The following is a 72089-nucleotide window of genomic DNA, read 5'->3' as shown; positions in this document are numbered from 1 at the left end:
GTTTAGCATGTTATATCTCCCATTAGATTATAAACTGCAGAGGAGGTACTTTTTTGTCCTTTCTTCATATCCTCAGAGCTTATTACATAATAGGTGCCTAATAAATGCTTTTTTTGTCATGATTTTTTTACAATGATCATGTGTCCTGATAAAATAATAAAATTCAGTGAAAGGAGAATTGCTTTTGAAATTCTGATGCTCAAAAAAGCATGCTACAAAAGGAACATCAATCATCAAAGAGAATGGGCTAGTTTCACTTCTGACCATACTAAAATGAGTCTATTGCTAAGAAGGTACATTTGTATTTTACAGTCAGTGGGAATAAAAGATGATGATTCCCATCATTAAATCAAATAGACTGATTCCTAGTGGCCAGGATGCTTTTATTCCAATATTCCTTGAACTTTGGAAAGTATGTGTTTAATTCTCTATAAACATTTTAGCTCCATCCCTGACTCTGGGAAAAATCATAATCTAGGCATAACATACTACTTCTCCCTCATGTCTATAAAATGGATTAAAGATAATAAATTGAATATATATATATATATATATATATATATATATATATATATACAGAGAGAGAGAGAGAGAGAGAGAGAGAGAGAGAGAGAGAGAGAGAGAGAGAGAGAGAGAGAGAGAAATATGAAAAAGATTGGTCCACTGTTTTGGACAGATTTCATAAGGCTAACAGATAAAAAAGAATACATTTGCTCAACATATATATTTTTTCTTCTCTATCAAAAAGATTGATGTTCATATTGAGGGATTAGAACAAATGAAAAGAAGTAAGAACAAGTGGGAAAATCACTTCCAGACCTCAAACTATATTATAAAACAGCTTCCATCAAAATCATATGACATTGGTTGAAAAATACATAAATCAATGAAACAGATTGAACCAAGGGAAATCAGAAACAATAGAACTCAATAATCTAGTGTTTGATTAAAGTGAAAAACATAAATTACCTAGGAAAAAACTCCTTTTTTGATAAAACTGCTGGAAAAAATGGAAAGCAGTCTGACAGAAACTAGACTTAGATGAACACCTTATAACATATTACACAATATATTCCAAAATGACACATACTAAAAAAAAAAGTGAAATAGATCATATACTTCTCACAGCTGTATGTAGGGAAGTATTATTCTTAACAAACCAAAAAAAAGAATAAATTTTAGAAGATAGATAACTTTGATTACATGTACCTGAAAAAAAAAAAAAAAAACTTTTGCATATAGCCAAAAGTGAAAAGAAATCTTTATATCAAATTACTTTGATAAGCATTTGTTATCCATGGTATGTAAACAATATATGTATGTATGTATGAATATTCACATGTCTATTTAGGTACAGGAGTGTACTTCTTGGTGTGTATAATAGCTACTATATAGTCAAAGGAGTTTTTACAATAGTTCTCAAAAGAAGAACTAAAAAGCATTTATAATCATATGAAAAAAATTTAAAGTAAATCAAAATGGCTCTCATACTCTAAAAACTGGTAAATATTTGAAATAGTCATTATAAAAGAGGTTGTGAAAGAAATAGGCCTATTACTTCATTACTGATGGAACTGTGTGATGATACATTTTGAAAAGCAATTGGTAGTTATGTAGATAAAGTGTCTAAAATGCTTTCTCTTGAACTTAAGACTCTGTTACTGGGTTTATATTCCTAAAAAGGCATCAATACCAAACATCTCCATATATTCCAAGTTATTAATAATACCTCTTTTGTGATAGCTAAGAATTTGAAACAAAGTATATTATTTAGCAAATTGTGATATATTAATGGAATGGAATATTCCTGCATTGTTAGAATGATGTGTATGATGAATAGAATAAAACATGGAATGATGAATGTGAATGTGAACTGATTCAACGCAAAGAAAGAAGAACCATGAAAATAATAAATATTCAGGTATTACAATGTAAGTGAAAATAACAACACAAGAAAAAAAATCAAAAATTAGAATAATTTAAAAAATCAAGTAGAACTTGAATGAAAAGATATCAGAAGATACCCTCAATCTGATCTTTTGCAAACACAAATCATAGGTGTTACATATTTTTTCAGACCTTTTCAGTGTCTTGATCAGTTGTGCAGAATTTTTCTTCCCTTTCCAAAATATACTTCTCTGTGAGAAGAGAATGGGAAAGATACTATTAATAAAGATAGTGGTGTTTAAAAAATTAGAAATATCAATAGAGACTGAAAAAAAGAAAGTCTAGAACAAATATTACTAAGAAGTGATTAAAGTTGAAGTGAGGTAAGGAAATAGTAAGTCTTCTGGCTATTTTAAGTGATTCAGAATCTCCAGACAAATTATAACCCAAGGCAGTGAAAGAACTTGAAGATGCATTAATAAAACCAGACAGTAACCTTTAAAAAAACATGGAGAATGGAATGGAGTCTATAAGTTTTGAGGGGAACAAATATTGTGGTAACCCTCATGAAGGAAAAAAGTAATATTATGGAAACACCTGGTTGATAAATTAACATTGAGTCAAAAAAGTTCTCAGATTGTTAAACAGATGATTTGTAAACACTTACAAAATAAGGCTCTAATCAATGATGAATAGAAACTATTCACTCAGAATAATTATACTAATTTGCCTTCTCCCCGCCCCCCCCTTTTTTAAACTTTCCTAGCATTGTAGAGTTGGGGAATGCTGGGTATCTAATATCATACTCAATTTATTTTCTTATATTCAACAAAGGCTATTAAAATATGCACCCACAATTTAAAAATATCATATATACAACCACATTATTGAAAATTGAAATTTTAAAAAGTTTTCTTATTCTCTTTATTTTTCAATGTTTTTCATACTTTTGAGAATTGATTATTCATAGGCTCTTAGTCCTACACTTTTGTGCTTAAATCTCTCTTAAAACTTTTGGATGCCAGACCCTTATCATAGGCATTTAAAACAAACTTCTAATTCCATTCCTTTTGTTTTAATTCTGAATACAGTGATTCTTCTTGCATACAGGAAAAACAATCTTTTTTTTAATGTAAAACAGTGAGTTATTTTCTTTCCTAGATGATTCTTGCTAAGCATATGTTAAGAATACTTTCTTTTCATTTTATCTATATCTTTTTATCTATATATATTGGACATATATGCACTCACATATCTATGCATATATAAGAATACACACAAATACATTTGTACATATATACATATGGAAATATGTTGTTTTGGATTTATATCACATTGTTGTTTCTTTTTCTGTGTATGTTTGATGACTTTACTATTATTTCATATATTATTTTTATATAATTGTGGCCTATGTACTCATGTATATAGTCATTCTGATTCTGCTTTCTTTATTCTGCATTAATTCACATAAATTTTCCCATAATTTTTGGAATATATATAAAACTTTTGTAAAATTCATATTTTTGTGATATTCATATTTCTCAAATCTTAAGGTCCACGAAAATTTTCACATACAACAATTTGTTCAATGATTCCCAAATTGTTTTTTTGCAAAGGTATGCATTATTTTTCTTTTCAATAATAACCTTAGGGAATAGACTTATTAAGAGAGTCACTGAGCCAAAGACAATGAAGAGTTTCAGAACCACTATTGTATACTGGCATATTGATTCCCCAAAAGATTACAACAATTCATAGTTCTAGCAGATGTGGAATAGCGTACTTGACTTTTCATAGTCCATTAATATAAAATTGTATCATTTTAGATCATCTTGGACAAATTAATGATTGCAAGTTGGTAGCTAAGAGTTTTTAAAATTCAATTTTTCTTATTAATAAAAAATTAGGGGCAGCTAGGTGGCACAGTGGATAGAGCACCGGCCCTGAATTCAGGAGGACTGGAGTTCAAATCTAGTCTCAGACACTTAACACTTCCTAGCTGTGTGACCTAGGCAAGTCACTTAACCCCAGCCTCAAATAAATAAATAAATAAATAAAGTTTCAGAGGGTTATTGGACTTCACATTTTTTGAATTCTAGCTTTTCATATTCTTTGACCCACTGAGAATCAATCTTACAAATGAATCAATTCTTTAAAGATTTTAATTTTTTTTGTTTTTATTGAATCATTTTTATTTTCAAAATATATGCAAGGATAAATTTTCAACATTAATCCTTGAAAAATTTTGTGTTCCAATTTCCCCTCTTTCCTCCAACCCCCTCCTCTAGATGGCATAGTAATCCAATATATGTTAAACATGGTAAAATACATTTAAATCCAATACAGACATACAATTATCATGTTGAACAAGAAAAATCTAATCAAAAAGGAAAAAAATGAGAAATAAAATAAAATTCAAGCAAACAACAATAAAAGAAGTGAAAAATGCTATGTTGTGATCTATACTCAGTTCCCACAGTCTTCTGTCTAGGTGCAGATAGCTCTCATCATCACAAGATCATTGGAACTGGCCTGAATAATCTCATTGTTGAGAAGAGCCATGTCCATAAGAATTGATTGTCACATAATTTTGATATTGCCATGTACAATGACTTCCTGATTCTCCCCACTTCACTTAGTATCTGTTCATGTAAGTCTCTCCAGGCCTCTCTGAAATCATTCTACTGGTTGTTTCTTACAGAACAATAATATTTCATAACATTCATATACCACAATTTACTCAGTCAATGATTCTCCAATAAGTTTCCAGTTTCTTGCCTCTACAAAAAAGGACTGCCACAAACATTTTTGCACATGTAGTTCCTTTTCCCTCCTTTAAGATCTCTTTGGGATATAAGTCTAGTAGAAACATTGCTGGATCAAAGGGCATGCACAGATTGATAATCATTTGAGCATAGTACCAAATTGCTCTCCACAATGGTTAGATCAGTTCACAATCCCACCAACAATGTATCAGTGTTCCAGTTTTCCCACATCCCTCCAACGTTCTTCCTTACCTTTTTTCTGTCATCTTAGTCAATCTGAGAAGTGTATAGTGGTAGCTCAGAGTTCTTTGAATTTGCATTTCTCTGATCAAAAGTGATTTAGAGTACCTTTTCATTTGAATACAAATGGTTTTAATTTCTTCATCTGAAAATTGTTCATATCCTTTGACCATTGGTCAATAGAAGAATGGCTTGAATTCTTATACATTTGAGTCAATTCTCTATATATTTTAAAAATGTTTTCCCAATTTATTCCCTCTCCTCCAATCTTGTCTGCATTAGTTTTGCTTGTATAAGAACTTTTTTTAAATTTAATTTAATCAAAATTATTTATTTTGTGTTCAATAATGAGAGCCAGTTCTTCTTTAGTCACAGATTCCTTTCTCCTCCATAGATCTGAGAGGTAAACTATTCTATGTTCTTCTAATTTGTTTAGGATATCACTCTTTATGTCTAAATCATGAACCCATTTAGATTTTATCTTTTATATGGTGTTAGGTGTGGGTCAATGCCTAGTTTCTCCCATACTAATGTCCAATTTTTCCACCAGTTTTTGTCAGATAGTGAGTTCTTATCCCAAAAGCTGGAGTATTTGGGTTTCTCAAACACTAGATTACTGTAGTCATTGACTATTTTGGCCTATGAGCCTAATCTCTACTGATCAACTGCTCTATTTCTTAGCCAGTACCAATTAGTTTTGATGACTGCTGCTTTATAATATAGTTTTAGGTCTGGCACAGCTAGGCCAACTTAATTAGCATTTTTTTATTAATTCCCTTGAAATTCTTGATCTTTTGTTCTTCCAGATGAACTTTGTTATTATTTTTTCTCGATCTATAAAAAAAAATTTCTTGAAAGTTTGATTGATATGGCATTAAGTAAGTAGATTAATTTAGGTAGTATTGTCATTTTTATTATATTTGCTCATCCTACCCGTGAGCACTTGATTTTTTTTCCCAATTGATTAGATCTGACTTTATTTGAGTGGAAAGTGTTTTGTAATTGTGTTGTTCCTGACTTTACCTTGACAGGTAGACTTTGAAATATTTTATATTATTGACAATTACTTTAAATGGAATTTTTCTTTGCTGATGTAATTTGTTGGTAATATATAAAAATGGTGATGATTTATGTGGATTTACTTTTTTGTCTCCTGCAACTTTGCTAAAATTGTGATTGTTTCTAATAGTTTTTTAGTTAATTTTCTAGGGTTCTCTAAGTATACCATCATATCATTTGTAAAGAATGATAATTTGGATTCCTCATTACCTACTCTAATTTCTCTAATCTCTTTTTTTCTCTTATTGTCAAAGCTAACAATTCTAATACAATATTGAGTAGTAATGATGATAGTGGGCAACCTTGCTTCATCCCTGTTCTTACTGGGAATGGTTCCAGTTTATCCCCATTACATATGATGCTTACTGATGGTTTTAAATAGATGCTACTGATTATTTTAAGGAAAAGTCCATTAATTACTCTACTCTCAAGTGTTTTTAATAGGAATGGATGTTGAATTTTATCAAATGCTTTTTCTGCATCTATTGAGATGATCATAGGTTTTTGTTAATTTGGTTATTGATATAGTCAGTTATGCTAATAATTTTCCTAATATTGAACCAGCCCTGCATTCCTGGTATAAATCCTACTTGGTCATGGTGTATTATCCTGGGGATAATTTTTTTTTGGAATTTTTTGCTTTTTATATTTTATTTACTATTTTGTATCAATATTCTTTAGGAAAAATGGTCTATAATTTTCTTTCTCTGTTTCCACCCTACCTGGCTTAAGTATCAGCATCATATTTGTGTCATAAAAGGAGTTTGGTAGGACTCTTCTCTTCCTATTTTTTCAAACAGTTTGCCTAGTATTGTGATTAATTGCTCTTTAAATGTTAGGTAGAATTCTCACATAAATCCACCTGATCTTGGAGATTTTTTTCTTAGGGAGTTAATTGATAGCTAAAATGGGACTATCTAAATAATATTTTCCCCCTTCTGATAATCTGGGCAATCTATATTTTTGTAGACATTCCTCCATGTCACTAGATTATCAATTATATTTACATATAGTTGGGCAAAATAATCCCCAATTATTGCTCTATTTTCCTCTTCATTGGTGGAAAGTTCTTCCTTTTCATTTTTGAGGCTAACAATTTGATTTTTTCTTTCCTTTTTCTAATCAAATTAACTAAAGATGTATCTATTTTGTTGTTTTTTTTCATGAAACCAACTCTTAGTTTTATTTATTAATTCAATAGTTTTCTTTCAATTTTATTAATCTCCACTTTTATTTTCAGAATTTTAAATATGGTATTTAATTGGGGGATTTTAATTTGTTCTTTTGCTAGCTTTTTTTTTTAGTTGCAAGCCCAATTAATTGAACTTCTCTTTCTCTAGTTTATATAAGAAAGCATCTAGAGATATTAAATTTCCCTTATTACCTTATTATTTGGCTGCATCCCACAAATTTTGGTATGTTGTCTCATTATTGTCATTCTCCTGGATGAAATTATTGATTATGTCTATGATTTAGTGTTTCACCTATTAATTCTTTATGATTAGATTATTTTCCCCTAGCCTGTTATTGCATGTAATTTTTATTGCATCACAATATGAAAAAAATGCATTTACTATTTCTGCATTTCTGCATTTCATTTGAAGAGCTTTATGCCCAAATATATGGTCAATTTACATGAGATGCAATTTCTCTAATTTTACCTCTCTTTTCCTCTTTTTTTCTAATACAATCCCCTTTTCACCTTTAATGTATTTTTGTATCATCATAGTAAAATCAAACTTTACCTGTATCCTTCTAAGTATATCCTCAACAGAGATAGAGTTCTCAAGAGATTTTTTCCTTTTTACCTTTTTATGCTTCTCTTGAGTTTTGTGTCTGGAGATTAAATTTTTTCTTCATTTATGATCTTTTTTTAAAAGAAAGAAATGAAATTCACCTGTATAATTGAATGTCCATCTTCTTCCCTGAAAGATAATGCTCAGTTTAGCTGGATAGTTGATTCTTGGCCACTATACAAGTTTCTTTGCCTTTCAGAATATAAGATTCCAGGCCCTTCAATTCTTTCTTGTGGAAGCTGCTAAATACAGGGTAATCCTGATTGTGACTCCTTGATAGTTAAATTGTTTATTTCTTGCTGCTTGTACTATTTTTTCTTAGTCTGATAATTCTGAAATTTAGCTACAATATTCCTTGGAGCTTTCATTTTGGCATCTCAGGAAGTGATCAGTGAATTCTTTCAATAGCTATTTTACCTTCTGAATGTGGGACGTCGACAGTTTTCCTTGATGATTTCCTGAAAGATGATGTCTAGATTTTTTTTCAACATGGTTTTCTTATGATCCTTACATTGTCTCTCCTAGATCTATTTTGCAGATCAGTTGTTCTTCCAGTGAGATATTTTATGTATTCTTCTATTTTTTTTAGTTTTTTGGTTTTGTTTGACTGATTCTTTTTTTTTAATTTTATTTATAAATTTTTGACATTATATATGCATGAGTAATTTTTTAAAACATCATTATCCCTTGTATTCATTTTTCCAAATTATCCCCTCTCTCCCTCTATTCCCTCCCCTTGATGACAGGCAATCCCATACATTTTACATGTGTTACAATATAACCTATATACAATATATGTGTGTAAATCCCATTTTCTTGTTGCACATTAAGTATTATATTCCGAAGGTATAAGTAACCTGGGTAGATAGACAGTAGTGCTAACAATTTACATTCACTTCCCAGTGTTCCTTCTCTGGGTGTAGTTGTTTCTGTCCATCATTGATCAACTGGAAGTGAGTTGGATCTTCTTTATGTTGAAGATATCCACTTCCATCAGAATACATCTTCATACAACATTGAAGTGTACAGAGATCTTCTGGTTCTATTCATTTCACTCAGCATCAGTTGATGTAAGTCTCTCCAGGCCTCTCTATTCCTCCTGCTGGTCATTTCTTACCGAGCAATAATATTCCATAACCTTCATATACCATAATTTACCCAACCATTCTCTAATTGATGGACATCCACTCATCTTCCAGTTTCTAGCCACTATGAAAAGAGCTGCCACAAACATTTTGGCACACACAGGTCCCTTTACCCTCCTCAGAATTTCTTTGGGATATAAGCCCAATAGCAGCAATGCTGGGTCAAAGGGTATGCACATTTTGATAACTTTTGGGGCATAGTTCCCAATTGCTCTCCAGAATGGTTGGATTCTTTCACAACTCCATCAACAATGTATCAGTGTCCGAGTTTTCCCACATCCCCTCCAACATTCATCATTATTTGTTCCTGTGTTTGGCTGATTCTTGATGTATAATTAAGTCAATCATTTCCATTTGTGCAGTTCTAATTTTTAGTGTATTATTTTCTTCAGTTACCTTTTTTTAAAGTTCCTTTTGTTTTTGGCTAATCAAATTTTTAAATAATGAGTTTTGTTCTATTTTTCTATTTTATAAATTCTGTTTTTCAAGTTCTTTTCTTTTTTTCCTTTTCACAAATTTTGGTTTTCAAGGAGTTGTTTTCATTTTTCATGTTGTCGAATCTATTTTGTAAGGAGTTATATTTTTTTTCCATTTCACTAAATCTATTTTATAAGTCATTTTCTTCAAATAATTTCTGCATTTCATTTTCCAAACCCTCTTGCAAATTTCTCATTTCATTCCCCCCTTTTTCCTTCTCTCTTTTTAAGATACTTTTTGAATTAGAGCCTTGTAAAATAAGTTCCAATTCATATCATCTTTTGGGGCTTCATCTGGAGATAATCTGCTTTTAGTATATTCTCAGGATTTGAAATTTGTTCTCCTGTTTCTCCATAAAAACTATGATCAGAATTATTTTTGCTTTTTTGCTCATTTTTTTTTTTAATGTTGAGTTTTGCTTTTAGGATAAAGAGGAGATTGTCCAAGCTTCCTCTACAGGTGACAATGTGCTGAGTCAGTGCTGATTAACTAAGTGCTGGTCTCACATTATTCTGGGGTTCAGGGGCTCACTATTTGCCTTTTGTATTAGTGTTGACTGTTTTATAGCTGATTTGCTAATCTACTGTCTTCCAATCCTGAACAGAGTAGCCAGCACTGCTGTAGATTCCTCCAATTATATTCCCCTGGCAGTGGGGCCCACACTGCCCTGAGTCTCTGCATTGCCTGTACATACCTGCTCCCTCTCTTTCCTATTGAAACAGACCTTTTCTGAATTTCTTCCAAAATACTTTCTGCTGAAAATTTGCTAGATTTGCTGGGTTCTGTCACTCCAAAACCAGTTCAGAGGCTTCATTTTGTGCTGGTTTTGAGGGACTTAAGGGAGACCTCAGATAAAGAGGTTTTCCTTCTCCACCATCTTGTCTCCACCCTCCAAGATTTTAATTCTTTTACTTTTTTGCTTTCAATATTTATAACAAAGATTTTCTTCCCAATCTGTTTCCTTTTTTCCAATTATATTACATTTTGCTGTGCAAGTCTTATCTTTAATATAATCAAAATAATTTCCTTTCCTATTCTAAATTTTTTTTTCGCTTGTTAAATAATTTTTTCCTACCCTAATTTTAGGAAATATAAAGATAAAGATATGGATTGCATCTATGACTTAATTGACATAGGGAACACATCAGTTGAAGTTGGACCTTCTCTGTGACTTACAAAGTTTCCTAGAATACTGGGAGGTTAAATTACTTGACTAAGATAACATAGCCAGTATGTGTTAGTATGTAGCTCTTAAATCTAGGTCTTTTAGTCTTGAAGGTCCACTATTCCATTCCAGCCCTAAAACATGCATCCCAGATATCTCTCTATTTTCTTGCAATTTTTCAGGAAAGTTTTATATTTATATTTAATTTTTGTATTTAGATAATTGGTAGAAGTTACCAAAATGTGTACTTCACTATTGGCATTTTAAAGAAACTTGAGTCACCTCATCATAAGTCAAGGAATCAGTGGTTTCCATAAGTACTGTTTGTGACTTGGATTTATCAAATAAGCATAAATCCAAAGTCATAAAACAGTGCCTATGGAAATCATTATTCAGTAAAAGTTGTTTGAGAAAATTATTTAGTGATATGATGACAAATGGGATTAGATACACAATGTATATTTTAATTGGAGTAAAATGTTCTCAAAATAGACATTTTCCATACTTCATTCACTGATTCCTTGACGTCACATGAAGTGACTCAAGTTTCTTCAAAATGCTAATAGTGTACAGAGTGCTGAGCCTGGAGGCAGAGAGAACTGAATTGAAATACAGTCTCTGACACTAACCAGCTATGTGTCCTTGGGTAAATCACTTAATCCTATTTATCTCAATTTCCCTGTTAATCAAATGGACTAGAAAAAAAAAGTCAAACCACATATTAGCCTGAAATGATCAAACAACACCTACAATTTTAAATTAAAATTAATTTTAGCTTAGTTAAATAGGACTAGATGGTTATTAAAATACATTTGAACAAACAAGATCCCATTTTAATACAGATGCTGGAGACAATTATTGGAGTTAAATTGCCATATGATCTATAGTAAACACATATGCTAAAAAAAATTCTCTGGTTATCACACATCAATTGGAAAACAATTCCATAGCGTCATGTGTATAGGAATCTTATCATCTTGCAAGATTATCAGCTTGCTTCTTAAGCCTAATTAACACCTTCTGACCTGAATTTGGACATAATATGTAATAGTAAATAATAAAGAGCTCCTATCAAAACTTCCATTTAAGGAAGGCTCCCAAGGTCAGCCACCTCTTTCTTCATTTTTAACCTTGCAGAACTCTGGATTTCTCCAACAGGCCCCAAAGGCAGAGTTCCTACTTTCCTTCTTTCTAGCTTCCTTTTATATGTTGTTTTCCCTAAGTTGAAAGTTCCTCAAAGTCAGACACAGTCTTTCTTTTTGTTTTTTTTTTGAGTAATGTCTGGCATATAATCGGTACCAATAAATGTTTATTGACTGACTAAAGAATATATTCAAACATCTTAACTCTTCCTTAAAGTATAATGTTTGTTCCACAAGCCAGTCATTGAAGAAATAAATGAGTCTCTTTTTTTCTCAAAACTTTTCTTTTAGGTTTAGTAGAAGTAGGAAAGAATTGAGATGTCATCTGGGAAAGAGGCACAAATCTGGAGAACTCCAAAAAAGGAAGGTTGTCCTTTGTCGATAGTGAATGGTCCACTTATGCAATGAATTGCTGGAAGTCTGACTTGTATCCAGATCAGGACAAAGTATCATCAAATCTCTGTCTTCCCTAAACCAGTTTCCAGTTCCCTTCTCTACTCAGCAAAGATTATTCAGGCATGTTTTTCTGGTAAACGAAATGTCTTCTGGGAAGGGAAGCAGAACAAAGGGAAAGAAAAAATAGAGGACATCCTGTGTCATTTAAAGCTGTCAAGCTGGGTAATCCTAGATGTCAGTAGAAAATTTACCATTTCTTCAAGATGATCAATTTTGTTGTCTTGTGAAACTGAGTTTATTTCATTACCTATTTTGGGTACCTTTTGATACTCTGACTCTGGTCTATGTATTAAAGAATTTCAAGGGTGTTTTTCCCTGACAGTACTGATCAAAAAAATGAGTCCATGGGAACCATTTCCCTAAAGTACATTTAGTTTTGCTAACAGACACCGCCTGCTAGGTTCAGTGACAGCTTCTTCTGATGCTTAATGACAATATCTTTTAATTTAACATTTTTAATGAAAAATAATGTAGGAGTTAAAACTTTAAATTAGGGGAAGAGTACTTTGGTACCATAATTGGCTTCAAACCCACCAATTAAACATTATATGAATTAAAGTTTTATGTATTTTTAATTGTACCTTCAATAAGAGAGGAGTACAGCTTGTCTTTTAAATATACAATGAATTATTTAACTATTGGATTCAGTCCTGAATTTTATGGGGTTTAATTACCTGCAGAAGGAGAAGAGGGATAACACTACTTACAAAAGGGAGTATGGCATGAAGAGGGATAGTTAAGAAGAGACTGAGTCCATGCTTCTCATTTATGTAAAAAAATTGACATCAGGATAGTACTTGGACAATTAGAAAATAATTAAATTTTTGATTTATGCTGATGGCAGCACAGGGGAGACTTTCTTCTCCTTTGCTTTACGAAACCTCATAAAGGACAATTCTGGACCTAAGATTTCAGAATGCAGACTGATGTGAAGGATATGATCCAGTTGCTGATCAGCTGAAAATATTTCCTTAGTGATGGTGCTAATTTGGCTGAAAACAAGAAAGTAGGTTGCCTGATTTTCATGTTGCTAAATAAAAATCCCTCCCTCTCCCTGGAATGCATCCCAATCCTAATGGCAGTTTGCAAAGTAAAGACAAAATAGCAAGAAAAGAGGAAATTAACCCTTTTTATTCCCACAGTTTGAAAAACACTGAATTAAATCAAGTTTAACCCATTTTTTTCTATGTAGAGTTTGACAACTTGCAAATCGGAAATAGGAGCAATGGGATCGATGTAAATCCTAAAAGTCTTCTATGTGACTTTCCTCCATCTAAACCAAGATTTTTCTCCTTGAGTATTAGGAAAAGACCAGAATTATGAGATATTTGATAACTGACTCCCTTATAGGAATTCTTCTTCTGAATCCTTAACATAATTTTCTATTTTTTGCCATCTAATAGAGACAGATATAGCAAGAGTAATATCTTTTGCAAGACCATTTTGGAGTCCATTCTTTTTTAACTTAAATAGTTTGTGAAACAGTTCAGTGGTGTATCTTGAAAAACAAAAAAATAAATGTGGGATAAGGGTAAAATATTCAGTATGTTTGAGGGCATCCTTGGAATATTAAATTAAGTGCATAAATCTTCTCAATAAAGCTCAGTACTTGGGGTCTCCTTTGATTGCACCATCATGTAATTGGGAATAGTGGATTAATGATTTTATCAGGGATTAAAATTCAATGGGTTCCACCTCTTGTGGATTAGACATTTCATATCTCACAAAAATTAGGCCTTTCATAAATGAGCAGTGAAGTCACAGACTCAGCCCTAAACAGAGGAATGTGTTTGATGTAGTGGAACCATCTTCCCACCATTCCTTATTTCTCCGTCTGATCTTCAGGGTCTGAATAATAGACCAGAGAGAAAGAAGAAAAACAATTAATGCAGAAGCAGAAAGGGAGGACAGGAATCTAGAATGTCAGAGGTACTCTAACCAAATTATACTGATTGCTCGGAATTTAGCAAATCACCAGTAAAGACTGGATTTTCAATACCTTTCATTCCTATTGTGCCTAGAATTTCTGACTAGGGTTTTCTAGCTTTAGTTCCATGCTCTCAGGTATTATCCTGGCAAGTTCACAGTGTTTGTTGCCTCTTTTTCCTGACTTCTGTCCTGTGTATGAGGCAGCTAGACAGTGTAGTGGATAAAGCACTGAATAGTATCAATAAATCCTGAATTCAAATCCTATCTCAGCCATTTACTGAGTTTGCAACCCTTTATAAAATGGGAACAGCGCCTAATTTATAATGTTATTGTGAGATCAAATGACATGAAAACGTCTTTCAAAATCACAAGGTACCATGCTAATAACTACTATTATGATGATAATGATGATAACTCCTCCTGAAGATTTTTCTATTTTCTCTTCTGATTATTTTGTCTCTATTTTGAGTGGTATTGTGTGATCTCATGGAAAAAAAAAAAAGAAACAAAACACTAGATTTGGATATAGGAGACATGAGATCAAAGAAGGGATCATGAAAGCCATTAAGGACAACCTTTCATTTTACAGATGAAGAAACTGAATCTGAGAAGTTATGATTTGTCCAAGTTCAAAAAGCTAGTACATTATCTAAGGCAGGTCTTCCTGATTTCAATTCTTATGAGCTTCCAATAACTTATCACCAACTCAAAATACTATTTTAAAAGGATGATTCATGAATCTGAAGTTTACTATGAATGTGGCCAATTAATCTTTCTGAGCCTTTGTTTCCTCATCCATAACATGGAAATTTTACTATATCATTTATAGAGTTGTTATGAACAAAGTTCCACTTAAGTATATGATCTATTATTGCATTCCATTCATTTTCTTGTTACTTTAAAGTCTCTTTCTCTTTATTTAATTGTTCAGTGACCCTGGACAATTCTTCTGCTTTCCCCTTTTATCCTCTTATTCCTCCTAAGCCAAAGTATGTTCTTTTTCCTTTTCATAAAATTTTTGAAAAAATATATTTGTTTTGGAGAGAGAAATAAAGGGATTGACAGATTTGCTTTCATCATATATTCAAAAGGCAACAAGAATTATCTCACTGGATATTGGATTATCTTGAAATACATAGCTCATGATAAATGTTAAAAAAAATACTAACCTAAAAATAATTACAATCTAAACACCAACTTTGGTTACAGAAGGTGAAGCAGAAGAGAAATTTTACATAGATTTTTTATCTCCAAATTAAAAATAAATCAACATAAAATTTGACATTTCAGTGAAAAAGTGGACATAAATTGGGGCAGTGAAAAACTATGGAAAAAGTGGATTAGGAATAAATAAAGAAAAGGAGAAAAGATTTGTACATGTTGGGAAAATTAGATATCATAATTATTTCATGACATCTTTATAGAATAGCAATGTAGACATCTCCAATCTCCTGGTGGCCTAATACTAGAAGTCCCCAATCCCTAGGCAAGTACATACTAAAGTGGGTGGTCTCATCCACTCTTGTAACAACAACTTGCTGTCCTTGGATAAAAGACCCCGGAGTTCTGCCTAAAAGGACTTCTTTCACATTTACAAAAGTAGTTGGTCTCTTCTCCTTATTTCCTGCCCTTGAACAGAAAATGTTTTCTCATTCTGATAATAAATCCTGCTTATATCCTTCTTTTCTCCTTTGGCTGATCCCTCTCCCTGAATCCCCCCAATCTTCTGCTCTATCCCTTTCTGTGAAAAGCTTTATTTTTCTATCTTAGTTGCTATAGAATGCTACTAGGTGGCTTTATAGTCTAAGCAGGCATTAAAGGTTAGTAAAAAAAAAACCTATATCAGAAATCTGAATCTTCTATCAGTGAAAACAGATTCCTTAACATGAAAATTAATCTTGCTTTCAATTTATCCTATATTTGATCCAGAGCCATTGGATTCATACTGACTAGTTTGTCTTTTGTAATAGGTCCAGCAAAATTATAAGACAAAGTTCCTTTTAGACTTCTTTTATAAAGCCTTGAGTGGGTTATTTCATTATTATGTAAGCTCACCCCAGTGTAAAATTCTTCTTCTGCTGGAAAACAGAGAATGATATATGGTTTGTGCTGAGTAGTTCAAAGCTACAGTAGGATGAAAGCTAATTGATAACTGTCTGCATCAAGATCAGTAACACAAGAGTGAACCCCTAGAAGATGGGGGTTGAGTTTGGTTGAGGGGATGACACAGGTTAGTTAAGGGGGAGGGGTGAATGGTCGAAGTCAGAAACAAAGCAAGGTAAAAAACATTTTCAGGATGATCAGTTGGGGAATTAAGCCCTTGAGTGGCCAGTGCACTTCTAGTTTAGCTGAGCCAATGAGACCCAGTCTTCAAACAAAAGCAAAAACAAAGAATATAAGCTTCTGGGTAGCAGAGAATATTTTAGATATGGATTTAGCACTCTAAAATTTAACTGACTGATTATTCACAGATTGTAAACTTTAAGAAGCCCATTAGGAGGCTGGCCTTAAATGGAAGCTTGGAACAGCAGAGGAAGACTACTTCTGACCACCACTCCACATGTCTTGGACTCAGTTATTCTTTTTAAGAAATAAAGGACTTAATATATGTGCCAAAATGTTTGTGGCAGCTCTTTTTGTTGTAGCTAGAAACTGGAAGATGAATGGATGTCCATCGGTTGGAGAATGGTTGGGTAAATTATGGTATATGAAGGTTATGGAATATTATTGCTCTGTAAGAAATGACCAGCAGGAGGAATACAGAGAGGCCTGGAGAGACTTAAATCAACTGATGCTGAGTGAAATGAGCAGAACCAGAAGATCACTGTACACTTCAACAACAATACTGTATGGGGATGTATTCTGATGGAAGTGGAAATCTTCAACATAAAGAAGATCCAACTCACTTCCAGTTGATCAATGATGGACAGAGGTAGCTACACCCAGAGAAGAAACACTGGGAAGTGAATGTAAATTGTTAGCACTAATATCTGTCTGCCCAGGTTGCATGTACCTTCGGATTCTAATGTTTATTGTGCAACAAGAAAATGATATTCACACACATGTATTGTACCTAGACTATATTGTAACACATGTAAAATGTATGGGATTGCCTGTCATCGGGGGGAGGGAGGGGGGGGTAATTTGGAAAAATGAATACAAAAAAAAAAAAAAAAAAGAAATAAAGGACTTAGATTAGATGGCTTTTATCATCTTTTCCAGGCCCAAATCTCTGATAATTTTGGTTTCCTAACTGTATATTCAGTTCAGGTTACACAAATTTAAAATATAGTTATTGTAGGAGGAACACATCTCAGGAGAACTGATGATATTCAAGATAACATATATTTGTTATAAAATAAATATAGCCATTTCTCAAAATTCAGAATTAAATTTTTGTCACTTCAAACATTTTTTTGAATTAACAATTGTGAACATTCACTGATCCCATCATCGGTTACAGTCCCAAGATTAAATGTTCCTTAACCTCTACTATACTCCCATATTCCAAGATTCTTAAGGAAATCTCAGACACTGTAAAACAGACATCACTGATAAATTTTTCCAACCTGAAGTGTCCTATACCATCACCAAAGTTGTCCACTAGGTGTGAAGGATAGCTTTGGAAGCAATATTGAGACTTCACCAGCCTTAATATCTTCCAACAGCAATGTCTAAAGTCCCAACATCCTCTTCCTTAGTTTTCAGAAGGCAGCCAAGATAGAGAGGTTTACAGCACTTTAACATACAGTAAACCACCATCATACAACTATCTGACATAGTGGAAGGCAAGACTCAGGTTTAAAATATTTTAGTTTTTAAAATTTTATTTGCTCTATAGAACTTATGGCATTGTAGATTTCATGTGTCATGAAAAGTGAATATTGTCTGAAATTATGTTATGTTAGAACAAAAGGTCACAGAATTCTACAAAATAACTAGTGAGAAAAATGTTTTGCATGTTACTGATTTTATTTTGCATACTGCGTTTTGTGAATTATTTCATGGTTACTATATTAGGAAAAGTGTATATCAGAATTAATGTTTCATTATAAAGAAATGTATGCAGAAAAGTGTCTTCAGCAATCTTAAGTGAAAAATTACATCTTTTGGTGGCAAGCAAAGTTTAGCTGGAAATATAAAGAAAAAAAAATGAACAAGAATCCTTTATTCAAGGAGATTACCTTTTAATGGAGGTGAAACTATATCTCAAATACTTAAAAATGTATATGGAGTAGATACAAGATAATCTTGAATAAGAAAGCACTTAAAGTTGGAAAAATAGGAAAAGCTTCCTCTTGGAAAGTGGAATGTGGGCTGAGTTTTGAAGGAAATTAGCTTTCCTAAGAGGTGAAGTTAAAGGATTAGTGATTTCAATGTATAGTGACCAGCCAGTGAAAAGGCCTGGAGATGAGAGATAGAGAATGTTGTGGACCACAGCATTTATACAAGTCAAGTCAAATCAATAAGAATTTAAGTGCCTACTACCTGCCATACAATGAACTGGGGACACACACACACACACAAAAAAAAAAGACAAACTAATAATTCTTTCAAGGCACTCAGAGTTTAAATGGGGAGGTGAATAGTAATGACAGAGGGGAAAAAACATGCAAACCATTATGTAAAGACAATATATTATTAATTAAAATTAAGCTCAGAGGAAGGGCACCAGCATTAAGAAGGGGGTGACTTAGGAAAGATTTCTTGAAGAAGGTGAGATCTTATCTAAGGAAGGAATCAGGAAAGGAGATGAGGAGGAAGAAAATTCTAGGCATGGAATTAGCCAGTGAAAACATTTGAAGTCAGTAGATAGAATTTCTTATGTGAGGAATGGAAAAGAAAAAAAGGAAATCTATAAAAGGTCCAAGCTGTGAAAAATTACAAATATGAAATAGAGGAGTTCATATTGGCTCTTAGAGATAAAAGAGAACCACTGGAGTTTATTCACACACACACATACAATGAGAGAGAGAGAGAGAGAGAGAGAGAGAGAGAGAGAGAGAGAGAGAGAGAGAGAGAGAGAGAGAGAGAGAGAGAGAGAGAGAGAGAGAGAAGGAGGAGGAGAGACACAGAGAGAAATAGTAAAATAGTAATGGTGGTGTTGATAACATGATGAGACATATAACTTTAGGAAATTCACTTTGGTAGCTCTATGAAAGATAGATTAGAGAAAGATTTCTTAAACTATACATTCATAACTCCTTTTCACCTGAAAAATTTTTATGCAACCTTGGGCATATAGGTATATAAAATAGGTATATAAACCAAACATTTACTGATAATAAATCATAATTTCATTTGGACTAGATAAGGGAGCCAAATTACGAATTTGTAATTTAGTCCTGGTGAGAAGTAATGAGGACCTAAAGAGGATGTTGGGAATATGAGTGGAGGAGGGAGAAAATATGTCCAAGAGATGAAATAAAAAAAACAACAAAATTTGCAATGCATTGTATAGGTGGGTGAGTGACGAGTCAAAGGCAACACAGATTTAGAACCCACATAACTGAAAGAATAGAGATCTCAATAGTAACAGGGAAGTTCAAAAGAAGTATAGATTTGGGGAGGTTTGTTTTGGGACATCATGAATTTGAAATGCATTTTTGATATTCAATTTGAAATGTCCAAGTTGAATGTTGGGAGGGAATGAGAAGAGCATATTGAGATGGGAGGAAACAACTTCAAAAGGTGATCATTGAACAAAGTTAGTGATTTCATGAAGCAGAAATGAGGAAAGAGAACATTCCAGGAATGGGTGAACAGCTTGTACAAATATATACTGGTTATAGATGAAATATCCTCTATGGAATGGAGAATGTAAGAGCTAGAATATTTAAAATATTAATTTCATTTTTCCAACAAACAGGTTATACTTTTGGTAGCCTTTATTCTCTCAACTTTCCTGATTGGGATGCTATTTATGATGCAAAATTGTAATTTTTTTTTCAAAAGGATTTATAGGAGGATATGTTAAATAGCCAACTCACATTGAATGTTTGTGATCACTCAATTTAAGATTAAGATTAAAATCTACTTCATATACAATATTTCCAGACACATAAATAAATTTAAATCTACCTATGTTAAAAAAGGTATATACATGACTATATTCAAATTTTTCAGCATAAAGAAAACTTTGACATCTAATTCCCCAATATTATAGATGAGAAAACTGAATATATCCATACACATACATTTTTAGATACCATAATCCATTTCCATACTTAGATTTACATACATGCTTATAAAATATACAAACACACCATCTAGAGGGAGTCACATCTTTCTATGCTTTAATTAGAGTGCTCATTCTAAAAAAAAAAAAGATGATAACAGAGTAGCTACTGAAACAATTGACTGTAAAAGGCCACTGTCACTTTGACAGCTGACAAGATGACAGGGACGTATTGCCTAAGTTTAAACTGTCTTTCCTGAATAAATCATGCACATTCTCCTATTTGCCTTTGCCCCCTTTTTTCTACTTGTTCCCAAATAGCATTATGGAAATATGTTTGGTTAGAGAGAAAGTAGTTGGTTTTAAGTGAAAATTTCCCACACCCTTCCAACCATCTTCTGGAAGGTTATTTAAGCAATAAGTCCCAAGAAGTCATTTGTTACCAGCAATTAAAGCTATAATAAGCTGGCCCAAAGCCTTAGGAGCAGTCTATTTTCAAGTTCTTAGTCTCATTTTGGACACACAAGCCAAGAGACTTTATGAAGTCAACAAGAACAAGAACATCTGGGGAAAGAACAAAGAGCTAGCTAGCAGCCTTTGAAAAGCACATTCCTTTTTTGGCTCACATTCCCCATCTCCTGCTAGCTGTCTGACATACAGGCTGTTCCTGCTGTTGGCCCAGACCTTTCCTGATCCTCTCCCCGTGTAAAGATTCATCCTCTGATAGCCTACCTACAAATGGAAAGCCGCCTTCACTTGCTGATCACAGGCCCCTGACTGAACTAAATAGATTTCAGGTGAAAGAAAGTTAAATGATTTTGCAGAATCTTGTAGAGCCTATCCACCTAATGTGGAACCTAGGGGAAAGAGATTTACTAGGATGAAAAGGAAGAGATCCTGATGTCTTTTCCTCCTTCCCTTTTCCTTCTCTCTATCCCTTTTTCTGTGTCCCTGTTTGTATATGTCTTTTTGTCTTTATCTCTGTCTGTTTCTGTTTCTTTGTGTATCTATCTCTGTCTCTATTCCTGTCTCTCTCCCTCTTTCTCTATCTCTGTCTCTCTTTCTCTTTCTCTGTCTCTCTCTATGCCTCTCTCTCTCTGTCTTTTTGTCTGTCTTTGTCTTTGTCTCTGACTCCATCTCTGTTTCTCTATTTCTTTCTCTGTTTCTGTTTTTGTCTCTATCTCTGTCTTCTCTCTCTGTGTCTGTCTGTCTCTTTCTGTCTCTCTCTTTCTCTCTCTCTGACTCTGTTTCTGTCTCTATCTCTTTCTCTTGGTGTCTTTCTGTCTGACTGTCTTTCTGTTTCTGTCTGTCTCTCCTTGTCCATATGTCTATCTCTGTTTCTGTCTCTTTGTCTCTATTTCTGTCTCTGTCTCTCTGATTTTCCTCCCTTTCCCCCTCCCTTTATGATTTGTATCCAATTACCAAACAATTTTCAGGCTTACAGACTTTTATTTCTCTTCCTCAAGCTTCCCCCCAATTCTCCATTTGTAGGCTGTGTCTTCCTCTTCTTCTGCATTTTGAAATAGACCAGAAGCAAATAAATCCATAGTCCTAGAAGCAATTTCCTTGTGGGATTTCCTCTGTTCTGCAGTCTGAAAAGTAAGAGTACACATGAATTTCAGATCAACATCCAAATGCTCACTGCTATCAAATATCCACATCTTTAGAATTTCACCCACCACTAATTATAATGAGCTATTTTATGCTTTCAAGGGTATACAATAGGATAGCACATTACTCACTGAATGTAAAACATCTCATTCATTTTTCCCTATACATACTGGCTAATTTTATCCTTTCCTAGCAACTCATTCATCTCTACTATTTAAACCATCTTCCTCATCTTGCTTGCAGACAATATGCAAATAATTAGCTTTTGAAACTTCCCAGGTCATATGCTTCTTTGGCCTTTACTATTTTTGCAATGCTAAAAATATGTTTGTCAGATTTGCCCTTCTTACAAATCATCACACTATCCTCCAATATATCATACACCCTAATTTCTCAGGCTTACATCTGGCAACAGACTCTCCTGTCACAGGCCGCTTTTTAAAAATTTTGAGTTAGATTTTTATACTTTTGAGTAATTTTGTATTTGACAGTCTTTTCCTTTTTCATTAAAAGAACTAAAATATAAAATGTTTATAACTCTTATTGGTAGGGTTGGCCCTCAACAAGTCAGTAAAATATGACAGTTCCCATTTTTAATTGGGCTTTCAGATTTGCTTTCTTCACAACAATCCTTTTTAGTAGGTAACAGAAGCATTACTGGCCTACTTGATGAAACTGATGTCAGAGTGGTTCCTTTAGAACTAAGATTGAAAAGTAGGTTTCTTGAACATATTGCCTGTATTTAAAGAAATACAAAGGTCACCCATCTTTTTATTTCCTACCAGATTGAATTCCTTCAAATTTCTCCATCGTGATCCAGAGGCCTCTTCATTTTTGGAAGATCATTTCAGTTCTCAAATTCAATTCTTGAAAACATTCTTTGCCCCCCTCCTTCTGATTGGATGACTTCTCCTGGTGCTTCATTTAAGGAGGACTCCCAGAAAATTCATTTCTTCATTACTCACTTGCCTTCATCCTCCAGACTTTTCTATTATTCCTTGATAATGGCAATCTTTCCACCCTTTTCCTCCTTCCCTTAACAGCTTCCTAACCCATTGGAAGGTAATATCCTTATGGACAAGCATTGTCTTTCTTTTTCTTTTATGTTCTCAGAATTTTAGCACTGAGTCGGACAGTGAGTGCTTAATAAATCCGTATTAGTAACTAACAATTAAATCACTGAAGTTTGCCTTTGGGACCCTCCATTTTAACTTAGACCTTTCTTCCATTATTACATAGTCCCTTACCCTTTACATACACCTATCTTTATATTTTGCCTTTAGAAATTTTACTGCCTACTAATTCCAAATATAAGAGACTGAAAATCCTTCAAGTAATGAGGCATATGAATTAGAACTGATACAAGGATACTATTCATGTATTTAATGCAGATGAAGTATCTTACTTGGCTCTCTATATATCAGAACTAGGGAGAGAGCAGACAGAGTTTCAAAAAGATACAGAGACTTCCCTCACAAAACTTATATTCTGAGATAAAGACAAATTACACAAATTACACAGTCCTACATAACAACAGGAAAAAGTGGAAAAACTAAGAGCTATGCAAAGTTTAGGAGTGAATTCAATAAGTTGGGTTTTTAAAGGATTGGTGGGCAAAGAGAAGAAATTAGGCCATTTTGGGCATAGGGAATAGAATAGGGGAAAAACACCAAAGGGCAAGAAATCAGATGAAATTTTAGATATGGATATATGAATTAGATTTGGTTAAAGAGCATGTAGAAGAGAAGGGACCATTTTTGGAAATATATGAATGCTTCTATTTGCATAAGGCCTACTGGCAGATAGATTGAAATTTTACTCAGAAAACAAAAGGAAGACATCCTTTTCTTCATCCTCCTCCTCCTCATCATTGTTATTTGAAGAGAGAAGTTACAGGACCAGATCTAGGCATAAGGAAGTTAATCTGAAAGTTGTTTAAAGAATACAATATTCCATGTATAAAATTAGAAGGACCTGCACTAGTGTAATAGTTGTAGGACCAGAGCAATAGATAGAAACCAGAATTATTCTAAGTAGATGAAATCAATGAGACTTGACAGCCCTTTGATATTATTAAAAGATAAAGAACAGAGAAAAATAGAAAACATTCCCAATATTTCAAATTTGGGAAACCGATTTTACTTATAGCCAGCATTCCAGGATTTCTGATCAGTTAATATAAAATCACTTGTTAAATAGGGAAGCAGCATGGTCTTACGGGAATAGTCAGAACTATGGAGCTCTACCTCATTACTTATATAACTTGAATTATATTGCATGGATTTCCTCATCTAAATCACAGTATCTCAGAAAAGAGAATTAGTCCAGCACCCAGCTAAACAAAGCAGATCTTCATTTCTTAGGAAATTGTTTTTTTTTTTTTTTTCCTTATATCAAATCTAAACTTACATCTTTGAAATTTCCACCTTTTATTCTTTGTTCTTCCCTTTGAGCCTACACAGGCTAAATCTAATCTATATTCCCTAGGACAGATCTTCAAATATTTGAAAATAACCATTATTTATTAATTATATATTGTTTGTCCTTCCACAAGGACAATCCTTTAATTCAACAATATTCTTAATTATTCCGCACCCGTCAGGATTTCAAGTGCATTTAGATTTTTGATTACTCTCATTAAGTCCATTTAGATTTTTGATTACTATCATTCAATAAAATCTACAATATTATTATTTATTTGTTACTATTAATGTAAGACCCCATACTCAGAAATAAATAGTCCCTGTACTCAGAGGAGCTTACATTCTATTGGAATGGGGACAAGGAGACTATTGAAGTCAAATATAGTAGATTTCAATATGCAAAGTACCTCTAAATGACAGATGGGAAGGACATTAACTATTAGGAAGATCAGGAGTTGACTCTTAGGGGGGGAAAAAGTTTTGAAGAGAGCTAGGGATTCCAAAATTGCTTAATGCTTTTGTTTTTGTGTGCTTGGGTTTGAACACATTGTTTGGCTCATAGTAGGCACTTAATTTCAGTTGGTTAACAATTCTTGAAGGTAAGGAGGGAGAGCATTCCATACATGGAATACAACCCATACAAATATGTTGTTGTTGTTCATCCTTCATTTTTGAAGAGACCCAATGACATGATTCTTGCATGAATTGAATTTAAGTGATGTCAGAGCTATTAAAAAATCATTGATCTATTTTTCAGTCATGTCATTCCAGTGGCAAGACAAAGGTCAAGAGAAATGATGAAGATCCAAAATGCAGTGTATGTATTTTATGTATTTTTTTTTTTTTTTTTTTTTTGCTGAGGCGGTTGGGGTTAAGTGACTTGCCCAGAATCACACAGTTAGATGTGTTAAGTGTCTGAGACCACACTTGAACTCAGGTCCTCCTGACTTCAGGACTGGTACTCTATCCACTCTGTCATCTAGTTGTCCCAATTTGGACTTTCTTAATTAATTTCTTTCTCACATCTCCATTTGTCTGAGCCCATTCAATAACTAAGGGCTGACTAGGAATAAAAGATGGCCCACAAAAATCCATCACAAAGATATCACTCTGGGAGGGGAAAATCCACAGTTTTTGGCCAGAACAGAAGATGATTATAGAGATGCAAGAGAAGGAATATGATGGATAAGAAAAAGCATGTTCTGTTTGGATGGACTATGGTAAAGCCAAAAAAGAAAGTTTAGAGCTAGGTTTGTAAGATTCTAGGTAAATTGAGTCTCACCATGCCTTAGTAATTATACTTTATCTCTTCTCAAAAATATGCTATTCTTGATTTTTGGGCTAAATACATAAATCTAATTAAATATATCACCTTTTTGGCCAGCTATTCATTTTCCTAATTAATTATTCCTCTTTTTTTTCTTCTTTATCTTTAAGACAATAATGGAATTAGGAAAACACAACCTGTACCCCAAAGCTTTTCAGTTTCTTACTATTTCATAGTTGTTGGCAAAAGATTTTAGGTTCACCTTGGAAATATCTTTTGTAACACTAGAAGTGGGCAAATATTGTCCATTTCAGTAAGTCTTCTAAGATTCCCTATCATGTATTAGATGAAGAAGACCACAAATTTATTCTTAACAAATCAAAGAGTTGGTTTGATATATCTGAGCGGGGGATTATCAATTTACTACTGCTCTTTTCTTCCTCCGACTCTCATTGGGTGATTTGCCACCTAGTAACTTTTGTGGTTCTACTACATTATTCTTAAGGAAACAGGCAGTTTTCTGTTTTCCTCAGAGCATTCAACTCTGTCATCTTGTGGGAGAGACTCCAATCTGTTTTAAGCTGTACAACTTGTCTATTTCTTTTTTTTTTTCTCTTTTGTAAAACATTCCAACTTGCTCCAATATTCTAACAAAGATGAAGCCTTCCCTTCTACAACTCAAATCTTGTTTTTCCCATTGAAATGTCACTTCTGTATCCTTTAGGAATACTTCATCCTCCTTGAAACTTCCTTGACTTTCTCCTGGAGGAGAGAGTTCAGCCTAAACTTAGAACACAAACAAAAATCACTTAGCTGAAATAAAAATCTATTTTAAAATATTAATATTTTCCCCCTGATGCTGCATAGCTGTCATACAGCTGTGAGATTAAGGCATGGAATACCAGAATCCCCAAAGAAACAAAGGCTTGATTCATTCACAGAGTAATGGAGAGGAATGTGATGGTTGTATACATTGCAGGTAAGGACTTATACAAGAGAAATAACATAAAGGAAGATATTATCAAAATATATAATAAAGGAATAAAGATATAGAAAATTATAATAAAACAACAAGGGATGACCAATCCATATAGGCCATTGATATTCACACAATGTCAAGAGTTTTATTGGGAGTCACCAAGTACATTAGATGGATCTTATGTGGCAAGTTTAAGAGCACTTGAAAAAGGGAATCAATGAAAGATGGTAAGGTTTCCTTGAGAATGATCTTGATAATTGGAGTGAATTTTAACGTAAATGAGATTATAGATATCTGAAACAACAAAGCAAGTACCTGCCTACCATGGCTTTTACGCTCAAATGAGATCAAGTATCCAGAGTACTTACAAAACTGAAACTGTATACATATGGAAATTACCATTTTATGAGTAAAGATGAAAATAAATGGTTTATAAAGTCTCTTATAACTGATATTCTGAGACTGGAATTTTCAGGGAAAGGACGTAAGGAACCAAGCATTTCTTGAGCACTTATTATGAACCAGGCACAAATACAGGGGCATACAAATAGAAGGGAAAAGAAGAGTAGTCCTTGTCTTCAAAAAATTGGAGAGTCAGGCCTGGTGTCAGGAAGGATCATTTTTCTGAATTCAAATCTGGTTTCAGACACTTACTACCTCAGACTTACCTGCAAGTTATTTAACCCTGTTTTGCCTCAGTTTTCTCATCTGTAAAATGAAGTAAAGAAGGAAATGGCAAACCACTCCAGTGTCTTTACCAAGAAAACCCCAAATGGAGTCATAAAGAGTTGGACACAACTGAAAAGCAAGAGTTGGACACAACTGAAAGATAATAACAAAACATATAAAATGAAACTCAGACACAAGTGGCATCTGGTTGGCTTTGAAGTCTAGAATACAACAGAAACTGATGGAAATTAAGGCCAGTTTGGGACCCACCAGAAAAATGGAGACTGCAGCAAATTTAAGAGCGTTCAGTCCTTAATTCTTTATTGCTCCTTTGCTGCTTTTATTTTGAAGAAGACTGACTGCATGTGCATTGCTTTGGGACCATTCCTTAAATCTCAGTAGCATTGTGCTAGTGGTTTCCAAAGCCTTATGGAATCAGGGTTTTGTGCTTTTTGTTCCAAAGCAGTAATGCAATGGAAAGAGAGATTGATTAGTAGTCAGAATCAAAGGATCTGAGTTTCATCTCAGGTCTGCCCATTAGTCCTTTGTGATTTCAGGCAACTCCCAGTATCTCTTGCTCTCAAATTTCTAAAATCCAAAAATCTTGGGAATGAATCAGATTATCTCTAATCTGATTTACAACTATATGATCCTATGATAATCTACAGGGTACCCTTTACATACATAAGCCACATAAACACACAAAACCCTCTAGTGATTAATTTGGTTTTTTTGGTCATCCTTTTAGATAAGTAAAGAGTAGGTTCCAATATCATACTGAATATCAATCAATACTTTTATAAAAATATGATATTGAAATAGTCTACCCTTTTCTAATTCCAGTATCTCAATTTCTTTTCCTTAGGTATACAGAACTCATTTTTCCTCTCCATGATTTATAGCATTAAAGAATTGGGAGGGGGTATCATTTTAGTAGGCCTTTCTTCAAATATTAACACAGATTCTCTTTCCATCCCTATTGCCTTCCTTTAATCATTCTACTATCCTCCTATAATCTAGCTAATGTTCAAAACTTAATTTTAAAAAAAAGTTATTTTATGTTTGAATGACAGCATTTGAACTCTAATCAGTGGGATTCTTGTCAAATTTCTGTGCTTATGCTGCTGATGAGTGCTTACTTAGCTGATGAAATAAGGGAGAAGGTCTCACTATCTCTTGGAAAACTTTGAAAATCATGCTATTTGGGAAAGGGAATAAGACAAAGATTGCCAATGGTGATACAGCCTTGTGAGTTTTTCTCCTTCATTTATTTTCATTAAAAAGGATAATTTACATGAAAACAGGAATTTTTTTTTCTTTTTCTTTTTTTTTTTCTCTTGAGGGGACACCTGCTCCTGCTGTGATGCATGACTTGGAAGATTTTCTATGTTCTCTTTGACATCTGTAACCTAGAGAAATGTTTCAGGAGGAGGGAAGAAGGAGAATCTCAAAGAAGTCACTTGCACTGAAGAATCAGGCTGATTATATCGAAGTCCTATAACAGTTTTCCATGTTGCATGAAATAGCTGTGCTGGTTTATTTTATATGTACTTTTTATGTGTCTCTATAGCCAGAAATGTTTCTTTTCCTTAATATACACTTGGAGAAGAAATATTTGTTCTGAAATTAAATAATTGTTTAATAGAGGAGAGATTGAAAAGCTATTTTTGGAGATAAGAAGGTGTTCCTTGATTCAAACACAAGAATGGAATGGATATATTCAGAATTTCAGAACATCGGATAATTGTCTGGTGATCAGAAATTTTGAATTGGGAAGTAGGAAAGAACAGTGAATAACAGTGAATCATTTTTCTTTAATACATTAAGGATGCATGGTTCCAAGGGTCTTATTTCCACATCTTAGCAGATTAGCTTTGTGAATCACCAGGGTATGATTAGAAACCTTCCTAGGGACGCTCCTACTTCTAGGAGCCCCTATGTTCAAATTCAGGATCCACTACTTGTAGAACTTCAGACATTTTAATGTATCTCTGAGAATTGAAGTGGGTCCCATTTCTACATATTCAAAATAAGGATTTTGATGATCTCTATAATCGCTATCTCTAGAACGTGTTATGGTTTTAGATCCTATTTTTCCATAAATTTTGCCTGTTTTAATATTTTACCAAATTGTCATTCTGGGATTTCCATTATTTTCAGTTACTTTTATTGCAGATTTTAACTACTGTCTTTATATTTCGGACATTTTGAACCTCATGCTTTCTTTGTCTCTTTAATATAACTTCTGAGGGTTAGGTCAGTGATATTCTTTTGGTATAAGGAAGAAGATGGGACTGAGACTGTTCCTTGTATACAAAATTAGTATATGCTAATTCCATGAAAACTGGGAAAACTTTGTTTTCTTATTATGTTTATTTCAGTTTTCATTTTCCCCCAATTATAAATAAAATAATTTTAATACGTTTTTTAAAAAAATTGAACCTCCAAATTCTCTTCCTCTAATTGAAAAGGCAAGAAATTTGGTAGATTATCCATATGCAGTCATGCAAAACATATTTCCACATTAGTCATGTTGTTAAAAAAAAAAAACAGCCCTCAATTTCTAATTTTTTTTGTCACCACAAAAGAAGCTGCTATAAATATTTTTGTACATATAGGTCCTTTTCCTTTTTGTTTTTACCTCTTTTGTTTTTAGTCCTTTGGGCATAGTTCCAATTTGCTTTCTGGAATGGTTAAATCAGTTCACAACTCTACCATCAATGTCTCAATTTTCCCACAAATTCTCCAACATTTATTATTATTTCTTTTCTGTTGCATTAACCAATCAGATAAGTATGTGGTGGTTGTTTTCATTTGCATTTCTCTAAACAATTATGATTTAGAATATTTTATATAACTTTATGTAACTTTGATTATTGCATTTGAAAATTACTTGTTCATATAAATTGAACATTTGTCAATTGAGAATTATTTGTATTCTTATAAATTTGCCTCCATTTTCTATATATTTGAGAAACAAGGCCTTTTTCAGAAGAATTTGCAATAATTTTTATAGTTATGACTACAATATATTTCCTCCTATTTTATTTACATGCACTATATTTACTCTACACTGTCCATCCTCAAAAGTATATTGCTTCTGACTAGCCCCTCCCTTATCCTCTTCCCCTCCTCCTTTTCTCTAGAGATTTCTATTCCCCAATGAGTATGTATTCTATTTTTTTGAGCCAGTTCCAATGAAAGTATGTTTCAAGAAAGCTTTCTTCCTTCCCCATCTTTTCTAACAATATGAAAGTTTCTAGTAGTTTATCATCTTTCCATGTAGGAATGTAAATAATTTAACCTTATTGAATTCCTTTGATTTCTTTTTCTTGTTTATCTTTTCATCTTTTTCTTAGTCACATATGAAAGTCAAATTTATTTTTAAGTTCCAGTGTTTTCATCAGGAATGCTTGAAAGTTCTCTATTTCAATTTTTCTCCTTAAGGATTATACTGTTTAACTGAGTAACTAATTTTTGGTTATGGGCCTAGCTTCTTTACCCTATAATATAATATTTCAAGCCCTGTGATCCTTTAATTTAGAAGCTAAAAATTGTGTATACTGATCATGGCTCCATGGTATTTGAAGTATTTGTTTTTGGCTGCTTGCAATATTTTCTCCCCAAGCTAGGAGCACAGGAATTTAGCTATAATAGAATTTTCATTTTGGGACCTCTATTACAAGGTAATTGATGCATGCTTTCCTTTTCTATTTTACCTTCTAGTTCCAGAATATCATATCAGTTTTCCTTGATAATTTCTTGGAAGATAATTTTTAAGTTCTTTTTTTGAATCATGGGTTTCAAATAGTCCAATAATTTTTAAATTATTTTTCCAATGAAATAGTTCACATGATCTCCTATTTTTTTTCTTTTTTCTTTTCTTTGTTTTTGATGTCTCATGGAGTCATTAGCTTCTATTTTCTTAATTCTAAGTTTTCTTATTTTCTTTAGTGAAACTTTGTATTTTTTTTCCACTTTCCCTTATTAAAGAAATTTTTTCTTCAGTGAATTTTTATAAATTTATTTTTTTGTGTACAATTGTACTTTTTAAGGAGTTCTTTTTAGTGGATTTTTGTGCCACTTTTATAATTTTTCCTATTTATTTTCTTAAGTTTTTTTGTTTATAAAGCTGTTGACTCTTTTCATGTTTTTATTGTATCACTGTCATTTTCCCCAAATTTTTCCTCTACCTCTCTTATTTGATTTTTAATCTTTTGAGCTGTTTTAGGAATTCCTTGGTAGCTTGAGAAATTCATCTTTTTTCTTTGAGTCTTTAAATATAATAATTTTAACTTTGTTGTCTTTTTCTGAGATTATGTTTTGATATTCCTTGTAATTATAACAACTCTCTATAGTAAAATGTTTTGTTTCTTTACTCATTTTTCAGTTTATTTTGACTTGAACCTTTCTGTTGAAGTTGAATTCTGCTCCCAGGGTGCAGGGTGCACTACTCTAGTCTTGAGGTTTTTTGCAAATCTATTTTTTGAACTAGTTTTGGAGAGATTTATAAATAAAAATAAGATTTTATAAAGAATTTGCTTGTGAATCATCACAAACACTACTTTTGTCCTAAAATGGTGACCAGGGTCTTTGTTTTACTGTGGCTACAAGATTTGATGTGCTAGTGCTCTTCCTCTCCCTGAGACCATGACCCAGAACTATGACTCTAATCTGAGAATATGCAAACCAATAGAGTCCTGCACCCATCGCCAGCAAAGAGACCCCTGTAATATCTTCTTGACCAGTTGTCTGATTTCCCCTTTCCATCCATGGGCTAAGAATCCTGGAAGCCACTGCTGCCACTGTTGATTCAATCACCCACAAGGCCTGTTACTGGTTTGTTGGGGCTTCACTCCAATGCAAAAGACCTTTCCTGCAGATTTTCTAAGTTGTTTTAAGCTGGAGAATTTTTCACCCCTTTGTGGGTTCTGAAACTTCAGAATTTCTTTTAAGGCATTTAAAGTTGTTCAAAGAAGAAATGTGTACTTAGAGAAATCCCTACCTTTTCTCCATCACCTTCCAAATAGTACAGACTTTTAGAGAATACTTTATCAAAGTGATTTACATATAGTATACTACAGTATATAGTTACAAGCAACCACTGATATCTTAATTTCTTTTTGCATTCATAGAGTATTTCCTATATTTCCTGATCTGTGCTTTACTTGCCCAAAACATGAAGAAATTGTGCTTCTGAACTTATTTATCCATGTTATAAAAATCATTCCTTGACTTTTCACCCCCAACTCTCCCCATCAGCCACACTAAATGATCTATGTAATTCTGTTAGTTTTCTACCTGGAAGAAAAATTGCTTAAAGTGTCCCCAACAAATGAGTGTAGTAAATAGAATGAAAGAATGTTTTTGTGAAGTTTCCAACCAAGGGTCACCCAACTCTTGCTTTCAAATGGCACAAACACTTTAAAAAAAAGAAAACTATCAGGGATCACAGGTTCATAGATTTGGGATCTTAGAGATTCTTCATTTTATGCCATTAAGAAAGTGATGATCATGCTATTCATTAGCCCTTAACAGATTGAAATATGTAAGGGCAGTTCTATATCAGGGACTATTTGCTCCAAGGCTTTATTCTTGCAATTTTGGTAGCTGACACTAGGTGAATGGTGTTGTATATTAATATGGATCTAAACATAAGTCTCCTTCTATATGATTAAGATAAATAATAGTAGAACACATTTCAATCACTGGTACTTTCTTTTACCTCTCTGAAAATAAACCTATGAAGAAAGAATAATGCAAAAGTTAACTTACTATAATTTCTGTCTTTTAATACTGTTTTGCTCAAAATGCAATGTAGAAGAATTCAAGAATAAAAATAACAGTATAAATTATATTAAATAAAAGCCACAGATTTAGCATGATGTAGTAAGAAAAAACACTAAATTTGAATCAGATAATATATATTCAAAGTCTGTCTCTGCTACAACTTTTTAAAAATCTTGGACAAATCGTAGAAAGTTATTGGGTTGGAGTCTTTTCATTTAATGAATTAGAGAGTTAGACTAAATGATCTCTAAAGCTCCTTTCTTTACATTCTATATTCTACAGTCCTAAACTAATATAAGTCTAATTCTTGATAAATTAGTATAACAGAATTATGCAAAAACTGGCATATCTTAATTTCAAGAAGGCATTTGATGAAATATTTTGTTATTTATTAATATAAAACATAGGGGGTAGATCAATGTAAATTTTAATTTTATTACTGCCCCTTCCAAGCTGATTATCAGATAAATGCTCAACCTGAAAAGAATAGACTTTCCCAATGGTTTCTGGCTTGGTGAAATTTTAACTCTGGTCTGTAAAACTTATTTTTTTCCTCAGTGACTTCACACATGAGGAAAACAATCAGATTCATGAAGCAGTACAGGTTTTTTTAATTCAAAGGATGTCCAAATTAATTTTCAGAAAGATGTTGATGGTCAAATAATGGACCAGAATAAAATGAAACTTCATGGTGATAAATATAAATTTTTTCATCTAAATTAAAATAACAACAGCATATATTTAAATATAGGCTAAGGACAGTTAACTTAGTACTTCATCTGGTGGGAAAAACTTGGAGGTTTTAATTAGAGACAAGTTTAATATAAGCCAATATAATTACATAATAGTTAAATAAAAATAACAAGTAAATGTGAAAGTGGAGTTATTACATAGTTTATACAGTTCCTACTAACTCTCAAAAAAAGCAAACAACCAAGATTAGTACCCAAGAGAAGAAAACAAGTAACCAACAAGGTAACTATCCAATGAATTAAGATTGGATGTTGATACATATGTCATCACTCAGTAGCCCTCTCCTAATAATGTCTGTGTCCCACCATGGGTCAAAAACTGTTTGAGATCCACTAAAGTAGGGCTCCTTTAACTTTTTCCACTCACTTTTCACCCAAGAAATTTTTACATGGCCGTGGGTATATAAGTATATAAAAGAAGTATACCAATAAAGCTTTTATTAATTATACATCATAATTTAGCCACTGCAAAAAATAAATAAACAGCAGATGTCAACTCTTGAAAGGTACTTGTGAAGGAAAAAGAGGCTATAAAAAAGGAAATTGGGTTTACTGGTATCTATTTAAGACTGTAAGGTTAGTAAACTCCAAGCCTGAAGAGCCTTTGTCTGGAACAACTACATGATTGAACTCAATGATCATAGATTTTGCAGAATATGACAAATCAAAAATCAGAACACTCTAAATCAAGAAATACTATGAAAATATTCCCAGTGACTCTAAATACAATCAATAAAATTCAATCTAAATAATTTTATAATCTACAGATCACCGCTACAACAATGTTTGAAATTCTAAGTGCCTAAATTTAGTAATTTCAGTGACAAAAAATCAAGTACTACAAGCGATAAAAAGATTTTCAAAATTAAAGAAAAGGAAATTTGAAAATAACAGGTCTATTTTATTGTTGTTGTTGTTCAGTTGTTTCAGTCATTTTTGACCCTTTATAACCCCATTGGGGGTTTTCTTGGCAAATATACTAGATTGGTCTTCTATTTCCTTCTCCAATTCATTTTACAGGTGAACAAACTGAGGCAATCCAGGTTAAGTAGCTTACAAGTATTATATACCTATTAAGTGTCTGATGCTAGATTTAAACTCAGGCCCTCCTAACCTGAAGCCCTCATGCCCATCCACCTAACCACTTTTGTACTCATCAGAAAACACATCCAGGAATGAAATAATATATGCTGAAAAGTAAACTGCATCAGTGTAATAGCCAAAATTTTTGTAGTGCCATAATGCAATATACTTTGCAATATTATCTTATTTTACTGTCAAATGAATTATGAAAGATAGCTTCTATTATGATTCCCCCATTTACACAAAAGGAAATTGAGGAAGAAAGATGTCAACTGGCTTACAGCTGGTTATACAGCTATTAAGTGTCTGAGACGAGATTTAATTTCAGGGTTTTCTGACTTGAAATCTAGTTCTCTATCCACTGTACTATTGCATATTTGCAAAATTAAGCCTAATTAATAACATTAAAAAATGGACATTGTAAAAATGGACATATTTGAAATATTCTTGAAAAAGTAAAAGATGAGCACATTACAAACATCAGAAGCACAATAAAGATAAACATAATCATCAAGACAAGAATAAGTAGTGAAATAAATCTAGAGACTATTTATTAAAAAGAAAAAAAAAAGAAAAGGACACATATTGTATAAAACAGTGAACCATAAAGATCATTAAGAGATTTATTTTCAAAAATGTTAAAGGGGATAAAGATTAAAGTAGCATTTAAAGAAATAGGTCTTACATTCAAAGAGCAGTCATCAAATACAGTGAATTAAAACCTAGAACTCTAAAGATGAGTGAATATTTTCTCTTGAATAATTGCAAAAAAAGGAGAGAAGGGAATGGTTCCACAATAAAGGGAAAGTAATTCATATTGTTCAGCAAAAAGAGGTGGTAAAAGAAGGGAATAAAATAGATGAAAGTAGTAAGAAGGAGGTTTTGATCCAGTGAGGGAGATCTCACTGAAAAGTACTCAAATGGGTGAAGAGCTATATTGTATAAGAAGAGAGGAGAACTTTTCAGTAATTTTGAACAGGGAGTACATTTTTTCTGACAGAATATTGTGCTGCCATGGACAATATTTTGCCTCAGACCTCTCAGGGGCAACTGAAACAAAAATATGTAAAGCACATGATTATCACAATAGATATAGGAAAAAATGTTTTTTTTAATCACAATATGATATTGATTCATTCTAAAAACCCACCAAAAAATAAACATAGTATAGTAGATAGAATAACAGTATTCATTTGGAAAACAAAAGATCTAGAATATATGTAATAAAAAGTTAGTGATCAAGAGGTAATAGCACCTCCAAACCACAAACTATGTTATAAAGCAGCAATTGTTAAAATTACTTGACATTGACTAAAAATGTAAATTTAAATCAATAGAATGGAGTATACAAAAGAGAATCATAAATAAAAGAACTCAATAAACCAGCATTCAATAAATTACTTAGGAAAGTTTCCCATTTGACAAAAACTTCTAAGAAAACTACAAAGTAGTCTGATTGAAATTAGCCTTAGAAAAATATCTTCTGCCACATTCCAAAATATATTCAAATTTAACATATGACATGAACATAAAAGATCATCCCATAAAAACATAACATATGATCTAATCTGATGGAAGTGGCTCTCTTCAACAATGAGATGATCCAAATCAGTTCCAATTGTTAAGTAATGAAGAGAACCAGCTACATACACCCAGTGAAAGAACACTAGGAAATGAGTGTGGACCACAACATAACATTTCCACTCTATCTGTTATTGTCTGCTTGTGTTTTTATTTTCCTTCTCAGGTTATTTTTACAATTCTTTCTAAATCCGATTTTTCTTGTGCAGCAAAATAACTGTATAAACTTGTATCAACCTATGTTGTATTTAACATATACTTTAACATATTTAAGATGTATTGGACCATCTAGGGGAGGGGTTGGAGGAAGGAAGGGAAAAGTTGGAATAGAAGGTTTGCAAGGGTCAATGATGAAAAATTACCCATGCATACATTTTGTAAATAAAAATGTATAAAATATAAATATATATCATAAAATTACACATATATGAATAATAAAGGAATTCCTTTTTTCCCCTGAGGCAATTGGAGTTAAGTGACTTGTCCAGGGTCACACAGCCAGAAAGTGTGAAGTGTCTGAGGCCAGATTTGAACTCAGGTCCTCTTGACTTCAGGGCTGGTGCTCTATCCACAACACTAATTAGCTGCCATAAAAAAGGAATTCTTAAAGAAACTTGGGGAAAAGATATCTTAAAAAGTCAAAGAGATCATTTTTCTTATTTTATATGAAAAATATTCTTATACAACAAAATTTAAATAGGATAATCAGAGAACTGATCAGTTGGGGGAAATTTCTATATTTAATATCTCTGATAATGTTTTGGTATTCAAGTTATATAGATGACTAACAGAAATACATAAGACCAAAATGCCTACTTTAATGTTTAATATTAAATTAAAAGAAGAAATGATAAAAGAAGATGAATGTTTCTAAAAACTCTGAAATATTATAACTATTCTGAAGCTACTTAGAATTGTGCAAATAAAGCAGTAAAATGTTTATACTTTGACTGCTAATCACCAACCTCAAGAAAGGTTTTAAATAAAAAGACTTAATACATACCAAACAATTTATAGTAATACTTTTTGTGGTTGCAAACAATTGAAAACAAAGTAAATATACATAAAATTGGGGAATGGATAAATAAAGTGATACACAAATATAATGGAATGTTATCATGACTATTACAATGGAATGAAAGAAAATATTGAAAAGAAAAATTCTGAGAATCGTGGGAAGACTAAGATGAACTGATGCAAAATGAGTAAAGCACAACCAGGAAAACAACATAAAAGTGACTACAAATATGTAAATGTAAAATACTACACCCAGAAAACAACTAAAAATGAATGTTATGACATTTCAAGTAATCAAGATTTCAAAGAAGATAAAGTAAATCATAGATCCCCATTGTGATGATTTTCCTTTGCTGTGGTAAGAGGTTCATAACAACAGAATATTGGAATAATAGCCAACTCTTATCAGTTTAACAAAATTTTTAGCCTTTTTCTTTTTTTTATTTTTCATAAAATATTTTGTTAAAATGGTTGACTATAATATTGGGAAGAAAACCAATATAAGAGCTAACCAAGGTTGCATAAAAGCAAAATATATGAGTATTTTTTAAAAGAGGGAGAAAAGGCAAATTAGAAGTTATTCTAATTATACTATAGCTTTGTAGCCAGAAAGGATATTAGCAGACTTCTTATCCAAATCATTCATTTTACAAATGAGGAGAAGTTCAGGGCCAGATAATTTAAGTGACTTGTTCACAAGTACATATGTCAAAAGTGGCAAAGCCAGACTTTAAATGCAAGACCCCAGATTCCAATTATAGTATTTGTTTCCATTGCACTATGCTGGGTAGTATTTGATGTTTAAGGAGATATAAGTCTAACTACTCTCAGCACTTATTGCACTATATCTCAAACATGGAATAAATTTCTCATAACTGGAAAGTGATCAGAAGAATAATGAGGGATTTAGAAACTATGCTATATTAAAAAAAATGATGGAGGAATTAGAAATGGTCAATTTGGGGAAGAATTTCTAGAGCTGAGGGTGAAGGGTGGGTTATAATAGCAGTTTCAAAATACTTGAAGAACCATTATATGGAACATAAGACATTTACACTCTTCTGCTTTAGAAACAAAGAAATAAAATCTATGACTGGAATTACTTTATTTTAATATAAAGATGAACTTTTCATGTGAGTCAAACATTAGTACTTTGTTATATAGTATAGAAGTAACTCCAAGTTGTTCAATACTTTGAAACTAGGGCAAAAAATATGGAAAATTCAGGCAAGCTAGAAAATCTTTAGAGTATGAAACTGGAAATAGACTAGTTTCCAAAGACCAGGTTATCTAATTATCCTAACTCTATAATAATCCCAAAGGTCTTGCTCCTTCTGTGGACCTTTACCATGAATTTTTATTCTTTGCTTGGGCTAAATTACTTTTTTATTGATATTTCTAGATTTCTATGGATCTGTGATCTCAGTAGTATCAAGTATGATGGAATAAGCATAGAATTGTAGTTGGAAGGTATTTATTTTGGAGTTTATCAATTCCAACACCCTCATTTTAGAGATGAGAAACTAAGATTCGGAGAGGTTAAGCATTCTATCCAGGGTCATTTAGTTAGTACTTATTCAAGGACAAATTTGAACTTACATTTTGTTGACTCACACTCTACCTCTATGTCCACTAATCATCTGTGCCTTGTCACCCTGTCCTATGCTTGCTTATGATCTTTCCACTAATATTTATTCAAAGCTCTTTCCAATGAGCTGGCAATTTTAGTATTTCATGGATACCATTACAAAAACTGGACTGTTAATTTATTAATCCCTTGACCCTGCCACATCATCAATGCTCCTTCCTTTCTATCACTTATTTCCTTGCTTTTGTCTTTTATGTCAATTCTCAACTATGAGAATATATAGTTCATTCATAGGGTCAGTATTAGGAATAAACAGCAGATTGCTCACAACTACCATGACTTCCTATTGCTCTTTGATTCAACTGCCATTTTGATCTTTACGTTAAACATTTCAAAATACAACCTGAATAAACCATTTTTTAAAAGCAGTTATACATGATTGTTTCCCAATAACAGAGCCCAACAGAAGAAATGTTATTTTCGGTAGAAGCAGAAGCCCTGCTGTTTCAAAATGCTTTTGCCTCTATCCATAATCTGTGTTATTGTTGTTGTTGTTCTAAGGACATACCTTTAACTCTTTCTCCAAACCCATATGCCTAAGATAAAAAGACCTATCCTAATAGACTTCCAAAAATTACCTCCTTATACAACAAGGAAGTCTTAGCTCACAAAACTCAATGTAGATATAACACGAAACGCTATTCTGCCAATTGCATCTTACTGCATTGTTTGTTACTATAAAGATAGTATATTTTGAAATGCTTCTGGGGTATTCACAAGCATGAATAAATGCATTTAAAATCCATATACATTTTGCATTTCTGACACATACTTTTTTAGTGATAAGCAAGATAAAAGTATTCTCCTGGCAAAATGTACTTCTCCCCTGCCTCCCTCTCCTGTGTGTGTGTGTGTGTGTGTGTGTGTGTGTGTGTGTGTGTGTGTGTTTGTCTATCTCTTTTCTCTTATATTCCCCCCCCACCTCCTGCAACACCCCTGCATGTTTTTGAATAGCAACTGTTTGGTCTGTGGAATTTTCTTCAAACAATGTAGGCTACACTTTTCATGGAAAGGTAATAGGATTTAGAGTACTTCACTTAGTAATCTCATCAGCTTCCATGGATTTAATTACTGCATCCAAATCTACCTCTACTTCCCCAATATCTCTGCTGGCCTCCAGGATCATATCTAGGATTTCTTTGGAGAAGACATATGCAACTAAGTATGTCCTAAATTCAATGCATCATAAATGCTCTTAAACTCTCCTACTTCCTCCTATCTTCCCAGGAGGAAAACATCAGTCTTCTAGTCCCTCAGGCTCAGAAATAGGAATCATCCTGGATTCCTAATTATCTCTAACACATTTCCCATCCAATCCGTTGCCAAGGTCTAATGATTTCATGTTTGCAACATCTCTTGCATATAGCCACTTATTTGCTTCTACATAGCTACCATTTTAGAGAAGGTCCTTATCACTTCTGTATTATCATTGTAGTCTATTGCTGGCTCTGCCTGCCCTATGGCGTGCTCTATTCTAACATCTTCCAATTAGTCACTAAAGTGATTTTTGCAAAGAGCAGGTCTGATCATGTCATCTCTATCCTATCTAGTAACCTCCAGTGGCTTTCTGTTACCTTCAGGAGCAAAACCAAAATATTCTTTTGCATTCAAAGTCATTTAATCCCACTCCTACCTTTCCAGTCATCTCAATATTATCCCCCAACACATACTCTTCAAACCAATGATACCTATATCACAAACAAGACTCTCCCTCCCCCTCTCTCTCTCTTTTTCCCTCTCCCTCTCTCTCCTTCCTTCTCTTTCTCCCTCTCTCTTTCCCTCCCTTCCTCCTCTCTCTCATCTGTCTCTCTCCATTTGTTTCATGCTTTCTGACTGTTCCCCATTTCTGTAACATTCTCCTCCTTTGCTCTAACTACTGACCTTACTGGTGTCCTTTAAGTCCCAACTCTTAAAAAATCCCATCTTTTAACAGTAGTTCTTTTCTAACACTTCTTTATTCCAGTTCCTTCCTTCTTTTATTTCCTATTTATTCTGCATATAGCATATATATTTATTTGCAAGTTGTCTTCTCTATTAGCTTATAAACCCTTTGAGGGCAAGAACTGTATTTTGCCTTTTTTTTCTATCCCTAGTAGAGTTTAGCACAGAGTAGGTGCTTAATAAATATTGTCTGATTGCTTGATTATGGTGAATAGAATATTAGGCTTAGATTCAGGAAGATCTGTATTTGAATCCTTCTTTTAACACTTACTACTTATGTGACACTGGGAAAGTTAGTTAAACATTTCTGAACTTCAATTTCTTTATCATTAAAATGGGCATAATAATAATAATAATATCATCAATTACCTACATGTCAAGTTTATTGTGAAGATTTTATGTGGTACCGAATATAATGTTCTTCAAACCTTAAGATACTATGTAAATAGTAGATATTCTTATTGGTTCCCCAATGTACCTCAAGTTCTATAGTGACAGCAGAATAATGAATCCATTTTAAGCTGTCTAGTACAAATCCGTTAGACCCAAATTACATACAAGTCAAAAATTTTAAAAAATTAATCTAGAAATCATCTCCTTCACCTATATAGACATCTATGTAACATATAATATTTCTAAAGATATGAGGAATTACTGTCACTGACTGATATGTAACTATGGACTAGCCACCATTCTTTAATATGCCAAGGTAGGAATCTAAAAGTTATTGCTTTATTGAACATGATTTTGGTTTCTCAATCAACTTATTGTTCGCTTCATAAATTAAATTTATTCAAGACCTATTATGTGTACCTAAATATGGGGAACAAAAGCATCATGACATACATATGAGTTTACAGGTTTAATGAGAGTGGAGCTGGGGAGAGACAAAATATGCACATGCAAATCCTGCAATTTGAAACTCAGATGACAGAATAATGGGTATATGACACTTGAGGAAAACAGACTTCTTCAGGTATTTAATTCATGTGAAGGAGAATCATAGGCTTAGAACTGTAAAAAGTTTAGAGATGATCTAATCAAAATTCTTTATAAAGAATTTTAGGTACAGAGAGGTAAAGCAATCTGCTCAAGAGCACACAGGAAACGTAAAAGACATACTTTATGACTCTAAATTGAGTGCTTTCTTCACTATAGAAGTGGGTGGGAAAAGAGGTGCTATTTTAAAGAATGAGAAGGAAAGTGTTGGGTTTTATAGAAAGGGAGAAATAATGAGGTTATTCCATGAAAAAAAAAAGGTATTTTTGAACAGAAGGATGTTAGGGAGAACACAGAGTCCAGTTAAGGAGAAATACATGGAAAAGCAAAAATGTAACCTCTTAGTGTTAACTTATCATGTAACTATAGACTAAAGTGTCAGGATACTTCCTCAACTACATTAGTAGAAAGAGCTTTCTTTCTAGGAGTTTCATACATCCATGAAATCACAGGTGCAGAACACATATGTCTATATCATATATACCCACTTTATCTCTACAACTCTGCTTGGTTTCATCTCCATGGGACAAGATGCTTCTTTCAGGTTAAGCTCATCATTTATTTTTTATTTATTTTTTATTAAAGTTTTTTTTTTTATTTATAAAACATACACATAGGTAATTTTTCAATATTGACCTTTGCAAAACATTGTGGTATTCCAAATTTTCCCCTCCTTGCTCCCTGCCCCTTCTGCTACATGGTAGGTAATCCAATACATGTTAAATATGTTAAAATATATGTTAAATTATACACACACACATATGTTTATACAATTACCTTGCTGCACAAGAGAAATCGGATTAAGAAGGAAAAAAAAAACAAGAAAGAAACAAAATGCAAGCAAACACCAACAGAAAGAATGAAAATGCTATGTTGTGATCCATACTCAGTTCCCACAGTCCTCTCTCTGGGTATAGATGGCTCTCTTCATCACAAGATCATTGGAACTGGCATCAATCATCTCATTGTTGGAAAGAGCCATGTCCAACAGAATTGATCATCGTATGAGCATGTTGTTGCCATATATAATGATCTCCTGGTTCTGCTCTTATCACTTAGCTATCAATTCCTATAAGTCTCTCCAGGTCTCTCTAAAATCATTCTCCTGATCATTCTTTATAGAACAATAATATTTCATAACATTCATAGACCACAATTTATTCAGCCATTCTCCAACTGATGGGCATCCACTCAGTTTTCAATTTCTTGACACTACAAAAAGGGCTGCTACAAATATTTTTGCACATGTGGGTCCCTTTTGCTCCTTTAGGATCTCTTTGGGATATAAGTCCAATAGAAACACAGCTGAATCAAAAGGTATACACAGTTTGATAACTCTTTGGACATAATTCCAAATTGCTCTCCAGGATGGTTGGATCAGTTCACAACTCCACCAACAATGTTTTAGTGTCCCAGTTTTCCCAAATCCCCTCCAACATTCATCATTGTCTTTTCCTGTCTTCTTAGACAATCTGACAGGTGTATAGTGATATCTCAGAATTGTGTTAAGTTGCATTTCTCTGATCAATCATGATTTAGAAAACTTTTTCATATGACTAAACAATTTTAATTTCTTCATCTGAAAATTGTCTGTTCATATCCTTTGACCATTTATCTATGTATTTTAGAAATGAGACCTTTATCAAAACCTTTAAATGTAAAAAAATGTTTTCCCAATTTATTGCTTTGCTTCTAATCTTATCTGCACTAGTTTTGTTAGTACAAAAACTTTTCAACTTAATATAATCAAAAGTATCTATTGGTTTTCAATAATGAGTTCCACTTCTTCTTTAGTCACAAATTCCTTCCTTCTCCACAGATCTGAAGCTCATCATTTCTAAACTCACTACCATGCTGCTGACTCAAACCTAGATTTACATCATATCCCTCATTCTCCTCTCCCTATGATTAGAGGGCTGGAGGGTCTCAAAAGCTTCCTTTTCATAGGACAGAAACTAGACCCTCAGTTCCCTACACTTTCATTTGTTGCCCTGCCTGGTTTTAACTCTACAGAAAAAAAAAAATACACCCATGGCTGATATCCCTTTCTATGCTATGCTCCCTCTCCCATTTTTATGCCTTTTTTGGGGTGTTATTTCACCCTTTTAGATTGTAAGCTCCTTGACAGACTGTCTTTCTTTTCATTAATTACATCCCCAGTGCTTAATCCAATGCCTGTCATATAGTGGGTGTCTAATAAATAATTTTGGATTTGCCTATACTTAATCAATATTACATCAGATTTATCTCTATTTCTATATTCACAGACTTCTATAATCTAATATCACATAAAGTGAATATCATATAGAATATTATAATATTATATATTATTAATATATTGAATGAATTCAGTTTTAAGTTTTAAATGCTCTTAACAGCTTTAATAGCTTAACACATGAAGACTTGGGAACACACTATAAATATTGTATATAAACACATAACTACATATACATATTAGCTTCACTTGTACATGATATATTTATTTGATATAGAATAGTGTAATATATGCAATATTATATATATGTATATATATAGATATATAGATAGATATGTATCTGTGTATATATGCCATAGGACTAAATAGATAAGCTGCTTTTAATCATGGAGGAGTAGGATAACAAGATGTAGATTCTGGTTATTTAATCACTTTATTAGCAAAGCCAGAATATTTATTAATAAAAGAAAGATCATTCAACCCTCTCTCTTAGGCAACAGATCCTCATGGCAGCTGTCTCTCAGTTTATATGCCCTTTAAAGAACAGATACTCCCAAAGATAGGAATTAACTTAATTGGTTAACAGTTAATGGGAGAATGGATATTACCATGGGGGGCTGGATTTGAAATTTATGTCTTATATTTCTAAGTCCAACCCCTTGTCTATGCTTTTCCCATTTCTCTGTGGCCTCTGTTAGCTGATGCAAAAGAAAAACATGTTACACTTGTGGACAGAGCAGAGGAGGCAGAGCAAGGGTTGAAAAGGTCTCTCTGATTTTATCTTTAAGGCCAGGAGAACTGATTTGACTTGCTACTGGAGAGCTCAATTGTTAAATTTTCAGTGTGAGCATTTACATCTCAGAAATAAACAAATGTTGCAAAGTTCAAGTTGATTTACTATTGTGTTGATGGTCTAGATTTAAGGAAGTGTTAAAACTTATTAAACAGATTAAACTTAAAAGTGTGTGTCTTGCAGACTTTTTTTATAGACTGTTAAACATTTACCAGGCTACCACTGTTTAAAGCCTTCCAATTTTGCTTCTTAGAATTCTCATACATTTCAAAATCAATGCCTGGGAACCTTTGGGGGTCGTAATTTGTTGAAGTTGTAAAAAGGACACTAGCTTGATATATAGTTAATGCTGAAGGTCATAAATAGCACATAAACAGAGGTAGCCTTAGATGGCCTTCAGGTATTCATGGCCATATCTCCCCAGCAAAGGTTCTGCACCTTTTTTGTGATTCCTTTGGATGACTAGTGAAATTTCTAAACCTTTTGCCAAAATAACTCGACATTATTGCATTATTAACATGAATTCTATAAATGTATAAGATAAGCATATATATAAACACAAAGAAAAACAATGATTTTGAAAGAAAAAACATTTTTCCCCCATCAAAATTATAGGACCCTTTGAAATACATCCATGAACTCTTTTGGGTGGGGTATATTTGTGGATTTAGGAATATTTGCTCTAAGAGAATGAGGCAGGAAGGACACTTGCAGAGTGAAGACGTTTGCAGAATTTTGGTGAATAAGAAGCAAACAAAAGTTTCATTTTTTACTAGTTGCTTTCTTGAAAGTGACTGCAAGTCAAGTCAACAAAAGCATTTCTGTCTTGAGAGTTTGTGTAAAAAAAAAAAAAAAAAAAAAAAAAAAAAAAAAAAACACCCAAACTTGCTCTGGGAGGGATTCAGTGACTTTCTAGGTATTACACAGCTAATAAATAATTGGAGGAATAAAAAGATTTGTCCATGATAACAATGCCAATATGATAATGGACTACACAAAAAAGAACATAAAAAAGTAGAGAGCAAGGAAGTGATGTAGTAGATTATTTTAAATGAGTAAACTGAGGAATAAAGAGATTACGAGTGTTGAATGAGTGTCAATATTTATTGATGCCCCTTGGATAGAAAGCAGATGAGGAAGAGAGACAGATTGTGAAATAGGCATAGAATTTAAGGAAGGATAAAGTGTTTTGGAGATTTGTAGCTAAAAGCTATAGGAATCTTGACTGGGTCATAAATATGCATTGAATGACTCTCTAAGGAGAGGTGACTCACTAGTGGTTGATAGAAAGTCTGGAAGTAGCAATGGAGAATAAAAAATATTTCAATTCCCCACCTCTATCATGAGAGTGGAATATGAGTGAAAGTGCCACCAGTGGTGAAAAGGGTAGTCATGGGTGCTGTGTCATGAGTAAGAAACCAAATCTCAGTGACTGCAAGAAGGTGGAGACTTATTTAAGATGAAAAAGAACAGACATTCCAGAGAACATGAGAGGCTTGGAAAACTTTAGAATGGGAGGTTGGATAGGATCGAGTTGAAGAGGGTTGGAATAAGAAAGAGAAAGGAGTCAATGGGGAATGGAGAATAAATTTCAAAGGAGAGTGAAAGGAAATTCAGAATCATAAGGATGAATTAGGGATGAGGGGAATGGAATTATGTTACTCATTAAAGACTGAGTTTAATGATGATCATTGTCCATAGGGGATTGATTTCAGGCAAAAAGATTTCATGGCTTATCTATAGACACAAATATAATTAATAGTGAAGTCAGAATGAAGAAAGAGAGCCACTGGATTATATTTGGGGATTGACACGGTGCTTTTGACAACATCGATTCTTTCTGAAACCAAATCCTAAGTATTATTATTTCTGGGGAGGAATATCATCCCCTGGTAGCCATCCGTTTGATGATGACCCAACAAGGCATCTATGATCCTCCTGTTTGTGAATGAGCAGATCCAGACCTGTAATATACATGAGAGATCTCCTTGGGTTTTACAGGCTGCCTCCAAGGGGATTGGAGTCCTAATGTTGGCTCAGTACATTCATCTTGTTTTGATTTACAGTCTAATGAATAATTCTGGTGGTAATGACAGAACCTGCATATTTATAGAAAACTGACATTTCCTCTACATGAAATGGTGCTGGTATCTATGTAAATGCAGCTCTTTATGTGCAGCAGCTTCTGTTAGATTTAATTACTTTCTCTTGAAGTTTTAAAAGGAAGGTTTAAGGTACCAACCTCCACCTTCCCACCCCCTCACAGGAGCCTATCTTTCACCTTTCCCTTCACCCCTTTCTCCCTTGTTTCTCCAACCTACCCCACTTATCCTCCTCCCCTTTGCCCACTCCACAAAAGAAACTGCTTGAAATTAAACAAACTTAGTCACTAAAGCCAACAGAAAGTGTTATGTATGTGTTTCTTTCTTTATTGGCTTACTCCCACTCCTACCCTACTCTATTCCATCACATGATTTTGGAACATTTATTTTGCAACATTTGTCCTGTCAGTAATCTATAATTATAGACAATGTGACCATTAGAGGATCATATCTTCTTTTGGAATAATTTCAGTGAAGAATACTTAGCAAGATGCTTTGTACACATGAAGATGATGATGATGGTGATGATGATGATGATGATGGTATGGGCCTCCCTATCTCTTCCAGACTAGAAATTCAGTAGCTACTCAGGGAACAACCCCACTGGTAATCTCATGAGATCCTTGAACATCTTCTATTTTTCTAATGTGGGTCAGTTTGCTTGTCCTGGGTTCACTATTATATGCACTAAATATGGGGAAGGCACTTGATCCACAAAGTTCAGCATCTCTACTAGTAAAGACTACAGATATGTGCTATTATGTTAGTCGCACAGAGACTAAAAAATAATATTCTAAAAATTCAGAATAGAATGAGGGAAAGTTCTCATTGGACATTCCTGAAAAGAAACATGCTGGGATTGGAACCCATTTCAAATTCTTCTGTGAAGAAAGCCTAGATTTCTTTATTGTGTGTATCTTTGTACTTACTGATTCCCTTGCTTACAATACTCCCTTTCTTTCACTTCATCTCTCTAGTTTACCTTTCTTCTCTTAAGACTCGTCTTGAATCATACCCTTTGCAAAGGATGTTCCCATTTCCCCCCAAAAAAGAGAAAAAAAAGAAAAAAAAAGAAAATCAAAGAAATAAGTAGCTTCCCTCTGAGATTATCTTCCCCTGAACTCTATTGTCTTATATGCATATAGTTATTTTCAAGTTGTCTCCCACATTTCTGTAGGGAACCAGGGACCATGATTTTTTTGCCTTTCTTTTTATCCTTACACTGAGCACAATACATTGGCATATAATAGGTACCTAATAAATGCTTTTTTTGATTAGTTGACTGACAATCGTCTTGTGGTCCTCTTCATCACACCTGGAGTTTGAGGTAATGCTCTTCAGGTAAATTGGAATCAAAATATCTGTTTTTAAATACAGTTCAATTAATCAATCAGGAAAGATTTATTGGGTCTCCACTATGCTAACGATAAAATTATGCAAACAATCCCTAACTTGAAACAATTTATACTATCTGGTTAGAGGGCAAATTGTGGATACATAAAGATATATGCAAAATGGGCACAAAGGACAAAGGCCCATTTAATAGCAGAAAGAATTCAGAAAAGCTTCATGGAGAAAGTGGCACTTCTACTAAACCTTGAAGGACACAAAGGATTCTAGGAGATGGAGATGACTGAGGAGGGCATTCCAGACAAGGGGAACAACCTATGCAAAGGTATGGAGGCAGAATTTTAAGCTTTATTTATAAAGAACAAAAAAAAGTTTGGTCCATAGGTTTCAAGAAGAAGAGCAATGTATAATAATGCAAGGGTATAAAACAGTTTATGTGCTAAGAATTGCTTATATTTTATTTTAGAGGTAATAAGAAATCAATAGTTTACTAACTAGGGAAGTGACACAGAGAATTTGATGTTTTAAGAAATCAGCTACATGACTGTGTAAAGGAAGGACTGGAAAAGGGAGAGATTTGAGGAAAGGCAATCAAGTAATAGATTAGTGCAATAGTCTAAGTGAGACATTATTAGGGCCAGAATTAAGGCAGATGCTGTGTAAGTAAAGATAAGTGAATGAATTTTAGTGATGTTAGAAGTAAAGATTGGCAAATGATGGTTATGCAGGGTAAGAGAGAGTAAAGAGTCAAGGATGAAATTGAAATTGTGATACTGGGTCACTTGAAAAATGGTGATATTCTCCACAGAAATCAGGAAGTACAGAAAATAAGAAATCAGGAAGAAGAATGGGGTTTAGGAGAGAACTGATGAGTTTTGGAATGTTTTATTTTAAATATCTATTTACTTTCTAGTTGATATATCTAGAAGTCAATTGGTGATATGAAATTGGCTCAAATATTATGATTTGTATGATCTTAGGGAAATTATTTTTAAATTCTTGGTCTCAATTTTCTCGTCTATTCAAAGGGGATGATTATGTTTGTACTACCATTCTCACAGAATTGTTTTGAGAATAATAATTTATGAACCTGAAGAGTGCTATAGAATATAGACTTAGGAGGGACGTCAGAGACCATCTAATCCAAATTATACCTAAGAAATACTCTGTTTTGATATATCTGACAAGTAGATGCCACCTTTTGCTTGAAGATTTCTCCAGTGACAAAAACACACTACCTCCCAAGGGAGTTCATTATTATTTTGGAAGATTGTTATTGCCAGAAAAATATTTTCTTATGTCAAACCTAAATGTCAAACTTCTTTTCAGCTTCCTCCCATTGCTCTTAATTCTTCGCTTTAGGCCAAAGACAACAAGTCCAACCACTTTTACATGTGATAGTTCTTTTATGGATGACTTCCAACTTATCAAAACCCTTCCCAAAATGTGTTGCACAGAAATTAACATAGTACTGTAGTAGATCAGTCTAAAAAGGGCAAAGTGGAATTATATACTGTTCTCACATCTTTGGTCCTATATGTCATGCCTATATTAATGTAACTTAAGGTCGAATTAAAATGCCTTTCCTATTATACTATAGATTTGTATTGAACTCAATATCCACTGAAGTTTGAAGATTATTTTCAAACAAACTGCTATCTCGCTGTGCCTCTCATACCTTAGACTTTTACAGATGATGTTTTGAACCCAAGTGTGAAATTTCTTATGTTTGTTCCTACTAAGTTGGATTCAGCTTAATAGTCTATTGTGTTAATTTTTTTTTCTTTTGGATCCTGAATTTATCTTCTCCTAACTTTATGTTACAGGTAAATTTGATAAACATTTTGTCTTTGACTATATTCAAGGCATTGATGAAAACAGAGGGCTGGTCCCACATTTTTCTTGGTGTAGGGAACATATTAAGAAATAAACTTTTATCATTGTGTATCTACAAATTTCAAAGAATTGAATATAGTCAAAAAGAGTAGACTGGGACACTAAAAAGTTATTACTCAGGATCATACGGCCATTATGTGACAGTGACTCAAATCAGGTCCTCCTGACTTTAGGTCAATTGTCTATCTCCAATGCTATACTATTTCTGAATTTCAGCTTCCAGGGATTGAAGCCATTTATCATTTTTTTATTCAATGACTTTCTCCATGGAAAGATCTAAGTATAAACTGTGCCTCTGATACCTATTGCCTTGTGTGATTTTAGGCAAATAATCCCACCTCTGTGTGTCATAAATTCTTCATGTGTAAAATGAGAGGGTTTGACTTGTTCTACGAAACTGGCAACTCTTTCCAAGCTAACATCAAAACCATTCGTAACTACTGCTAAGATCTAGGCATTCAACCAGCTCCAAATTCATCTAACTATTTTGTTATGTGGCCCACATATCTCCAGGTAGTTCACAAGAATAGTACAAGAGATTTTGTTAAATGCTTCAGTACAATTCATCTTGATTCTCTTGGTCTATATTGTCAATAAAGGAAATCAAGTTAACATCTGTTATAAGTGAAGCCATTCTATTTTGTTACAATTACCACTTTCATTTTCTGAATATTCACATAAAATCAGTTTATGGGTAATCTATATTGAAGTCTCTACTATTGGTACAATCTATATACCAATCAGTATATTGGTATAGTCTTTTTTTTCACAAAGAGATAAAGAGACACTGACATTTTCTATGTGTTCCTCAATAACCATAACTACCCAGTCTCAAAATCCAGAGATGTGCTTGCTATAGTCACTAGGAATTGACTATTATGAAAACTGAGAGATATCTTCTTGATGAAGGGAGAGAAAGAAGAATACTTAGTGTCTCTAAGCAAAGAATCATATTAAAGAAGAGTTGGTTCAAGTTCAAACAATCACTATGGTCTTTATTCAGCAAGACAAAATTCTCCATTCTGGAGTCAAGTATCAGGCATATTCCAAAGTGCATACAAGATTATAAGTATACTCCTAAGAAAGTTATAATAATTCCTAGCTTTTACCCAATACCAAAGCATGTTGATTCTTTTTTCTTTGTCATAAATTCCAATATTTGTTAGTTAATTTCCCCCACGATTCTCATCACTTCCACTCTTGAGACCTAGTTCTTCAGTGACTGTGATAATTAAGTAAATAATTTCAGTTCCTCTCATTGATTCTTAGACTTTTTGAAGGAACTCATAATTAAATCATTAAATCAACCTACAAAGTATTAATTAGTTAATTAATTGCTCTTTCTCTGAGAAATGGAGAAAGAAAGGAGAAAGAAGACTGGAAAAAGAGAAAGAGGAGAGAGAGAGAGAGAGAGAGAGAGAGAGAGAGAGAGAGAGAGAGAGAGAGAGAGAGAGAGAGAGAGAAAGAGAAAGAGAGAGAGAGACTTCCAGCAGACATCCAGATTGTCCAAGTATGCTATAACAACTATCATATTTCTGTCACAAGGTTATGACCATAACCAATTTTCCTATATCTGCTTTCTCCCTAGATAGTCTAGATGTCCTCACTGACAATATTATTTCTGTTTTTGCTTTTCATCTTCTTTTTCCCCTTTCATTACTAAATTTCCTCACATGTTAATATTGTTCTGTCTCATTCCCTTTTGTATCCGCTACTCCTTTCAAATTAAATATATTCTTCCACAGCTATGTTCTTGTCATGGATCCTCACTCTTAGTTATTATTATGATGTCAAACTCTCCTCTGTGATAGTTGATCCTTAGGCTTTTTAGAATTTTAACTCTTACACTGTTATTATCACTATTAGCTCACTGCCTGGCACATAGGAGAAATTTAATAAATGCTAGTTGACTAGTTAACCATTATTAGGACTTATATTTCACTTATATTGCTTTGTGATATCTTCTGTATTTATTGTTTCTTTTCTGTTGTTGCTTTATTTTCCATGTTTTCCCTACTTTCCCCATATTTGAGAAGCTCTTTTAAAACAGAAACTGTATCATGATACTTCCTATATATCCTGCCTTTTTGTCCCATATGCTTAATAAGTATTTGTTGATATTTTCCCCATATATTACAAAATAAATAAGTCTAAAAGCCTTTCAAAAGTTGCATACTAAGTGAAGGGTCAAAGTCAAAAATGTGGTTGAAATAAAGGCAACTAGATGGCTCAATAGATAGAGTGCTGAGCCTTTTTCCAGACCTATTTAATTTAATCCACTGGAGAAGGAAATGGTAAATTACTTTCAGAACCTTCAGCAAGAAAACTCCATAGACATTATTGGTACTCTATAGTACAACAGTCAGGAAATCGGACAAGATTGAACAACAAACACCTGGTTTAATGGAAAGAGTAGTGAACACAGGTTCAAATCCCCAGGAACTATGTGATTCTCAGAAAGTCAATTAACCATGAAGTGGGTAAGGAAGTCCCTAGAATTCATCTATCAAATTATAAATCATGGTATTTCAAGTGATAAAAATCAGAAATCTTTAATATAATTCGGGTAATATTTAAGTGATTTCACATTCAAAGACTGAAGTTAAGACAATGAAGAATGATTTATATTCACAGCTCATCTGGCCAGATGATCTCTTTCCAAGAGACAGATGGAGGGAAATTGTTTCTATGCTACTCCAGGAATGGGGTGGAAAAAGGACAAAACCTATTCTTGTTTCCCTTCTGGTACTTTCTTATTTACTTCTCCTTGATCAGCAGATATTTTAGTTACTCTGACTTAGCCCACAATTAAAGAATATATAAAAATACATTAGTAATTAGTATATCAATTTATTAAAATATTCAAGCCTATATGAAAACACCTATTTAAGTATTTCCCAGGCTTCCGTCTGCATGAATCACTTGCATAATCTCTGAGGAAAGGATTTATTAAGACAATAAAGAGACATCTTAGGAATTCTTTAAGTGCCTGAATGAATGAATGAAACTTCATCCCAGGCCCTAAGCAAAATGACAGAAATTATCACTGCTGAAGTTTTCTATGTTGCTATCACCCAAAGAGCTTACCGTGTAACTGAAAGAAAGATATCACAATACTACTGCTAATCTCTGAAGATTGTGGTAAGCAGCATAAAAAAGAAGGTGCTTTGTCTCCCCCAGCTGTGGCAAATATCAAATAGAGGATCAATTTGTGTACTTTTCTATTTTTAAGATGAATGAGACAAAAAACATGAGGACTCAGTTTTAGTCCATCTGACCCAAAACAGGCACTAATTCTTTTCTATCCCCTTATATGTAAGCATCTGTACCATCCCAAATATTTTTGATATTTCTCTATTCTTCTCCAGGAAAAATTCTAATAAAAATTGACCATGGTTTCTCATTAAGGCACTACATCCTTCATACTCTTCTCTTTTGCCTCAAGCCTTTATTTGGATTTGAAATCAAGCAGTTTGCACGGTTTGGTGATTATCTGTGTGTCTGCTCTATTGACTTCATTATGAATATTTAAATAATGTGAAGTGCTATCATGACAAATGCACTTTCCTGGGAGAAAGATCTGTCCCCTGTACTTTGCAGAATTCATAAATAGCTATTGCCCTGCATGACGTCAGTAGAACTCTTGAATGAATTAAACTCTTGTAATCACAAAGGACCCATCATTCCCAATATTATATGTATATTTTATAATTATTTGTAATAGGAACTGTGCAATAGGAGCTCTTAGGGTGCCTGCCATAAGTACTAATTAAATTATATAGCAAATGCATGCCCAATTGGTTTAAATGCCTGAATTCTGAGCAGTATTGTTGTGAATAAATGTACATATGCTCACAGCTCCTTCTGAGGCACTCCATTTCATTATTCTGAGTGGTTCCTTTCTCCATCCAGGATGAAAGACAGGAGGAAATATGAGTGGCTATCAAAAGAAATGAAATTAGGAATCTGGATCCAGGCCCTAATGGAAGATTAAGTACCTGGTAAGAATTGTAGACCTCACCTGAGCCTCTGATTTCCAAATTTGATCCCAGAAATGAGGTACAGGGGACAAAGAGAAAATAAAGTTTGCATAAAATTCCTCAAAATACCATTCTGAAATCTCTGTCACCCATGCCTAAAATGACGTCTGATCTATTTTTCCAGTACTGTCCAGTACAGAAGTATCACCTGTACCTAAATGGCATCAATGAGTTGTTCTCTTAATGAAATAATCATTGAGCATTTCCTGAAGTACTAAGGTAGACTCTGTGCAGGAATGAAAAAGAAATAAAGGAAAAAGAAAGATGTGATTTCCAGAATGGTTATCTAACTCTCTTTCTTTAATCAAACTCTCCATTGGGAATTAAAGGACCAATGCTCACCTTGGATGGCTCAGGTTCCAACCTAGATTTTTTGCAACTCAAACCATGAAAATTCACTGGAGGATTCAATTATTAATTTCTCTTTTATTAGGAAGCCCTGAATTCCCATTGGGTATTGTTGTTCAGTCATGTCCATCTCTTAGTGATCCATGGCACATCAGACCCTTCTTTCCTCCATTAACTCATACAGTCTGTCCAAGCTCATGTTCATTGACACGTGCATAGTTGAGCATCCTTTTATTTTGTGCCTAACTGCTTCATCCTATTATGGAGTTATTTTTAGTTGTCCTTTGTTTTTCTCCAATAACGTGTTGGACACTTTCTGACCTATGGGGTTGATTTTCTAGAATAATTTGTCATTTCTCTAGTGGATCACCTTTTGTTAGAACCCTCTATTATGGCCTGGATCTTCTGAATCTTTTTTTTTTATATAACTAATGTGGAAATATATTTAAGATGATTGTCCAAGTATAATCTATAATAAAATTGCTTGGAAAGGGGAGATGTAAGGGAGGGACAAAGAAAAAATTTGGGACTCATCATCTTACAAAAATGAATTCTAAAGACTATCTTTATATAATTGGAAGAAAAATAAAATACTATTAAGTAAAAATAAAAGGAAACAAACAAGGAGGGAGAGGTGACATCCTTTTCCCTCATGTTGAAAAAGGTTTATGATCATTCAAAGGAAAGGTCTCCAAGTGATGACTCTTCTTCATCTCTTGATATTGAGTTCTTAATGTCTTCCTTCTACTTCCCTAAACAGGAACTGATGGTCTAAGTCCATCTTATATTTCTATAAAATTTCTGGTGTCTTATTTCTCCTCAGACTGCCCCTAGGTCTATTGGTAGTACATAAGATTCTAGATTTGAGAGATTAAAAATGAATTTAGACATTTTCTATTTCAACTGCTTCATTTTTATAGATGAGGAAAACAAATGCAGAGAAGTTGGCCCAAGGCTACATAGTATTAAAGGGCAGAAATAGATTTAAAATCTGAATCTTTTGACTCCAAACCCAATGTGTTTTCTACTGTATCACACTCTCCATGTTATTCTGACCACTGCATGTCCTTGACATAACTCATAATTATGACCTTAATAAGTCTTTTTTTTAATTGGCTCAATATTTATTTTTGATAGAGTTTTGAAATGATCCAACCTTTCTGGAAAACAATTTATAATTGTGCTCAAAGGACTATAAAACTGTGCATACCCTTCTTTGATTCAGCAACATCTCTATTGGATCTGTATCTCAAAGATATTATAAAAGAGGGATAAAAGACTCATATGTACAATTTTTTTTTTACAGTGGCAAGAAACTAGAAATTGAGGGGATGCCCATCAATTAGGAAATGACTGAATAATATAGTTATATAAGAAAGAATAAGCAAGCTGATTTCAGTAAAGGCCTAGAATGATTTACATGAATTGATGCTAAGTGAGTAGAACCAAGAGAAAATTGTATATAGAGACAACAAGACTATGTGATGATCAATTCTGATAGAGTTAGCTCTTTTCAACAATGAGGTGATTTAAAGCAATTCCAATACATCTATGGGGAAAGAGCCATCTGCCTCCAGAAGAAATTTGGAGACTGAATGTAGATCAAGGAATAGTATTTTCACCTTTTTTATTGTAGTTGTTTGCTGCTTGTTTTTTTTTTTTTCTTATGTTTCCCCCACTTTTGATCTGATTTATTTAGCACAGCATGATGAATATAGAAATATGTTTAGAAGGATTGTACATGTTTAACCTATATCAAATTGCTTGCTGTCTAGAAGAGATGGAGGAAAAGGAAGAAAAATTTGGAACACAAGGTTTTGTTTTGTTTTTAAATGGTATTTTATTTTTCCAAATACATGCAAAGATAATTTTCAACATTTCAACATTCACCTTCACACCACAAGGAAAAACAAAATACTATTAATTTGTTTTAAAATGGGCTCAAAGCTTTACGACATTTGAGTGCGATGGGTTGTTAATTATCCCTTAATTTTCCTCTGTTTATATTTATAGCCCCATTCTTTTTTGGATGTATTCTCACACTGTCAGGGCACATTCTCAGAAAATTGCAGTATAGGGCCTATCCCTCACCTACTCCCAAATAATCAAACAGCTATAATTTCTTTTATATTTGTTTGCCCCCTTCCCATAACCCTCTCCTGTTGCTGTATACTTACTTGCAAATTAAGTTCAAATAATAGCTCTGTATATGAAATCTCCCCAGGTAAACACACATATTGAACTTGAATAATGATCCCGGTTTACAGTTTTAAAAGGTCTAGCTTTTGCCATAGACTAATGATGCCCAGGACTTTAAAGACATTTGAAAAGTTGTTGTTTTTTTTTCCCCTTTGAAAAATGCCTAGGATTAGATCATTCTGCATGCTGGTTTCTACATTAATGCAGACTCCTATGCAGCACTAAATTGAATTAGAGTAGACTTCAGCAGACCATTGTGAGGAATATGTATTTACCAGTTTTAAAAGCTTCCTGGAAGATTTAGGAGGGCAGGAGTGTTTCAGTCACAATCCATTAACCCTATTTATCATCCATTGAAAATGTCTAAGCGTGAAGCCATTTTCAATCTCTGCTAATGTGCCTAGAACTGATATAGCATAGCATATTTAATTTCCACACTGCATTATGTAGTTGTGTTTTGTGTTTGTGCATTGAAAGGTAGCAGAACTCACAAATTCAAGATCTTCACTTCTGTCCAGTCAGCTGACATTGTGGAAGCTTCAATTTCCTTTGCCTTCCCAGTAGATGCTTCAGATTTTCATCCTTTTAGGAGAGCATGGATTGGAGCTGCCTTATCTGACTTCTTATTCTCCTATGCATTCAGCTCAAAGCACCTCTAGCCTAGTAAAGACATGATTCAGGAATAAAACATATGGCCAATTCTTTTTATAAGCATAACCCTAGACTTAAGTCTTTTTATGCATTTTCATTCCTTGAACATTTTTTTTCCACTGCCAGAAGGACTTGTATCTGTTCCTTAGTTGGTACAATGCTAGGAAGAGCCACTAAGTCAATAAGAATTTATTGACTACCTACTCCATGTCTATCGTGTCAGACGATATATGGGAAGGAAGCAAGAATCTGAACATTACCAATTCCTAGGACCAAAAAGCCTAAAAAATAGAGTGGGAATGGTGTCAAAATGAAGTGGTGGAACTGGAGCATTACAGCCCATTGTGCAAGTAAACAAGGTCTAGGATATGATCCAGTTGGACAGATGAGAGGTAGAAGAGTGAAATATCCTGAAATTTGGTAGAGATAGGATGCAGAAATCAGGTACAGGTTCATAATCAAAGGATACATAAGTATAGAATTATATATATATATATATACATATATATATATATATATATACATATATATATATACATATGTATATATATATAATATAGTAATATATAATTACATAGGATTAAAATGAAATTAATAACAATAGCAATTGACAAATGTGTACAGTGTGTCCCAAAACTTTGGAATATTTACACATATTCTCGCATTTAGCCAGCACAACCATCCTGTACTCTCAAGAAACACACTATGATCTTAGTGGATAGGCAGATGCCGCCTAAGTCAAGAAGGCATGAGTTTAATTCTTTCCTCTGTGTCTAACGAAATCATTTAATCTCTTAATGCCCAAGAAATTCTCTAAAATAAAGGCACAGAATATGAATCTGCATTAATAGGGGGAATTTTCTCACACAGAAATTCCCTATGCTGATGAAATTATAGATCAAACATAATCACAAAATTCTACCTATCCTGTGAGACATATACATATCTACCTAGAAATATGATTTTGCCAGTTTTAGACAAGATGAAGTTCAGAGAAGTTAAACAGGATACGTAAAGTGTACAATTATAATCAGCAATTCAGTCGAGGTTTAAGGCATCAGGACATTACAGAGTCAAATGAGGAGACTAGACTAAACCAAGAACTAGCAAATGAATTAAAAAATTTAAACGGAGCTGCCTCTGGGAATTTTGTCCCATCAAGTAATCTTTCATGTAATGCTGGTAAAGGTGGGAACCAATTCCCAAGTGTCCTTATCCTGTGATTGGCGAGTTTGTTTTTTTAAGGAATTAGTGATTTCAGTGGTTTAGGGAGATCAGGCTGAGACCCATCTATCAAAAGAAACCTTTTCTTGAAATTCTAAGTCTTAAAGAGTTGGGGTAGGTGGGATGGGAATGGAGATATTAATTGACTCATTTGGAGAACCACAGTCAATATGTATCAGGGGGAGGACATAATAATAACAATAAGTGATGATAATGATGATGACATTTATATAGTGCTTTCTATATGCCAGGCACTATTTTTCATAATTTTTATCTCATTTGAACTCATACCTTCTTTGCTTCAAGAATGGCTCCCTATTCACTCTACCAAACTGCCTCTTAAGTCTATAGATAGTTAGGAGAAATAAAAAGTAAACATGACTGAGGTGGAGATATGGATGGTTATTAAGCCCAGGACTGAAAAGAAGAGAAAAAACAAACACAAGACTGGATCCCTTCCTTTTAAAAATAGTCACTCTAGTTATGGATGTGAGATAAATATGCAAAAAATGGAGATAAATAGGTGACATATAATCAAATGTTAAATTGTGTAGATCATAAGAATTATAGGAATGTTACAGTAAAAGGAGAGCTCAGAATGAGCTCCAAATAAAGAAGTTTTCTAGAAAAAAAGTTGCCCTTGAGGGGCAATTAAGATTTAGTATAGATAGGAGGGCATTCTGAATGTGGAGGGAGCAGTATAAGTAAAAACAAAGATGTAGGGGTAAAATCTCAAATAATTCATTTTACCTTATTTGGGGGTTTTATCCTATTTTCTGGAGAAGATGGTAAAAAAGTTATTTATTTCTACATCTGGATCTAGGTGATCCTACATATTTTCCCTTTGTTCAGATCATACTCCTTGTGAATGTCGTCGTTTAGAACTTATCCCTTGCTCGGCTAGCAGAACATATTTATGACTGACCTGCATGAGCATAGTAATTTCAGTACATGGAGCTAATAATCTACTTGAGAGTTTGTGACTCCAGCCCAGTGAACTGCATTATCCACTCCCACGTGTGATTAAAATCTGAATTAGAAAGCAAAGTTGGACTCAGTAGTGGAATAGTAAAACTATGACACATCACCACAAACTGGGCATTGTGCCCTATGTACCCACAGTAATCAAGAAAGTTCCCATCAGCACTCTCTGAAAGTTTTTTTTTGTTGTTGTTTTTTTTAGTGTTTTTCTTCTGATACAAACCAAAAGACAACTCAAGAACTCTGGTTGGCCTGGTTTAGGAGTACAGACTGTGGTCTTATATGTGTATCCTTAACTCTCTGAGCCTGGAGGCAGGGATCAAGGGTTCATAGCATTATGCAATCATAAGAATATCTAAGAGACTTTATAGGGGACTCTCATTTTAGGAAATTGAACCTCAAAAGTAAAGTAATTTGCCCATAGTTATATAGGTATGCATATCACTCCCCTTTATAATGGGTACTTTGCAATATCCTTTGCAGGGCCTCTCTTCTCTCTCTCTCTCTGTGTCTCTCTCTCTGTGTGTGTCTCTCTTTCTTTCTCTCTCTTTCTGCCTCTGTCTCTCTGTCTCTCTTTGTGTCTCTGTCTCCATCTCTATGTCTCTTTATCTCTTTGTCTTTTTTCCTCTGTCTCTGTTTCTCTTTGTCTCTGTTTCTCTCTCTGTCTCTGTCTGAATTTCTCTTTCTTGCTCCTTCTCTCTCTCTCTCTCTCTCTCTCTCTCTCTCTCTCTCTCTCTCTCTCTCTCTCTCTCTCTCTCTCTCTCTCTCTCCCTCCCTTCCTTCCTCCCTCTCTCTCTGTGTCTCTGTGTCTCTGTCTCTGTCTCTATGTCTCTTTGTCTCTGTTTCTCTATCTCTGTCTCTGTTTCTCTATCACTCTGTCTCTGTCTCTCTCTTCCTCCTTCCCCCCTTTCTCTTACTTTCTTTCTCTCTCCTTATTAATTCCCATGTGTTTAATACCAGCTCCATACAGAAAACTCACAGATCTATTTCCTGAGAATCAACTTATCCAAAATATACTCCTCATCATTTCCCCCCAAGCCATCCCTCTTCCAAACTCTGATATTTCTATAGAAGGTACCACTGTCTTTCCAGTCCCCTTAGTCCATAACCTTGGCACTATAATCAATTTTTCACATTCTCTCTCTCATCCCATACATCCAGTAAGTTCCCTCCCCCCCTTTTTTAAAATTTCTACCTCTCCGCAACATCCCTTGAAGCTGACTCTTTCGCTCTTTTCACAAAGTACTTAGTTTAAACCCCCCTCATAATCTCTCACCTAGGTTGCTACAATGACTTCATAATTGAGATCTCCTATGTCAGGACTTCTACAACTCTCATCCATTCTTCACACAGCTGACAAAATGGCAAAAGGATTTTTCTTAAGAAAATTCCTGACCATATCATTCCTGTTTCTAACCAAAGCCAGTGCTTCCTTATTGCTTCTAGGATAGAATAAATGCCTGTTTGGTTTTAAAATCCTCAATAATCTGGCCCTAATCTGTATTTTTAACTTATGTAAATATTACTCCCCTTACACTGTACAGTCTAATTGCCATCTTTCAGTTCTTTATAGATGATACTCCATTTCCTCTTTCTGTAATTTTTTTTTTGTCCATCCCAGTTTAACCCACAATACCTTGAATTCCAGGGCATCTTTATATATAGTGTATTAAATGCTGGGCCTGGAGTCAGGAAGACATGAGTTGAAATCTGGCTTCAGACACATATAAAACGTGTGTGATCCTGGGTAGTCATTTAATAATGAATATTCAGTTTCTCAAATATAAGTTGAGAATAATATTAGTATCTAAATTCCAGGGTTGTTTTGAGGATCAAATGAGATTATTATTTGTAAAGTTCTTAACTCTATTATTTTAAACTTTATTATTTATTACTGTTTGACCCACAGTAGATGCTTAATAAATGCTCATTTCCTTCTTTTAACCTCATAGAAACCTTGTCAATCAAGATACCCTTCAATAATCAGATTCTACCAATTATTAGTGCTCTTCTTTCATAATTATCTTGTATTTAACTACCCAGTATGAATTTTTAATTTATTCTTTAAAAATTTATAAAATATACTGACATGTTGCTTATTTTGTTCCTTGAGAAAATAGGTTTTTTTCTTTTTTGAAAAAAGTACCCAATATAGTATTTGACACTTAGTGGATATTAAATAGATACTTACAGATACATTGATTAACTAGCATAGTTTGGATTCAAAAAATAGCTTCAGATTTCAAATCCTGTATTCTTTCCATTTCTCTGTTTCCTAGCAATAAGGTTAGGGGACTAAAAGATACACTGTGAAGAGCAAAATGGGAATCAGTATTTATTAGTCTCAAAACATAGCCTCCTAATTTGTAAAATAAAAGGATTGAATTAGATAACCTTTCAGACCCTTTCGTCTCAAAATGTTCTCTATTGCTCCCCCAATATTGTAAAATAGCTCCAATTAGATAAAAATGAACATTAGACTTTGAAGATGGGGAAGGGAGGTGAAATAAAGAAAATATGTAATGTGGATAGGAGGGGATGCTTTATGCCATTTCTAGTTATTTTATGCATGAACTGATTATATGTGTAAAAGTCTTAGGTCTTTTTTTTTTTTTTAAACCACCAGCTTATTAACATTTTTTTTTTCTCTTCCCTCCCCACTGCCTCTCTGAATAACTTCTAAGCTACCAATGTCCCCCTCTATCTTTGAAAAGTGAAAGGTTGAATAATCCTTTAGCTGAATTTATAAGCAGGAACTTATGGGGTATCACAGCTGGCATAAATAAAGAGGAAGTATGACTCGGGATAATTGCCATATGGGAAGGGTCACACACACCCCTGCAAAGAACCTATTTTTTTTTTTTTTTTTTTTTTTTTTTTTGCCTTTGGTGAATGGAGGAGAAGGAAGCTCCCATGAGGTGAGAGGTACAATGATGACAAGATCCTGAAGGTGAGGATTTTGAGTTGTCCAAATATACACAGCAGTTGCTGAATGGGCCAAGAGCCTAAAAGTAAATCAAACAAATATTTATTAAATGCCTCTTCTGTGCTAAGGGCAGCTAGGTGATACAGTGGTAGGAGCATAAGTCAGGAAGTCGCATCTTTCTGAGTTCAAATCTCACCTCAGACTTTTACTAGCTATGTGATGCTGGGCAAGTCACTTAACCTTGTTTGTCTCACTTTAAGTTTAAGTGTAAATGAGGTGATAGGAAATCACTGGAGTTTATGTGCTTTCAGGGGAGGGGGGTTACTTAATCAGACTCCCAACGTTAAGAAAATCACTTTAGTGGACAAAGGAAAGGTGGATCAGAATAAGGATAGCCTGGGGGCAGGCAAACTCAGCAGATCATCAGGCCATTGCAAGAATCTAAGCATGAGTTGATGAAGGTGCGATTTAGAATAATGGCAGTGTTAAGGGGAAGAAGGAAGCATATTGGTGAGATATTGCAAAATCAGCCAGCCTTAGCAATAGACTGGGTATGGAAGAGGGGTAGGGTAGGAAAAATAGTGAGGTCAATGAGATGACATCTAGTTTATGAACCTGAGGGACTTGGAAGATGAAGTTGCCCATTAGAGTAGTAGGGAAAGTGAAGGCCAGGTTTAAGGTGAAAAATTATGACTTCCATTTTGGAAATATTGGGTTTACTATGTTTATTAATACACGGTTTGAAATGTATGAAAGATAATTAGAGATGTGAGTTTAGAGATCAGCAAAGATTTTGGTGCCCCATAGATAGTGTAGAGATGATAATTAAATTTATGGCAGATGATGTCACTGAGTGAAATAGTACAGAAGGAGAAGAAAAGAGAGCCCAATACAGAACCTCCATGAGACATCTGTAATTAGAAGATGTGACCTGGAAGAGGATCAAGTAAAGGAAGCAGAAAAGAAGAGATGGAGAAGGAGAGAAGCAGGAGAGATCTTTTTCTTTTTTCTTTTTTTTTAAATTAAAGCTTTTTATTTTCAAAACATATGCATGGCTAATTTTTCAACATTGACCTTGCAAAACCTTGTGTTCCAAATTCTGCCTCCCCACCATGGCAAGTAATTCAATATATGTTAAATATATTAAAATATATATGTTAAATCCAATAGATGCACAAGACAATTCAGATCAAAAAGGAAAAAAAATGAGAAAGAAAACAAAGTGCAAACAAACAACAAAAAGAATGAAAATGCTATATTGTGATCCACCCTCAGTTCCCACAATCCTCTCTGTAGGTACAGGGCTCTCTTCATCACAAAATCATTGTTACTTCCCTCAATCATCTCATTGTTGAAAAGAGACACATCCATCAGAATTGATCTTCATATAATCTTGTTGTTGCCATGTGTAATGATTAGGAGAGATATCTTGAAATTCTAAAAAGATAGAATATCAAAGAGGAAAGAGTGAGCAATATTGTTAAAAACTGAAGAAAGGTCAAGGAAGATGAAGATTGAGAAGAGGCCATTTGCATTTAGCAACTTAAAAAAAAACTCGTATTATTCTTTGTGGAGCGAATAGTTTTAGTTTAATGATCAGATCAAAAGCTAGTCTATAAGGGAAGAAGAGAATGATAGGAAGGAAAGTGGAGGTACCTAGTGGACACTGCTTTTTTCTTTTAGATATGGAAGAGTTTTAGAAATGGAAGGACCAGATGAAGTTCCAAATGGACATGTTCAAGCCTTCATTACTTTTCCCCTAGACTACTGCAAGAGCATTTCAATTGGTTTCACTTTCTCAAGTCTTTTCCCACTCAGATCCATCATCCACATAGCTGTCAAAGTGAAATTCCTATAACATTGACATGACTTCTCTCCTCAAAAAATCTCCTGATTCCTTCTACAATCAAAGGCAAACTCCTCTGTTTGGCATTTAATTTACTTTATCCTGCCTTTGCAGGTGCTCTTCCTTTTTATATATTCTACATTCTAGCAGAATTTCCCTCCATGATAATCTCTGTACATGACATTCCATCACCTGACACCAGGCCTTTGCATAGATGATCATCCCATGTCTAGAATGTACTCCCTCCCCATTTGGGCCTTTTAGAATCTTTTACTTCCTTCAAAGCTCAGTTCAAATAATACTTACTATAAGAAGACTTTCCTAATTGCCATAAGGAGAGGTAATAACCTGCCTGTAATGTTTCATAATTAGATTCAATATATTTATTTTTATGTATTTGTCCCCCTCCAATCAAAATGCCTTAGTATTTGTATGATATCCGGATTGTCTGTCAAAGGATGTAACCATGGACACTTGTTAAGTGATGAATGAACAAATCAGTGATTATTGTAGTACCTCTGGAAGGTAAGCAACCCAAGACTCTACAAGACATGCTTTGTGGACTGGACACCATCTCTGTGAGCCTCAGAGGCATGAAGCTATGGTCCTCCCTTGTTATATGATTTTTACCTGCTTCAGTACCACACACACACACACACACACACACACACACACACACACACACACACATATTGCTGAGGCAACTGGGGTTAAGCGACTTGCCCAGGGTCACACAGCTAGGAAGTGAAGTCTCTGAGATCAGATTTGAACTCAGGTCCTCCAAATTTCAGGGCTGGTGCTCTATCCACTGTACCATCCAGCTGCCCCTTATTGCAAGAATTCCCATTGTCCCATCTCTAAGATTGACTATTTGTCTTCTGTGAATCAATCAATCTCACAACAAATATTATCTATTAATGTAGCAGTCAGCCCAATGTTAAGTGTTTCACAGCAGTAACAAGTTGGTATGATACTCACCTGCAGTCTTATTAAAGAGACAAAAGTCAGGTATGTGACATAATGAACCAGCAATGCTAGGTTGTGTGATTCAATTGATATAATTGAATTGGATGGACATAATATCTCAAATTTAAAATACTCCTAATCCAAATGGAATGGTAATGGAGACTAGGGATAAGGAATCAAACCTGGAATTTTTAAGGCCTGCAATTGAATCAAATCCTGCTTCAGATACTAACTGTGTGTCCATGGGTGAGTCAATTGTTCTGTCTGCCTCAGTTTCCTTACCTGTAAACTGGGGATAGCAATAGCTTCTCAAGCTATTGTGAGGATATAGTGAGTTAATATTTGCAAAGCACTTTGCAAATTTCCAAGCACTAAATTACTATTTCATAAGGACAATAATAATTTTTTATTATTCTTCCTCAAGCACATACCTGAATTTCTCCATTTCTGTTGAAGGGACAATCATTATTCCGTGTATACAAATTCACAACCAAATTTTGTCAGTTCTACCATGAAATATTCATTCCTTCCTCCATACTCACTAGACCACACTATTGCCTATATTGCAACATTATCTTAATTGGTCTTCCTGGCTCAATTCTCTTTCATATCCAGCCTTTTCCAGCTAATTTTCCTAAATCAAAGGTGTGACCATTACAATTTCAGGCACAATAATTTCCAGTGTCTTCCTATTAATCAACAATAAACATGCTTTTATTAGGCATTTAATTTGTGCCACTATTTATGCTAAATTCTGGCAATCAAAAGTAAGAATCTTCCTACTCTCAGGCCATGTCCATTCTGAGATTCACATCTAAGATCAAAAACATACCCTAATGTTTATAAATTAAAACCTTTTACACTTTCCTGGAATCCATCTTTCCAGACATACTTCCCTTTTGGTCCTGCCAAAATGACTTTCTTGCTAAATATTCTTCCTGGATTTTAACTTACTTATGTCATGCATGGCTGCTTTGGCAATCTGGTGAAATCTGTGAGCCTCTTCTCAGAATAATATTTTTAAAAGCTCAAAATAAAATATCAAGAATTACAAAGGAAATCAATTTTATTGAAATATAATTTTCATTATTTTTTAAAAGGTCAAAGTTGAGAAATCCTGATCTAGAGTATCCATTCCTTTACACAGACTGCTCCCCACTACTCTCTTGGATGGAATGACAAGTCTCAGGCTCCTAGTATTTTTAGTTTCTTCAGTTTGAATGAAACTAGTGTTCATATCAAAGCTATTGATACTTAACATCAAAATCACCTTCTATTTATTTGTATATGCTTCTATTTTTTATCCTGTTCCCCCCAAATAGAATGTCTTTATTTCTGTCTCTGTCCTCCCTTCTCTCTCTCTTTGTGTGTCTGTCTGTCTGTCTTTGTCTTTGTCTCTGTCTAACTGTGTGTCTCTGTCTTTCTCTCTCCATGGTTTTTTTTTCTATTTGTTTTTCTGTATGTCTCTCTTTCTCTTCCTCTCTCTCTCTCTCTCTCTCTCTCTCTCTCTCTCTCTCTCTCTCTCTCTCTCTCTCTCTCTCTCTCTCTCTCTCTCTCTCTCTCTCTCCCTCTCTCTCATTTCCCCAGCCCAATTTATTGCAAAGGAATCATATAAAGATAGAAAAAGAAATCTATCACATTCTTATTAGCTAGACTTCAGATATTGAATAAATCACCCCAAATGGGTCTCTTTTATAAATTAATGGCAAATAAAGTGTTATTGATTCTTATTTTCAGAGTATTGGGTAATATCACTTATTAATATATAAGTAATAACCATTTAAATTTTTATAGTATACTGTCTCTTATTCACTACTTTACGTTATCTTAAATCACTCATCATGGTCATTAAACTATTCCTAGATGAGATAATCTTCATCTAGAGGTTTCTTTTTACTTTTTCTATTTTACAATTCACAAAATCTATCTTTTCTTTTCCATGTCAAAGATGGAATCATAGAATATTGGAAATGTAAGTATTCTTTTCTTCCTTCTATTGCCTCTCCTAACTTAGATCACTTTTTTTGAGGCTTTTTTTTGAAGGGTGGAGGGAAGGTTATATAATGTTAACCCCTCTTTTTTCTCTCTTTTAAATTGTTTTTATTCAATTTTCCTTAGCAGTATTTTTAGGATCATCTCTTCCTACCATATACTTCATACCAATATGAATTTGAAACCATAACAATGGCTAGAAAGCCACAAGATCTCAATGTCAATGCAATTCAAATAAAAAAAATAGTATCTGCTAATTACTACCTTTGTAATTGTGAATGAGCTCCAAAATCCTTCTGGGCCAATTTCTTCACATGTAAAATTATTGGGGGAGAGAATGGAGGAGGAAAGGAGGAGAAAAAAAATATATATATAGCCTCTCAAGCCCTTTCCAGTTATAAATTTATCCTGCAATCATTCATCAATCATCTCTTAATGAAGAGAACTAAGGTGAGAGAGAGACAGGGAGAGAGAGAGAGAGAGAGAGAGAGAGAGAGAGAGAGAGAGAGAGAGAGAGAGAGAGAGAGAGAGAGAGAGAGAGAGAGAAGAAAAGGGGGAGATATTCTACTTTAGGAGACATATGAATACATATAAACATATACAAAATTAATTTGAGGTAATATTTTGGACAAGGCACTAGCAGTTAGGTGGTAGACAATATAAATGGTGTCTCCTGTGCTGAGTTTTGATGAATATTAATGACTAAATATTTTATATTTTTTGTTTTTTATTTGAATAGTTATTTATTCTAAAATAAATGGAAAAATATTTTTCAACAGTCTCTTTTGCAAAACTTTGTATTCCAAGTTTTTTTTCCTTCCCTCCCCCACCTACCCTTTACCCAAAACAGTAAGAAATCTGATGCAGGTTAAACAGTGCAATTCTTTTAAATGTATTTCCATATTCATTATGCTGTGCAGGAAAAATCAAATGAAAAAGGAAAAAACATAAGAAGAAAAAGAAAAAAGAAGTAAAAATACTATGCTTTGATCGTCATGCAGTCTCTAGAATTCTCTCTCTGGATGCAGATGGTCTTTTTCATCCCAAGTTTATTGGAATTGTGTTGAATCATCATTTCTGAAAAGGGCCAAAACCAGCACAATTGATCCTCTCATAATTTTATTGCTGCTGTATATAATGTTTCATGTCTGCTTGCTTTACCTAGAATTAGTTCATGTAAGTCCAGGTTTTTCTGAAATCACTTTGTTCATTATTTCTTATAGAACAATAATATTCTATTACATCCATATACCATGCTTATTCAGCCATTCCCCAACTGATGGATGTCCACTCAATTTCTAGTTCATTGACAGTATAAGAAGGGCTGCTACAAAAAGTTTTATACATATGGGTCCTCTTCCTTCTTTATTGATCTATTTGGGATATAGACCCACTAGACTAATGATTCTAAAATGGAATTGGCTAAAACATTCTCTTTGTCTTTGTAGAGTTTACAACCTAATAGGTTATAGGAGAAATATCTAATTAATCAATCTTGAATTGAATTAATTGAATTAATCAATCAATGAAGAAGAATGCTGAATATTTTTCTAAATATATGTATATATATATACATATATATGTATATATATATATATATATTTGTGTGTGTGTGTATTTATAGACTAGATAGCTGAATGTCTTCTTAAATAATTCCCACTGATTGAAATGATTCATCAGCTTTTGTTCAATGCATTATATCACTTTTCTCTGTGACAAAGACTGTTATTATTGTTATTGACTTATTTTAGTTTTTTTTTTTTCTATTCTTCCTGACAACATTTGGGGGTTTCTTGGAAAAGATACAGCAGTAGTTTATCATTTCCTTATCTTATTCATTTTACAGTTAAAGAAACTATGAAAAATGGGGTTGAATGAGCAACAAAATCTCTCAAGAAATAGGAGTCTGGGGCCAGCTCTGAACTAATGAAAATGAGTGTTCCTGACTCCCAGTGTGGCAAACTATCTATACACTGTGTCATGCCCATCTTGCAGAAGATTCTATGACTATCACTTGATATTCATCTTTCAAAGTTTTATAATTTAATTTAGTATGTAAATAGAACTAACATATGAAACAATTACTAGGGAAAAGGGAAAAAATGGAGGCATCTGAAGAACTAAAGGTGACTTCCGAAAGAGCCAGTTCTGAAAGCACTATTTTTCATATCTTCTGGGTCAAAAGAAATTAATGTAAACTGAATTATCTAAGGAATAATGGTATAGGGTATAAGGCAGAACACTAGATTTGTAGTCAAAAGACCTGAGTTCAAATCTATACTCTACCCCCATGGACAGATCATTACACTTTTATGTATCTTATATTTTCAATTAACTTTAATTGTCTTCAATTATACTTTTAACCACCTAAATAATAAGGAGTTGGTGTGGATGATTTCAAAGTCGTCTTTTGTGATCTGAAAACTATGACTTCAGTTCAAAGAAAAGTGATATGGAATCCCATTCTGAAGGCATGAAATAGGAAGCAAAGAAACAGAAAACTCATTGAATTCAGATATACCATGATATTTATCATAGTGGGAAAAAGGCAAACTCATCAGATTGTAGCTAAGAAAAAAAACAAAACAACAAAAAAAAGATACGTCTGTCTATATGAATAAATGGTTGCTAATATATTTTGGATTTTGCATCACTTCCAAATGCCTAATATATTCTTCCTCAATTTTAGAAAGAACCATACTTCACAACAAAGTACAAGAGGAAAAATTTTCACTAAAGTTATCTAACTTAGCAAACAAACAAAAATCCTGGCATTATATTCAGTTTTTCCTAAGCATAGTCCTAACCTCAGCAAAGAACAAAGAGGGTAGCTTCTCATATCTTTTCTTTAGGGCTAAATTTGATCATTATGATTTTGAAGTATTGTTTAATATTGTTATTGTTGTTGTTCTTTCAACATATATTGCTGTAATGTTTCTGTTTGTTTTTCTTTGTTCTAATTACTTTCAATCAATTCATACAAGTCTTTCCATATTTTTCTCTATTCATCACAGTCAGCAATTCTTAAAGCAGAGAAACATTGTTATAGTCATACCACAATGTGTTTAGCTATTCCCCAATTACAAGCATATGTTTTATTATTCTTTGATAGTTCAAATAAATGCAATTAGTAATAATAATAATAATATTTATTAACACCTTCACTTTGCTAGTCACTGTGTTAAGTGCTTTGTAATTATCATCTCTTATTTCAATTTCACAATAACCTTGAGGAACTGGGTGCTATTATTTTCCCTATTTTACAGATAAAACTGAGATGGAGTATATACTAAGTATTAAGATCCCTGTGTCAAAGGATTTGAAAACTTTACTTTCTCCACCCAATTTCAAACTATGAAAAATATGATGTTTAAAAATCTCTCAGGCAGAATAAGACATTTTTAATCAATATACAAAAACAATCAGTATTTTTGGATGAATTGATGAATAAATCAAAAATGAATTGAGTGACTGATATTTTTAAGATAATAATTTTTAATATACTGTTTTTATAGTGGAATAGAATGACAAATACTTCTTCCTGTTATCATGAGTCAACATGGAATTTGACCTGCTACAGAATTCCTCAGCAAAACTAATGTTTTCCCTCTTCTCACCTTCTCCAAAAACCATAAACTGCTGGTTAAAATCAAGCAACAATACTCATATTATCTGTTAGGCTCAATTAAAACAACAGCTGTGTTCGAAAGTAAACACGGGAAGAGGCTATTTTCCATTAGGATGCATTAGGGGAGTTTCACTAGGGAGGCACAGATGGCTGTAATCAGAGACATTGGAAAATTGCGTTTGTCTTCGTTTTCCCAGTGTCTGTGTGACTTTCAGGTCCATCACCCATATTCTTGCTCTCTGTGACCAATTAGAGTTTGCGGTTTTTACCAATACATCCAATTTTAATGACTATACAGCTCAAATTCCATGCTGTATGAATGGGTGGCTACAAATCTTCCCTAGTACCTTAGAAAAATATGCCTACTTGTTGTTGGAAAGGGGAAAGGTTGTGGGAAGAGAAAGAGAAAGCCCAGGAATTAGGTTCTTGAGACAGTCAACAACACAAAATCCTTTGAATTGAGGAATTGGAAATTTTTAAATGAAAATGGAAACAATACTGTGTTTCTTGAGTATAGTAAACTAAATGGCCAGTTGAGAAATATGAAGTCTTCATTTAGTTTCTGGCTGAAGCAGGGAAGATTTGATCTCAGTTTCTTCATTTTTTAATATAGAAGCAGTCTAGTTTGATGGGAAAATTTGGAATAAAAAGAACTGAGTTCAGATGTTGGCTCATCTTTTTATAATGTGTTGAATCATTTCTAAGATTTATTTGTTTCTAGGATATAATAATAACTGCCTTCTACTTGATTTTCACCCATATTTTCAGTATTATTTAAAATGACCTCATATTACTCCTCTATTTGGCATTTTGTTCTCATCACAATCTAGCTCCTCTCTGCCTTTCTGGTCTTCTTATGTAAAGACATATTACTGGCCTACTTGATTTTTTTATTTTTAATTAAAAAAATAATAACAGTTTTTTTTTTAATTT

General features: G+C 33.6%; 1 long non-coding RNA gene across 1 annotated transcript; it reads right to left on the bottom strand.

Moving 5' to 3' along the window:
- Positions 1 to 21668: 21668 nt before the first annotated feature.
- On the bottom strand, positions 21669 to 61061 carry LOC141554670 (uncharacterized). The gene is made up of 3 exons (XR_012485916.1): positions 60994 to 61061; positions 57434 to 57602; positions 21669 to 21831 (listed from the first exon to the last, which is right to left on the bottom strand). It is a non-coding gene; the product is annotated as an uncharacterized LOC141554670 (long non-coding RNA).
- Between the last annotated feature and the right edge of the window lie 11028 nt (positions 61062 to 72089).

This window comes from Sminthopsis crassicaudata, chromosome 2 (assembly GCF_048593235.1).
Source record: "Sminthopsis crassicaudata isolate SCR6 chromosome 2, ASM4859323v1, whole genome shotgun sequence".
NCBI classification, from domain to species: domain Eukaryota; kingdom Metazoa; phylum Chordata; class Mammalia; order Dasyuromorphia; family Dasyuridae; genus Sminthopsis; species Sminthopsis crassicaudata.
This window is presented reverse-complemented; position numbering and strand designations above follow the sequence as displayed.